We start from the raw sequence: 72,089 nt of genomic DNA, 5'->3' as shown, positions 1-72,089 counted from the left end.
ATACAAGTATTTGCTATGACTTTTAGTGTACCCATTACCTGAATACTGTACATTGTATCCATTAAGTAAGTTTTCACCTCTCACCCCCCTCCCACTCTCCCAGCTTTAGAGTCTTATAACCATGTTTACCCATAGTTAGCTCCCTCTTATAAGCGAGAACATTCAGTATTGATTTTCCATTCCTGGGTTACTTACTTAGGGAAATGGCCTCCAGTTCCATCCACATTGCTGAAAAACATTATTTCATTCTTTTTTATGGCTAAGGAGAAAATATTTACCATATTTTCTTTATCCACTCATCAGTTAGTGGACACTTAACGTTGATTCCATATTTTTGCTATTATGAACTGTGTTGCAATAAGCATGAGGATGTAGGTATCTTTTTGACATAGTGACTTCTTTTCCTCTGGGTACATACATAGTAGTGAGATTGCTGGATCCAATGGTGGATCTGCTTTCAGTTCTCTGAGAAATCTCCATTGTCTTGTCTATAGAGTTTGTACTAATTTAAATCCCCACCCACCAGTGTATGAGAATTCTCTTTTCACTGCATTTGGAGCAACATTTATTTTATTCTGTTTTTTTTTTTTTTTTTTTTTACTTTTTAATAATGGCCATTCTGACTGAGGTAAAATGGTATCTCATTGTGGTTTTAATTTGCATTTTTCTCTGATAATTAGTGATATTGAGCACTTTTTCATATGTTTCATGGCCATTTACATATTTTCTTTAGAAAAATGTTCATGTTGTTTGCCCACTTTTTAATGGGGTTCTTTGGTTTATTTATTTATCTTACTGAGTTGTTTGAGTTCCTTCTAGATTCTGGATATTAGTACTTAGCCAGATGCTTAGTTTATGAATATTTTATTCCATTCTATAGGTTGTCTATTTACTGTGTTGATTCTTTCTTCTGCTGTGTGTAAGCTTCTTAAATCCCATTTGTTTATTTTTGTGTTTGTTTCATTTGCTTTTAGGGTATTAGTTATAAAATCTTTGCCTAGGTCAATGTTCAGAAGAGCTTTTCCTAGCATTTCTTCTAGATCCAGAGTCTTGAGGAGGTTTCTCTAACGTTTAAGATGAAAGACAGGACTCAAATGCTGATCCTTTCATTCTAAGCATATTGCTTCTTATCTCCTTCATTCCCTTGTCCTCATATTTCTGAACACCTTAAGAAGAAATAACTTCCAATTGTCTAAAGTATTTTAGTTTCTTACATTAATTCTGGCAAAGGATAATTATCTTTCATTCTTTTTCATCCTAGGGAAATATATAATAACAATAACAACACTAATGATTATATAAGTATCACTATAATATAAATTCCATGAGGAGGATTTTTTACTGTAATATTCATTTTAAATACCTTTTCAGACATTGTGTGAATATAAAATTAAATAGACGAGGTGGGCGGATCGTTTGAGCTCAGGAGTTCGAGACCAGCCTGAGCAAGAGCGAGACCCCACCTCTACTAAAAATAGAAAGAAATTATATGGACAGCTAAAAATATATATAGAAAAAATTAGCCGGGCATGGTGGCACATGCCTGTAGTCCCAGCTACTCGGGAGGCTGAGACAGGAGGATCGCTTGAGCTCAGGAGTTTGAGGTTGCTGTGAGCTAGGCTGACGCCACGGCACTCACTCTAGCCTGGGCAACAGAGTGAGACTCTGTCTCAAAAAAAAAAAAAATTAAATAGAAAATATTTTATGCAATTAAAACAAATACTTAGAGTATTACTTTATTCAAATGGAATCATAAGTATTCAGAATGTGCAATGTGCTGTTTATATGATTTGCACATTTTTATGCCTAAAATGTGAATTTTTCTCTTTTGTCTATTACTTTGTCAAATGTCTTAAGAACAGGACCTGTTTGACATGTCTGTTCTTACAGTTTTATAAATAAGTTACATTATTCATTTTGCTGTCTTAATACTTTTTTCTCCTTTCTCCACATAACAAAAAGACAAGTAAATAAATGTCTTCAATTTATCATAAACACAGGCTTCTTTTTACATTTTTTCTCTGACATAGGTCTCTTGAAAATGTTTTCTTGGAAAAAGTAAATAGAAATGGAATAAATCTATTGAGTTATTAAAATTACCAAAAGCAGCATATTTTTTTAAAATAAAACTATTTCTTTCTTTTCCCCTGAGCTATTCTATAAAGTAAGTATAAATACTTAAGTTATGAGTATAGGTCTGGGACACTGTTCAAAGATCAATTTCCATATGTTCATTTAATGTTACGTACATTCTGGTGGCCTTGCTGCAGATGGGCACCTGTGATCTCTGTGAAGCCATGGCTAGTAAATGCCTGAAATCTTGTTGAACAAACACACACTCAGAGAGAAAATGCAAGTATTACACAGGGTCTGGGTAATTATCAATTACCCAGAATTACCCAGAACACTTAACATCTGTGGAATTCCCAGTGATAATCAATTCCGGTTATTTTTCTGGTAGAAATAAAGGACATTTGAGAATATTTCAGAAAAGTATAAAAATATAAACCTGCTGCACAACAATTTCCCAAAACTGTGGTACTCTTATTTTATAAAACAGAAGGGGATTCACATCAAAATTATAAAAAGAATTCTGTTCTAATTGTCCATATAAATTACAGTATAGTGCATGTACCTTAACCCATGTGCTTATAACATTCTCCGAGATTAATGAACATATATTGAGGCCTAATTTTTGAAGCCAGTTGCTGTTGCCAAATTACTATTGGATTAAGTCTTTTCCTTGGGCTGAGTTACATTCAGTATGTTGGAAATTTGATTTTCCTAAGCCAGAATGTAATGCTAAAGAGATTTGTAAACTGCTGTTGGCCCTTTGTGTAACTCAAATACAAGAAAGCATCTAAATATTGAATAACTTTGTTCCCTTTGTGGAGGTTTTTTTTTTTGACTGAGGTAGATAAACTTTGCTTCTAGCCAGAATCCTTAAAGGCTAATTGAGGTCTATATTTTTTACCACGTTTTTTTAATGAAGTAAAGAAGAAAATTAATGGATATCCAATACAAGGAGTTTATATTGCACAGTCCCCTTTTAAATAAATGTATCTTCAATTCGGCAAATATTTATTAAGTTTGTATCTTGTTTGATATATTGTGTTATGTGTTACTGTAATGCAAAGATGAATATGACAAAACATGTCTTAAACTAAAATTATAGTGACATATTAAGCTGGAAAATAGTTTAACATGGATCCATATGTATAACAATCACAATAAATGGTAAGTATTTTCAGAAACAGAAATACTATCTGTAAGTTTTATAATGTCATGTAAATTACAAAATATATTGTATTTACATCAAGAGGCTTTTTGTTGTCTCTTGATTTAATCATTACACAATACATACATTGAGCTATCATATATGCATTTACTATGAACAACACACTACATGAATCACTCTTTGCTTAGAAAGACGTTTTAATAAATTCTGGCTCATAAATGGAACTTGTAATAATTTTTGTGAATTTATATAAAACAGGTATACATATTTTTAGGTTGTGTATATTTTGATACATGCATATACTATGTAATAAAAAATGTGTTATTAGAATATTGATTACCTCAAACATCTATCTTTTTTTCTGTTGAGAATATTTCAAATCTTCTCTATTAGATATTTTGAAATATATAATGAATTATTGTTTAAGGAGATCCTTTTAACATTAAATCACTGAAAAGCTCTTAGGGCACAAAAATATTAGGTTTTATGTTGAGATTGTTGAGATTTGGTGAAGTGACTATTTCACACTCTTTCCCCATATGGATTTTGAACCAACTGAAAAACAGAGTACATACGTGAGATATTGAACAAAATATTAGCTTTATTACCAGTAAAACTAACTAGAAAGCATGGTTTGAATAAGATATTGCTATGAACTTCTTACAGATTTCCACTTGAACTGAACTTGGATTCGGCAGAAAGATTATTCCTTTATGATTGTGACAACAAATTTTCTGTGTCAACTTGGCTGGGCCGCAAGGTATCCAGATTTGGGTCAAACATTCTGAATTTGTCCATGAAGGTGTTTTGGATGAGATTAACATTGAAATCAGTAGACTTTAGGTAAAGCAGATGTGCCTTCCATAATGTGAGTGAACCTCCTCTGATTAAAGGTTGAATAAAAGAGAAAGGCTCCCCTTACCTCCCACCAGTGAAAAACGATAATTTTCCAGCAGCTTCCCTACTTCAGGATTGTAACCGGAACATTGGATCTCCTGGGTCTCCAGTATGTTGGCCCACACTGCAGAGTTTGGACTCAGCAGCCTCCATAATCATGTGAGCTTAAGCTTTATAAGAAATCCCTTTCTACATAAATTCACATGCTGTGGTTTACTTTCTCTGGATAACTCTGATTAATACAGTAATCTTACTTCAGGGAACAGAAGAGAAGATAAAAGGTGGACAGAGAGAAGACTCAGAAAGAAAACACAGTCTGATCTAATCTAGGGCAAAACCAAGGTAGTGGATGCAATGATTTTCAGACATTAATTATACTCAACAGAAAGGAATTATTGTGAGTTTATTCACTTCCTCCTTTGGTCAGGGGCGAGTAGAGGGTATACACCCAACAGTGGTTCTCAAACTCAACTGTAATTTAAATTCCTCTGCTAAATTAAAACAAAAATGAATGCTAATCTCTGATTCTCATACTTAGAACTTAACATTTAATTGTCTTTCGTGGGGCTTGGGAATTTGGATTTTTTAATCCTACCTTGAAGTATTGTTACCTACAGTCAGACTTGAGAACTATGGGAATGGGGGTGGGAGATGTCCAGCCACTTCATGCTGGGGAATAGAAACAAAATAGTTTCATGACAATGGGAGCAGGGGACAGGAGAAGACTGTCTCCTAAAAATAATCGATGTCATTAAACAAGTTAAAGCAGGAAACACAACAGAATAAAAACATCAAAAATTGTAGGAGGAAAGCAGCAAGCACTCATCGGAAAGAAATATTAGTGTTGCTATTTCTACAACTTTGTTAAACTAAATCCAATGTTAAGAAATGAACAACAAAATACACTCTGCAAGAATAACTGAGAGTATTATCTCTGTGCATCCTAACTACAAAATCAAAGGAATTGAATTATTTTTTTAATTTAAAAGTCTTTTAAGTATACTAAATAAATCAATCACTTAAAGACATAAATGCTTTTGAAAAACTCCAGTTGGTAGTAATATTTCCAGAGATAAAATACCATCCATAAAAATCTTTTAAAAAATCAATTAAAATCATACAGCTTTGCTACTAGAATTGACAAGTAATCAACATGTTTAACTTATTTATTCTCTTCATTTAAAGGATAGGAAATAAAAAGTAAAGAAAGTGAAACCTGAAGAGATTGAATTTTTTTTTTTTGAATTTCAAAATTTAAGGGGTATAAAAGTTTTTGTTACATGGATACTTTTTATAATGCTTCAGTCAGGGCTTTTGCTGTGCCTATCACCTGAAAAGTGCACATTGTACCCCATAGGCAGGTTTTTATCTCTCCCCCCTTCCTCCCTTCCCCTTCTTGATTTTCTATGACCTTTACATGTCTTTGTGCTCCTGTGCCCATCAATTAGCTTCTGTTTACTAGATAGTACACATGGTGTTTGGTTTTCCATTCCTGAGATACTTCACTTAGGAGAGTGGTCTCCAGTTCCCTTCACTATGCTGCAAATGACATTATTTCATTCTTTTTCATGGCTGAGTATATATACTCCATAGTACACTTTTACCACATTTTCTTAATCCACTTATGAACTGATGGGTGCTTAGGTTGATTCCATATCTTTGTAATTGTGAATTGTGCTGCAATAAACATTTGGGTGCAGGTATCTTTTGATAAAATGATTTTTTTTTTCCTTTGGATAAATATCCGGTAGTGAGATTGCTGGATCCAATGGTAGGTAGACTTTTAGTTCTTTGAGGAATCTCCATACTGTTTTTTTCATAAAGATTACAGTCCCAGTAACAGTGTATATGTGTTCCTTTCTCTCTGCATCCAGGCTAGCATCTGTTTTTTTATTTTTTTTATTTTTTTTTACTTTTTAATGACATTCTGACAGGGGTAAGGTGATATCTCACTGGTGGTTTTAAGTTGCATTTCCCTGATGATCAGTGATGTTCAGCATTTCTTCATGTGTTTATTGGCCATTTGTCTATCTTCTTTTGAAAAACTTCCGTTCATGTCTTTTGCTTACTTTTTGTTGGGGTTGTTCCTTTTATTTTCTGACTGATTTATCTGAGTTCTTTGTAGATTCTGTATATTAGCCCTTTATTGGAGGTAGAGTTTGCAAATATTTTCTCCCATTCTGTAGTTTCCTATTTCCTCTGTTGGTTGTTTCCTTTGCTGTGCAGAAGTTTTTTAATTTAATCAGGTCCCATTTATTTTTTTTGTTGCTATATTTGCCTTTAGGGTCTTAGTCATAAATTCTTTGCCTAGGCTGATGTCTAGAAAAGTTTTTCCTACATTTTCTTCTAGAATTTGTTTGGTTTCATGCCTTACATTTAAGTCTTTTATCCATCTTGAATTAATCTTTGTACATGATGGGAGATAAAGGGCCAGTTTCATTCATCTGTATGTGGCTATCCAGTTTTCCCATCACCGTTTATTGAGTAGGAGTTGTTTTCCCCAGTGTAAGTTGTTATCTGCTTTATTGAAGATCAGTTGGTTGTAGGTAGATGGTTTTATATCTGGGTATCTACTTTTACACAGTACCATGCTGTTTTGGTTACTATAGCTTTGTAATATAATCTGACGTCGGGTAATGTGATGCCTCCAGATTTATTCTTTTCCCTTAGGATTTCTTTGGCTATTTGAGGTCATTTTTGGTTCCAAATGAAGCAGAGAATTACTTTTTCTAGATTTGTGAAATACCACATTGGTATTTTGATAGAGATTGTGTTGGATCTGTAAATCACTTTGGGTAGTATGGGCATTTTAACAATGTTGATTTTATCAGTCCATGAACACTAGATATTTTTCCATTTGTTTGTGTCATATGTGAATTCTTTCATCAGTGTTTTGTAGTTCTCCTTGTAGAGATCTTTCATCTTCCTGGTTAGGTATATTTCTAAGTCTTTTATTTTCTCTGTGTAATTATTGTGAATGATATTGAGTGTTTGATTTGACTTTCAGCTTGAATGTTGTTATTTGTAGAAACGCTACTGATTTGCCAGATGAGTTTAATGGTTACATTTTTGTTTTAGAAAGGCCTTCTCTTTGTAGTGTACTGAATTTTGCCAAAATCTATAATAGACAAAAATCAGGAAGGAGGTGGTTACAGTTATTTTGTAACAATAAAAAGTGTATTTCAGATTTAGATTTTTTGATTCGTATATATTTCCCAGTGTTTTTGTGTGTGCTATTTATTGAAATAAGTTAAAATATATAGCAAAATAGATTCTGAATACCATCATCACACTGTACCAGGTGGATATTGATTGTATGCTACATCATTCTAGTAACAATACAAAACAAAAAGAGATGACAATTATAGGGGAAAAAAGAAAGTATAAAATAATTTTGACAATTTCATATGATACGCTTGGCAATTAACTCTAATTATACCATAGAAAATAAAGAATATATTTTCATTTTAAATCATAACTAAATGTATCAACTCTTATAACAAAAATAAATTGAAAGTAAATGTGTTGAAAGTGTTAATGTTTTCAATATCTTATTTTAATTTTCCTAATTTAAGAGAATTTCTCTAGAATAACGTGATTGCAGTATAGTATTTTAAAGATAAAGTGTCTTTTAGCAGGAGAATCACAAATTTGGTATTTGATTTTTTATTGATCTAAATATGAATTATGTTAAGTTATAAAATAATAGCTCATAATTTCAGAGGAAATACATTAAACCAAATACAGCATAAAAGAAATGTTAAAATATCTGTATCCCCTTTGGGGAATGACTCTGATGCAGTTTTACATATGTGGGGATTATTCTGCTACAAAGAAGATTATAAAATATAAATTACAGTGTAGAATATATTACACTGAAAAATAATGTTTCCATGCATATTTGATAGGCTATTAATCCTGTTAGCCTGCTAATACTGAATTTAAAGGAAAAGAAACAAAATGCTTTGTGGTGCTTGGTAAGTATTTGAATGTAGTTTTTCCTAAAAATGTTTGAGGCAACTATCAAATGTGAAGTGATGGTTTGGTTAACGAAAACTTAGGGTTATGTTTTGCTACAGAATTTTAAAATATGACCTACTTGTACTGATATTTAAGGTAAGATCTACTATTACAAAGTCGTATCTCAGAGAGCACTATTTCATTTTACTTACTAAATCTCAAACCAAATTAGAGTCAAAAATTTAAATTGAGGTTCACATATCAATTAAAGAAAAATAAAAAAGCTATAATTCTCTGTGGCCCACTGCAACAAAAACCCAGCATACTTTCCCAACACTAAATTATATAAAACCTCACTTACAAAACCCAGCACCCACCACCTGAATGATGTTATAGGGATCATGAGGTCTGAAATATCTTGGGAATTCAATGTGAAATGCAAGTGCTCTCCCACCATTAAAAGAGGTACAATACCCAAGGGGCCTCTGAATTCTGGAGGGATATATCACATTTGGGCATAATCCAAGGGTTTGGTTTTTCTGTTTGTTTTGTTTTTCAAGTTACCTATACGGCTGACTGTTTTGAGTGAAGCCTAGAGGAAGAAAAAAAAGGTTCTTCAACAGATTCAGGTTGCCTGTAAGTATAAAGCTCTGTAAGACTGTGCTAGGAGACACAGTAGAGAGACAAGATTTTAGAGGAAAGACGTGGCTGTTTTTGCAGTTATCTGTTCATATTTTGAACAAAACCCAAACCAAACAAAACTAAAGACACTCTCTTTCTTCCTATAACACCTGGGGCAGATCTAATGCTGGACCACAGAAAACCAGGCAATGTGATATTCTAATTATTATATGGATACCCTCTGGCCAGCCAAGCTATAGTGTTGGGCATACACAGAGAAATTTCATCCCTAAGTGAAACTGGCAGTGTGACATGGGGTTTATCTGTGCAGGTTCTGAAGACAAAGCAGAAAGAGGCAGCAAGTCAGATTCCCACGACATCTACTGCTGCTGTATCATACCTTTCTTTTAACCCTCACTCATGGCCTCATGACTGGTTCCTATTGTCAGTGGATTAAAGAAAGAAAAGGAAAAAAAGTGTGGCTGGTTTACAGATAATGCCACATATATGCAAATATCACCTAAAATTGGAAGGCTGCTTTACAGCTACACACAAGCATTTCCCTAAAGGATTGTGACAAAGAAAATAACCTCTAAGGACACAATTATTAATGGTGCATCTGATTATTCACTTTCTCTTAAATGGCAGATGGCCAAGGCTAGTAACTTACAGGTATTCCTGGCAATCACTAGACAATTGACTGAATAATCAGGGATCCAGCAAGGATAAGATTAGAAAATTGGTGGCATGGAAGTCTGAGAAAGAAGTTTGTGTATCTCAGAATGAGTGAGGGCAAGAGGGAAGTTTTGTCCTGTGTACGCTCACTAAAAGATTCATTGCAGAAAATGCTGTCAATAATCAGGAATTCGAGATGACAACATGACTTGTTCTATAAATATAAATCCATAGCTCCCTGTCCCAACCTCTACTATCCTTGCCGGATGGCCACATGTTTGAGATGATCACAGGGCAGATATAGAGGTGAGTCAGTGTTTCAGCGATATCTCAACTGTCCAGCCTTTGCAGAGATTGACACTGAGCCCCTAATAGGGCATTATGCCCAAGGGGCCTAGGCAGCCTCCTGGAATCATTATATTGGGCTTCTTCATGGAGAAAAGGCAGCAATTTATTTTTACTGGACAGTCCTCTACATGTAGATTTGTCCTCCTTCCTTTCAATTCTTTTGCCAACACTTGTCTTTATGAACTGAAACAGTATCTATTCATTGCCATGTTTTTCCACAGAGCATCATTTCTGACCATGAAATTTATTTTACAGAAAAAAAGTGCAGCATGGGCTCATTCATTCTGTCTGTATCTCCATACATTACAGACATTTTAGACTGAGTACTCTGATCATAGATATTGCTGTTTCCCTGATTTTGATCTTAACCATAAATAGAAGATTGTGATTACGAGAGTAACGAGAATAACACTTGTAAGGCTCTCTCTGTCTACATTATTCACCTTCTAAATTCTATGGAATTTACAGTTCTTCACTCAGACTGTCTTTAGGGAGAAGTTGACTGGTTAATAATCTGATACCAGAGTAAATACAGAATAAAATCAGTCTTTACGGCCATATTCCAGATAATAAACTGAGTAATCATCATATATAGACATTCATAAAGGCCAAAAATGAAATCCAGAAGAAAATTGATGTGAATTCCTAAAACTGAATTTAGACAAGTAAACAAATGCATACAGCATTGAGAGATTTTAAATTAAATTTAAAATACAAGTAAATTAAATAAATTAGAAGTCAATGGAATGAATTAAATATTTAAAATTTGTTTAAAATTAAAAATAATTTTAAAATAAATTTTAATTGCTATTTTAAATAAACTATAAGAGGATTTAGTTGAAAAATTGGCTCACATCTCAAGGAAATAAAGGCTAGGAAAAAAAGTAACATTTTCTTGGCTTGTCAGGGCTTCTGTAAGTGGAAACATATAGACATACATCTCTGATGATAATGACAGGTTATTTCTATCCATTTTGGAATCAACATTTTCTAATTTTCCCATAATAATTTTAGAACACTAAGTCATATTGAGAATCTTGTAGTATGATAAATGTGTAACTATTTATCTAAAATTTTTCCACAGCTACATCAAGTGTCAGGCATATGAGTCCCATAAACATATTTTAAAAACATCATGCTAGTTTTCTTTTAAACAAACTGAAGGATGGAGGCCAATAGATCTAAAATCTTCTAGGAAACACAAGTAGGTTTTCAGCAGAATATTTGATATGATTAGCCTTAGATTCTGCTCAATTTATTAAACTTCTAAAATTTTCAGAGGAGTTTCAAAGCACTGAATAAACAATTTGGAAACAAGAATATGAGTCATATGCTGGTTTCTATGTGGACCAAACCATGAATCTACAAATTTAAACACACATTTCAAGAGGGAGAAGGTATTTGCAGCACAGAGACCTAATTAAGGACTTACATCGTGATAATATAAAAATACAACGACAATCAGTGAGAAAACCCTATAGAAAAATGGGCAAAAGTCTTGAGCACACAATTCATAAAAGTCTATTTCCAAATGGACAATAGATGTTTGAAAAGATGCTCAAATTCATTAATAAACTTGGAAATTCAAGTTAAATCTACAGTGCAAAACAGCTATACCGACATCAGAATGACTAAAAATAAAAGGCAGGCAATGCTTAGTGTTAACACTGAAGTAAATTCACTAGAACTTGAAATAGCAATTAGGAGGCCATAAATTGCTACAGTCACTTATGGAAACTGTTTGCCAGTATCTACTAAAGCTAAATTATTTATAATCTAGGACCCCCCTATGGTCTTCCTATGATTCTCAAGAGAAGTGCATTTACATGTTGAGAACCATCACAAGGATTTTGATAACAGTATTATGCAAAGTTGTCCCAAAATGAAAGTATCTAATGGTCCATCAGAAACTCTTAGGTGAAGAAATTTGGGTGTGCTTAGTAAAGAGACTACATGGGCTTCTATAATACACACGTATATTGATAAACCTCAGAAAAGAAAGTGAATACATACTATAAGAACGTAAATTATACCATGAGTTTCCATGTACATAAAGTTCATAAAATGGCACAAGGAATCTATGGAGTTGGAAGTCAGTGTATGGTTTGCCACTGGGGCAGTGGAGATAAGGTTCCCGGGGAAGGCTTCTGGATGCTGGTGATGTTCTGTTGTTTCTAGTCATATATTGTCATCACTTGGTGAAAATTCATCAAGACATATTCTTTAATTTATAAATTAAATATATATTATGATTCAATAAAAAAGCTAAAAATGACGTAGCAAAGTCTGAGCAAAGTTGAATCATAAAACAAGACTATATAGAATAATAGGGAAGAGTGCTAATTCTTGCTTTATCAGTTAAATTTTGCTCTGCAAAAACAGTGAGAGAACAGTGATATTTCCTTGTTTTAAATGACAGTTTATCTATATAGCCAAATGCTATCTTGTATATAAAAGGGGTACCTGCTATTTCTCTCACATAAAAAAAAAATCCTGATTTCTCCCTTTTCTATTTTTCTCTAGCTGAATGCTATAACATAAGTGGGTAAATAAAATGTATTCCTACAAAAAGGCAAATATATAATGACCCATTTTAGGAAGTCATTTGCATGCATTTCTGAAAGACGATGCATTATCAGCAGTTATAAATTTGTATTAATAGAAGCAAAAATAGAAATGTACATACCAGTCAGATTACAAAATTAGCCCTTCACTGAGTTTACAACAAAATTAATGTTCACTGTTCTTAAGACCTGAAAAATTTGTTTTGTTCAAATACCTTAATATAATATGAACAAGTACCTTTCCATATTCAGATTAAATTGTATAGTGTATACATTTGTATAGAAAGACTAATAGTGGTTTGACTTATACATTTTTAAGATCGTCCTTGTCAATGTATTGTGTCCACCAAGATCATTATATGATAAAGTGGTTTACCATACATTTTGTATTATTGGAGTTTTTCTTTGCAGACTGCTCTAGAAAACACTGTGGCAAACAGGTCATTATTATTAGGACTGAAGCCAGTATTTTTAGGACTTCGTCAACCCTATCATGGTTTAGAAAATATAGAAATATGTATTCTTTTCTTCTCTCACTATGGAAAACTTCCCAGGAAAAAATTATAGGAGAAGAGGGAGCTGTATTTTATGCATAATGCCAACGGCATATGGACAGTAAGGATGTTGCAAGCCTAATCTCAGTTCTGCTGCTTCTCATTGTGGATGTTGCAGATGGAGAGCAGAAGGGGCGGGCATCTTTTTTGCCAGCATCTGCAGTCCCTAACCCCCTGTCTTGCACTTGCTTGCCATGGGCATCAGAGTCCCTGTCTTGAAGCCATCTCACTATCCCAGAGCAGGATAGAGGAAGTATCACCCTAAGCATCTTACTTTCAGTATTGCTTTTTTGTTGTTGTTTTCCTCCCCAGCTCTTAAAGGTTTTTGTACTTTTTCCTGGCTCCTATTCTCCATACGGTTATTTTTATTTCCTCCCTGAATGATTAGTCTTAAATCTACCCTTTTCTATATAAAAATTTAAAGAAAAAGACAAAAGTCAAAAACAAACACAGAAAACCTCACCCAGATCCATCAAAGTTTTATAGTCCAATTTACCATGTTCCTCGCACTCCCGGTAATATTTTGTGTTACAGGGGGCAGTGGGAGCTTTGCAGTAGGGCCGCTGTATGGTAACCCTTCAGCACTGAAACATTCTCTAGGAAATCTCACATGCTGTACAAGCCACCTCAAGCTTCATCTTCTCTAAATGTTTTTCTGCAGCCAACAAGGGAAATAATTTCCAGTGTTTCCACACTGCTTTCTTTTTAAAACCAGACTTCATTTTTTTTTTTTTAGTAATTTAATTCACAGCAAAATTGAGCAAAAGGTACAAAGATTTCCCATATACCTCCTGTGCCCCATTGTACACACAGCTTCCCCAACTATCAACTCCCCAAGCCAGAATAGTACATTTGTTACAATTCATAAACTTACATTGACACATCATTATCACCTAAAGCCCAAGTTTACATTAGGGTTCACTCTTGTTGTTGTTATGTTCTTGGTCTTTATACATGTGTCCGCCATTTTGGTATTATACAACATGCTTTCAGTGCCCTAGAAATCTCTGTTCTCCCTATTTATTGCCCCTTCCCCTCAAACCCTGGCAGCCACTGATCCTGGTACTTTCCCCACAGTTTTGCCTTTTCCCAAATGTCATTGTTGGAGGCAGAGAGTATGTAGCCTTTCCAGATTGGCTTCTTTTATTTAGTAACATACATTTTACATTCCTTTCATGTCTTAATAGTTCATTTATTTTTAGTGCTGAATAATATTCCCTTTTATATATCACAGTTTATTTATCCATTTACCTGGTGAAGGGCATCTTGATTGCTTCCAAGATTTGACAATTATGAATAAAGCTGCTATAAACATCGGTGTGTAGGTTTTTTTTTTTTTTTTATTTCAGCTTATTATGGGGGATACACAAGTTCAGGTTACATACGTTGCTCATGTACTGCCTGTCCCCCCAAATCAAAGCTCCAGGCATGTCTGTTCCCCAGACAGTGAGCATTGCACTCATCATGTAGGTATATACCCATCCCCTCCTCACATTCCCCCCCTCCCCGAGTCAGCACCTTCAAGCGTGTCCATTCCCCAGATGGTGCGCAATGCACTCACCATGTAGGCATACACCCATCCCCTCCCCCACCCCCATCTCAGTCTGATATCCAATTGGTATCATTCCCAGATGTGAATTTAGGTGATGATCAGGGAAACCAATTTTCTGGTGAGTACCTGTGATGCTTGTTTTTCCAAAATATCCCAAGAATGGTGTGTAGGTTTTTGTGTGAACATAAGTTTGCAACACATTTGGATAAATACCAAGGAACACAATTGCTGTATCATTTGGTAAGAGTAAGTTTAGTTTTGTAAGAAACAGTCAGACAATTCTAAAGTGGCTGTACCATTTTGCATTCCAATCACATTATATTTTAAATACTTGTTTTAAGATATTAATTGTATTACATTTTATTCAAGCTGCCTGCCTCTTCTCTATGTAAAGGTTGTAATTTTCTTGAAAGTTTTATTTTATTTGTCATCTTTTAAAAATCCTGAAACTGGTTGTTTGCCTAGAGAAAAGTACTCTGGACTTATTCATTTTTAATAATTGTGTTATAGACAATAAAACATACTTCATATCAGATGTAAAATATAGTTTTTCAGTGTCTCTTAGATTTTATAGCTAAAAAAAATTTTCCTATGCAATAATACAATGTAATTATTCTTATCAGTTACTTCAATAAGCTCATCATGCATCAGACTTTTTCTCCTAAATGGAGGTATGAGTCAGATCCACATGTTACCAGATATGACCCAATTCCCTCAAAATGACCCAGATTATAACTGATAAAGTTGTTTAAACACTTCTTCGTATTTTTTCAAAGTAATTATTTCTATTTTACTTCCATGTGTATTTTACAAAATAAACCTCTGAAGTCAGTAATTAGTGGCACATTGAAATATTACTGTTGACATTATTATCTGAATTACTCTTTCTTTTATAACTTACTTCTCTAATAGTAGTATATACCTGAATCATTGTTATTCTTAAATACAATTGGTTTTGAACTGCGCAGCTCCACTTATACCCAGATTTTCTTCTACCTCTGCCACTCCTGACGCTGCAAGACCAACCCTTCCTCTTCCTCTTACTCCTCGGCCTACTCAAACCATGAGGATGATGAGGATGAAGTCCTTTATGATGATCCACTTCTATTTAATGAATAGATTTTCTTAGTAATATTTCTCTAGCCTAATTTATTAAAAGAATACTCTATATAATACATATAACATATAAAATATGTGTTAATCAACTGTTTATGTTATCAGTAAGGCTTCAGGTCAAAGTAAGCTATTAGTCAGAAGTTATACACAAATTTTTGACTGTATGGGGGTTTCGTGCCCCTAACCACCAGGTTGTTCAAAGGTCAAATGTATTTCATCCCCACTCTTCTCTTCACATTTTGCTAGTTGAACTTGATTTTTGTTTGAAACTTTACCCAAATCATTTCTTTTTTCCTATATGTTTCCAACAATTCCTACAAATTTTCCTTAGACATTCGATTTAAATCTCACCATTTCAACTTCTTTCGCGGTTCTTTTGAAATAATATATTCCACTGACCTTCTAATGACTTCTTTAAAATTTTAATTCAGATATAAATCTTGATTTTTTACATTTATATTTATTTTATATGAAACTATAACATTATATTAAATAACAAACTCTGAAAACCTGGAGTTGGGCAAAATATGAGACCATTCTTATCATCAACATAGGCATGTCATTTCCTTGGAGGACAAAACATCAGGAATTCCCTCTATGCAGCTCGATTAGCCAAAAAATAATAAGATAAGAGTCATACACAGGATGCTAGTGGAATGACATGAAAATATTCCAAAGAATGAAGTTTAAAAAATTGAGTTTGCTAAATTGTCCAAAGCATGGGGCCATCCTAGTTGGGTTATAGCTTGAAAATGTTCACTGTTGTTTTGGGTAATTTTCTACCTAAAGCTTAAAATAGTTATTTTAAAAACATTTACATTCTATAAAGAATTAGCCTATTATTAATAAGAATTTAGCATGAAGCTGAGAAAATAAATTATCTTTTGTAATTCAACATAAAACATTTACACTATACTGTATTATTTTTAATATAGAAACAGAGTGAAAGCAGCATGTATCTTTGTCTTAAAATATGTTATGAGTTTCTTTACCTGATTATAGCTCATATCTATATTAATATTCAAAATCATATCTATATCACTCTCAAGCCTATAAGTTACATATTTTCTACTTATTTACAAATGAGTCTAAAATCAGTCTCTTTATAAGCTGTACTCATTTTATATTGAACATGAATTAATTTAGTTGTTGTTACCTTTTGTCATTGATCTATTATTCACATCGGTGAGTATATTAGTTAACTGATGTGTGATATTGACTGTGTGCCTGGAACTGTGTGCCTGGAAAAGCAGCTCATTAACATTTGCCAGGCACTGATTAATAAGAGCAGTCCATGTCCATGCATGAATTAATCCTAGAACTCAGTTTTACCCTTTTGTCTCAGTTATTGATTTTTTTTCTCATTTAAGCTGTTTCTACCTCATAGGTGTGTATGGGGAGGTTTCATAAAAACTCTCTCATTGGATCGACTGTGCTTAATTAGATGAAAGCTATGCTTGAAGGGGATTTTTCTTAATGGTTCCCTTCAATACTAGAAAAAAAGGAAATTAAGTCATTCTAGGCACGGTAGACCTTGTTTATGGAATAGCCTGTGATATCAGGCACTTTTGTTAGGATAATGACAGTTGAGGGGAAAAAGTCCAGAAGAGCAAGAGGGATCTCATTTCTACCCCAAGGCTCCAAAGAGCATCTGCAATCTCTTTTCTGCAAGTGCTCCTAAGAGACTAGCAGTTTAGGAGAATGCAAATATTTAAAAAATGGCAAAGACTTGGAGATCAAGTGTCAAATATTTTCATTTGGGTGCTGTAACATCCTGAGAAGCAGGAACAATTAGTTGAGAGGATTTTTTTTTTTTAATTACAAAAGGAAGGAGTAAAGAAAGAAAAAGGAAAGAAGGGAGAGAGAGATTGTGGGAGGAAAATAGAGCAGAGTTTGCCATTTTGTGTTGTCAAAATATTCTGATGTAGATTAACCAGGAGCACATAAACAATATACTGTATTTCAAAGTGATTTCTCAATTTGATTTTGATTTGTAAATACAACAGATAGCTAAAGATATTAGTATGACCTACTGAATTGTATATATCCATTTTAATCTTCTTGTTCAAATTTTCTAAAGAAAGATTTTTCTTTGAAGCATAACATTTTTGGTGAAATGTGTGATTTTAAAGCTGAATTATGTAAAACAAGAGGCTCTTTTTGATGACAAAAGGAGTGTTGGGAAGACTCAGCTGAACCACTCTGATACCCTTCTTTGCAAATGATGCCTTGTTTGATTTGGTTATTATTTAAATATTTTCCCAGTGTTTTGTTTTTATTTTCAACTGTTCAGCTGTTAATAATTATCTGCATATTCCCTCTTCTGAAATATCTCAAGGGTGTTCTTTGAATGTTAAAATTTGACTTTTTTTTTTTTAGTTTAAATGAATGGTCTTAAGAAAAGTGTATAATATATTTAGAGAGAGTTCTCTTCTAAATTTCTCTGTAGACAAACATTGCAAAATCCTGAATTCTTGTGAATCACCCTAATATGAAGCCAAAATATAACAATAATAATAATAAAGATAAAAACAATAGCAATGCCTAGAATTGTATATGTTGTAATGAACTATTAGTCTCAGAGTTAAGAGATCAGAAATCCTCTTTTTCTTTGGCAACAAATACCACTATGTTATGCAGTAATTAGTGAAGAAGTATCGCAAGAATGGAAAAACAAACACCACATGTACTCAATAATTTATTTCTCTTATTTGAATAAAATTCTTTAATTTTATAATAAGCTTTTTTCCCTAGACTATGTCCACTAACTCTTACAGTCCTGACGTTCTCTAATAACACATTAACAGTTCTGAGACACATAGAGGACACCATCTACAAATGTAATAGTAACCCAGAAGATGCCAAACCATTTGAAACTTGAAAGTATGGATTCTAGGGCCATGATGTTAATTCCTGCACTCAAATCAACACTGCATCCCCCAAAAGGGAGGGTGGTCCCATGTTTTCACTCTTGACCCCTTGTACCACTGAAGTTTTTCTTTTGAAATGATAACACAAATGGGATGGTTGAAAAAAAAAAATCTTCACTCTAAGCTAATATCTAACTCCCTAAGATTATAAATTAGAAATTACAACAGTGCTTTTGTAATTTTGGTCATACCCTTTTAATTAGTTGTATGGAGACAATAACACTAAATAGTTATTCAGAGTGCCATTTTCCCACATCCTCCAGATAAATCAATGATTTCGTTGAGAATATTTATGTGAAATGTCTTTCCAAGAGGTTCTAGTTTATAGTAAAACAAGAGTTCCAGATTTGCCCATTCCATGTATTTATTATTGTTTTGTTTTGTTTTTCTCTCTAAATAAGAGCACCAATTCTGATTTTACTTCTGGATTAAATAATTACTGACCATTTAGCCTTGAAGACAATACTTCAGAAACATTTTGAGAATGATAGAAGAGCATGTTTAACAAAGCATGAAACACTGATTAGATTGGCTCTAATTCATAAACCATATGTTCGTTTGCTTCTTCATTCTTTTAAATTAAAATTCAAGAATGAAAAACATTAACTTTTAACCGTAAAATGCAAATGAATCTATATTTTAGCTCATCCTAACCTCTGTTGCCTTCTATAACTTTCAGTGAAAACTTAAGAATAGACAGGACACTGGATCACCCAAAAATGTGAAAGAAGTTAGAACATGAGACAAGCTGGGACATGGAGGTCTCTAGTACCTGAGATTTGCCAAGAAAAAAGTTTCCTATTAGAACGCTGGAACCTAATGGAAAGCATACCATTTTTCATCTGTTTATAAGAAGGAAGTGGCATAAATATTATCTATTTATTTTTCTCATTATATATTTTATTTGATTTCTAAGATGAACTTACCATTTTGAAAGTATGGTATATAAATATAACTTATAAATTATATATACATATCAAAGATCCATCTTCAAAAATTTTTACTTTTAAAACAGAACTGTTTTAGCCTTTCTATAATAAAACACACTATTAACTTCTATGATCTCAATGTTTGGACCACTGTCTGCCATATGTTAGGCATTCAGTAAATATTTATTTATTTAATTAATTAATCATTCTATAATGAAATTTCTGTTGATGAAAATTGTCAGGAATTGATTACTTTAATCTTATTTGCATTCTTGTTATTTTTGAAAATCCTTCCCCATACACATTTTACTTAGAATATCCTCTGTTGTCCTAAACCTTGTAGGAATGTACATTTTAAAAGACATATAAACGTTTTCAAGTCTATTGCCCAGTACTCACATATATACTTTCTAGACTGTTTAAACATTTTTCAGGAACTTGCAAAGATGACTTGGAATTCAATATTGTCTCTGTGTACCTTGCCTGAAGAAATACAGCAAAACTGAAATACCACAAGTTTATCTTATCTCACATTTTCCAACCTTTCAAATCATGCTATGTTCTTATACCAAAAACTGCATTAGGTTCTTTTGTGGAAGGTTCTTTTTCATTGTCCCGAGCATGTAGAAAATACTAGTAATTCACAAAATGATGACAGGAATGGAAGGTTGCTTCACCCTAATGGTATGAAATCACAACCATAAGGGTTTGTCATTAAAACGGCAGTGGGGAATAAACAATTTCTATATTTTGTTTAACATTTTTAAAAAGATAATTTGAGATTATCTCTGAGTTTTACATACCCTGGTATTTTAATTAAAAGTAGAGACTATAAAGCCATTTATAAAAAAAATATGAAGCTAGCAGCTTATTTAATTTTACTTTCACATTCCTTTTCTCACTATGCCTTCGGGGTAATTTTGAAGACCGTGCTTGTTATTTTACCATAGTAGATAATACAGTATAGTCCTGGAAGTTGTTCACTGTAATGAAATCACAGAAAAGTTGCTACCTTTTTAATAAAATGTAGTGTAAAGTTATCAACCTTACTTCCATTTGAATTATAGTTTATGATCTTCATGGTAAATGACATCTTATCTTCTATTAAAGTACCTTTTTCTTTCTCCAAGAATAGAGAATTCCTACCAATTTTACGTTATTGGAATGTCCTTGTGTATGACAATTTGAAAGCAATGGAAATGCTGTCTCACTATAACTTTTGATAATAGAATCTTGAAATGCTGATTTTCATTACCTAGTTTTCTGTTTATATGTGTCATGTGCATTATACTCTGTCATGATTTCCAAGCCTAAGGACAATAATGTACATTTGAATATTGTCATAAAATATAAATGACCATACAATATCCATACTTGATGGTTCTAAAGTAAATATTCAAAAGAAGAATATAATACAAAAGAACATAAACATTTAGAATAGAAAAAAAAGCAAAAAAAGAATAAATGGAATATTTGGAATACTGCAAATATGTCACTATTTAAAGTGAGGAAAATAAAAAGGTGAAATAAAATTTTTGAGGTTGTATTGTATTCTCAGTGCAATTGGTTTTTATTTTGATATATAACTTTAAAAAGTGTGGATTATAGGCATAAATAGGCTAACTAACAATGTCCTACCAGATATCAATGAGTAATTAACCAAAGGGAAAAACTTACTTACCTGCTAAAATTTAATACAGTCAATCAATATGTGGCCAGAATATGAAGGGTATTTCTTATAGTGAAAGAAAATTCCAGTCTACAAAGGACATTTATACTAAATTTTTAAAAAATAGTTTTAGATATTAATAACACATTGTATTCCATAAATATGTACAATTAGTATCTGTCAATTAAAAATAAAATAAAAAGAATAGTTTTAGATTTACAGACAAATTTCAAAGATAGCACTCTGAGTTCCTTTGAACACATTATTCACATTGCATTTAGTTTTCATGTCTCCTTAGCCTCTTCTTGGCTGTCAGACTCCCCCAAATTTTCTTATTTTTTATGACTTGGGTAGTTTTGTGGAATTCTAGTCAGATATTTTGTAGACTGTTTCCTCAGTGTTATTCAGTGTTACAGGGCTTTGAGATAAAAAGGAAAGAAATAAAGTATTATTCTCATTATATAATGTTAAGGGTACAAATTATCATTTCTAGACTGTGAAATGAGTCTGTTTCCCCCTTTCCATACATTACTATTCGGAAGACCATCACTGTGCACAGTCCATGATTAAGGAGCAGGTCGGAGTTACAGTATCTGTGTAACCTACATCGCATCCACATATTTGGAATTTTTCTGCACTTGAGATTTGTCTATTCTCTCCACTTTATTCAAATAATCTCCCATTTATATCAGTGTGAATAAATGATATTGATTTTACACTTCGTGTTATAACCCAATGCATCTTTATTTATTCATCGTTCAAACTGTTCTAGCTTTGGCCTCTGAAAACATTTTCTCTTGGTTCCCTTTGGCATACTGCCATTTGTGTGGTTGTGCTTCCTTACTTTTTGATACTATAATACAAGATGCACCAGACACATCTTGTATATTTTCTTCTCAGCCTTATTATCAGTCATTTTACTAAGGAGTCCTGGTTCCCTTCAAAGGAGAATAGTATTAGAAACAAAGATACGGCACTAGGTGTGTTTGTGGGTACTGAGGTGTCATTATTTATAGGTCTTCTCAGATGAGGCTATTTTGTCTGTTACTTTTGTGGTAGATACATGATAGGACAAGTTTGAGAAAGCCCATAGAAGTTTAAAACACAAAGAGTGCACCTTAATGTATGAATATTAAAATATATGTGATATACACATATATTTATATATGCATATATATGTATACATAGGGACACATATGTATAGATATATGTGTGTTTCTGTGTGTGTGTATGTGTAATCATAGGATGGAAGCAGAATGTACACTATAAGCAAACAAGTAAATGAATGACAGAGGAGGAGATTATGGGAGCCAATTTTCTTATTTTTGGATTGGGAAGTTACAGATAAGATAGAAGAAAAGGTTAAAATGACCCACATAGTAAAGAATTATAGTTGGAGGCATAAGTAGAAACTATTGCTTAGCTTAATGCCATCACACATGGATACATGGAGAAATATTTATAGATGTGTATGCATACCCATATGTGAGTACACACACATGCATTTCCTTGCTCTGTCAGCTAAGACCTGTAAGCAATAACACCCCAAGCACACCTAGTGTCTGTGTGTGCACACAGAGAAACGACCACGTGAGGATACAGCAAGAGGTGCAGTTTGCAAGTCAATGAGACAGACCTCCGGAGAAAACAACCCTGCCAACACCTCAAACTTGGGCTTTCAGTTTCCAGAAATGTGAAACTGTGAGAAGATACCTTTATTAAAAAGTCCCAAAACAATAGATGCGGGCGTGGATGCAGCCAAAAAGCATGCTTATACACTGTTGGTGAGACTGCAAATTAGTACAACCTACATGACAAACAGTATGGAGCTTCCTCAAAGAACTAAAAGTAGACCCACCATTTGACCCAGCAGTCCCACTACTGGGTATTTACCCAAAGGAAAAAAGGCATTTTATCAAAAAGACACCTGCACTTGAATGTTTATTGCAGCACAATTCATAATAGTGAAGATGTGGAAACAACCCAAGTGTCCATCAATTCATGGGTGGATTACAATATGTGGTGTGTGCATGTCATGGAGTACTACTCAGCCATGAAATTTCTGTTTTTTAAGCCACCCAGTCTGTGGTATTTTGTTTTGGCAGCTTGAGTACAGTAATATATGTGTTCTCTTTTATTTCTTTTAACTTATTTAAGTCATTCAATTTAAAGACCTTTTCTAGTAAGTGCAATATCTATGCTTCTTCAGGGACATTTTCTATTTACTGTTTTGTTTTCTTTTCCCTTCTTGAGTATAATCTACATTTTCATGTTTCATTGCATGTCTTATAATTTTAGGTTGAAAACTGGAACCTATTACATAATATAATTTACTGACTCTGGGAATCAGATTCTCCTCTCTTCCTCAGGGTTTGCTGGTAGCAGTACTTGTTGCTTTTGTTGCCTTGCTGTGCTATTTTGGTGATTTTCCGAGTGGGGATATTCAAGGAACTGCCAGACAGATTAAATAATCATACTTCTCCTAAGTCGTGCTTTTGGATTGCTCCAAATCCATTCTGTCCCTTCCAGTGACCTCAAGGATGCTAGTTGTCACATGGTTGTGGAGCTATTGGTTTTCAAGGCTACTCAACACCTGCAGAGAATGGAATGGGAATGGAAGAACTTAAATGTCACAAAGTTCACTGTTCTTAGCGAGACTCAGTTTTTATCGAATAAACATTCTAGATTGTTGCAAACTTTTGTTTAATTTCAAGAGTTCTGAAATAGTTGATTTTAATGATTTTGTTATGTTCCTATGTCATTTATGGAGAATCAGATTTTCAGAGTTCCATACTCCATAATCATCACTGATGCCATCTCACTGTAAGCAAGTTAGAAGAATTATTAAACTAATAAGAGAATTGATAGCTAAGGGGTGGAACTAAATGGTGAAACTGCTCAAGCTTGCAAAATCTCTGTATTGCTTAATAAATGTTAAAAGAGAGAAATTACTTGATATTATCTTATTTAAAATAAGGTATAACCATTTAACCTCTGCTTTGAATTTAAACTAAGTATTTAATTTTCAATATTACAAATTCTATACCAAATTAATTATATCCTTGAAAGAATGAATATGTCTCCATTAAATAATAATAGGAATGAAATGAAATCTAATGGCTTGTTTTAAACTAGGAATTGTGACTAGGAGTTAGTCTCAATATTGCTTTTTATAAGTATATTTCCCTGGGAAACATAAAGTACAGGAAATATTTTTCCTAAGACACAGGGTTGATAGGACCACCTCTGTCTATGCTGACCATTCACCCCCTTATGTCCTTGGCCTTTGGTTGTTCAAAGTCTGTACCTATCAGATCACATAACTGGCTTGATTTACCTCACCTCCATGTGTGCTTATGTTCTTATGAGGTAATATGAATTATAATATTTCCTTTCTCTCTCTGTTTATTTATAGCATTTAGCTCCCAGGAAATGACTTAGCAAGAGGGTGAGACAAGAAGGTTGAGGGTGCATATTAGTTTTATGTTTTGGCTGTGACCAGTCACTACACAATCAAATTTATTCTTATAGTTATTCTGGTCTGATGTCTGGCAAGAACCTCACTCAACTAAAATCGGAGTTTCCACAGGCTATGTTCCTTTACTGGAGGGTCCAGAGGAGGGTTCATTTCCCTGTGACTTGGGTTGCTGGTAGAATTCAGTTTCTTGGGGCAGCAGTATCAGGGTCCCTGGGCCATTGTCTGTCTGGAGGGTTACATCAGTTTCTAAAATTTGCTGCAATTCTTGCCTTGTGGTCCGCTTACTCTGTCTTCAAAGCCAGCAAATGCAGGTGGTTGTGTTCCTGTTACTATTTCTCTGAACTAACCAAGAAATATTCTTTCCTTTTAAGGAATTATGTGATTAGATTGGGCCACCAGGATAGTCCAGGATAATTTCACCATCTCAACATCCATATATTTAATCACATCTACGAAGTCCCCAATATCATGGAAGAAAACAGATTCACAGATTCAGGGGATTTGGGTGTACATATCCTCAGGAGAGGGGCATTATTCTATCTATAATATTGAAAAAAAAATCATTGGCACATTTTCATTGAATTTTGGGAAAAGTGGTACCCGTGAATTAAAGCTTCACATGCAGGAACAGGGAAGACGAGTCTTGCTATAAATTCTCCTTGAAGAATGCAGTTCTCCCAATGTTAATGAATTTTTGAAACTTCAGGAAGGCAGAGATTTTAGGTAAGGGATTAATTATTGTGAGATCCAAATAACTGCAATAGGTGGCCACCCATCCAAGAATGGGACAGTCCTCAGAGCTGCGTAACTCAAGCTGCCTTTCAGTTACAAATCTGAGCATATTATGTGGCTGGAGGCCAAACAGAAGAGACGGTGGATGAACCTCTCCTACATGCACTGTCTACTGGAAATCACCCAATCTCAAAATATGGGAGCAAGAAATAAAGCAAAAGATATTGAAACTATAAGAAAAGACTGGAGACCAAGAAAAACCCAAGCACCTTCTGAAGACATAGGTTGGGCACAACAGAAAGCAATGGTCTGGGGAATTTGTGTAGCTGAAAAAGGTAATGGAAATATATGAAAGAGTTTTAAGGGAACTTAAAAACTGCACTAGAATGTAAATCACTTTGAAGATTAAATGTGTATCATATGTAGAGTCTAGATTCCCCCACATATTTTCCAGCTATTTTTGCATAAATTATATTTTAAACATATGCATTCATATCTGTAACAGATTTTTTGTATAATTTAGGAAGGGTATATTACATAATGTTTCTAAAAAGAAAAATAGTGTTAAGATTAACTGTAATAAGGACATTACTACTAATTTATGAGGTATAATTACTATCATGGCAAATCCTCTATTTGCCTTATGCACTTCTAAAATAAAATAATTTATGAAAGAATGCTTTTCTTTCAAAGTGTGGCTGTATTATATTTTATAAACCCTAAAATATTTTTAAAAGGATTTTATCTCTGGCTGCTAAGAGAAGCTTAAGTAATGAGTCCTGATCTCTTTTTTATTCACATAGATGTACTAAACAGGGTACTTTTTAATTAAACAAAAAATCCCAATACTTTAGTTGCATTTATGCAAATTAAATGTATTACTCTATAAGTGAAGAAATTGTTACAGTGTCTCTAATTCAGAGAGGTACTTTACAATGTCAGCTATAAGTTTTCCAGATTTCTATTTGATATTATTTTATATACTATCCATTAGTGTTATCAGGAATAGGATTACAAAACTTAAGTTTTGTGTTTCAAAAAGACATTTCCAATTAAGATTTTGTTGTCTGATATTAAGGATATGCATTTGAAATGGAATTATTTCTGACCATAAATTGAATGGCTTCTTTTTCTCCAGATAAGGAACACTGTGCAGAATATTGCTCTATTTGTATACACCCAAACTAGAATGTTCTAGAAGCTTAAAAAAAACTGAAAAGGAAAATATTGTAGCTGAGCTGTGCATATGAACCTATATAGACATTCAAGGCATATTATACAGAACCTCTTGAAAACTCTGTGGCAATGGAGTAGAGTTTTATTGTTGATGATGGTATAAATTTTGGTTGATATTATGTGTGTTTTATTGATAAAAGCCTCAAGAACATATATGTTTTTGATATAATGATTTCAGTGATTAAAATGATTGAAGGGCACTAGATAAAATTATGTAAAAATCAAAAGAAGTTGGTTTCTGTCTCACAACCATTAAGACTGACTTCATCTAGGAGTTTATTGCCTGGCATGTGAGTGACTTTGGTGGCTCACGAGGCAGGTTTCGCCACCTCTACAATCTCCTGAAATCCAAAAATCAGTATTTCTAAATATTGATTTCATGAAGTTGCCTTGTCAAATAAAATGTATTCTTCAAATTGAATCAGAATGTATTATTAAACATGCATAATCCCTGCCATTATTTTTATATTTAAGTAGTTAGAAATGCTAACATTTGGAGAGAAGAGGTCTCTGCACTTGGCTCTGGCAGTTGCTAGCTGTGGAAACCTGAGCATGTTGCTAGCCTTCTGTATGCCCCTGTTTCCTATTGTCACTATTAAAAAGAATAGCACATATTTAATAATGTGAAGTGATATTTAAATAACTACATACAGATAGCCTTGACCTCCTGGGCTCCAGCGACCTTCTCACCTCAGTTTCCCAAGATGCTGGGACCACAGGCATGTACCACTGTACCCAGCCCAACCCCCACCCCCCCATCTCTTGAACCTTCAGTAAAGTTTGCTTCACAGACTAGCATGCTATAAAAGGATCACATTATGATCATCATATCACCAGGAAATCCTTTCTACCATGTTTATTACAGGTCTCAGCCTTCTGACTCATTCATTGCCTGGAATTGCTCTCTCCTCCTCTCTTCCTCCTCCCCTCCCTACCAAACCCCGAAGTTCTGCTCTTCCATATGTACCACTCTGTCCCTTGTTTCTGTCCCATAGTCTTCCTATAACACAGGCCCTTACTACTTCACTTTCTACACCAGAAGTGGATAAACTATGGCATGTAGTTCAGCACCTAACTTTTATTTTTTAAATAAAGTTTATGCATAAAAACATTTGCATTTATGCATAGTCCAGGGCTTTCATGATCTAAAAATAAAACGTTAGGTATTTGTAACACAAACTATAGTGATGGCAAAACTGAAATATTTATTCTTTGGTACTTAACAGAAAAGTTTGTCTCCTTACTAAGACACTTCTAGAATAGTTTGCTGAAAAGAGACTCTTCACTCCTTAACAAGACTTATGGGCCAGATGTTGTTATAATTATTTTCCCACCCACTTCACTTTCTCTCTAGGGAAGTATTTGCAACTCCTGGAAGCAGCATCTGTCCTCCAAATTCTCCCTCTATGTTCCCTATGGAGTGGGGTAAAATATAAAAAATGTATTTTAAACATCAGGTACTTTCTCCAGAATGTCCTCAGAGGGTAATAGCACCACATGCTGAATAGTCCTTAATTATGTTGGGAGCTTTCTTATTTTGCATCTTAAATGCAATATAAAATAAACCAAGTGTATAACAAATTACTTATTCTCTTCATCTGAGAATTGTTTCTATTAATACCCCTTAGTGACCGTGTCTCCCTCATAATTAATCCTGATTCTTTTTAAAAGTAAGGTCTCTAGTCCTTCATATTCTACTCTGGATAATCTGTCTTAAAAGAACTATAGTTAGATTAAGGGAAGATTAATGCTGCCTTTCAGATTGTTGGTTGTACTTGCTTCTCCCTCCAACTCCATGCTGAACCACATGTTTATTTCCCCTGGCAGGAGGTGAGACCAGTACCCCTGAAGTCCCACTTGCAGGTGGTGCTTTATGACTGTGCCAAATTGCCTGAATATTTAAGGAGTATTCGATGCTCCCATCAAGGAAGCTGATCTCCATGCCAAGTCTCTTCTATCACAGCTGAATTTCTTCTAATACTTTGGACTTTGGGTCGGGCAGAGTTCCAAGGAAATCTTTTATAGATCTTGAGTATCTAGGGGATGACTGGCTGTCCTTGGCTCAAAAGTACTAACATCAAGATTTAATTTTGACTGAGAGGGAAGGGCGCTTATCTAACGACATATTCTGTCATCCCCTTTCCCTCACAATCAAATCCAACATGTGTATTCCTGAGACCCACAAATTAGAAAAGGGTATTACTAACAAGTCTTGAAAAGTAGAAATATCCCAGTAATCTTCTTTAAATTTTGAGGTTTTTAGGAGTAATTAATTATAAATAATCATAACTTCTATGCTCTAAGCTTGGATCATCCACCTGTGCTGAAGAAAATCTTTCAGAATCACCCTTATGCAAAAAATTCTCTAGGCTGAAACCCATGCAGAATTGCTCTCTCTTTCTTTGTACATTGTCAAAATTCGGTGTAAGCAAGCAGACCGTGATGAACTTCAACTCACACAGACTTGGGTGTTCCGAGTCAGGTGGGCACCAAAATTAAGGCATTTGCAGCTTTATATAGTATTATAAATATGGATACTTTCTGCCATGCCCTTCCCTTGTGTGGCTCGTAAACTGCAAGTGTTATCACATATACATTCTCCTTCTCTGGGTAAGCTGTTGTTTTGACGGAAGTTCTCTTTGTGTGAAGAGAAGCACCTAATCATCACCCTGGAGCTGCTGTTGGTCTCCAGTGTCACTAGTAACAAGGGTAAGATGGACAGCAAACGCAGAAAACCGAGGACCACTTGGAGCCTGTGGAACACAGTAAGCTTCTGGGTGTAACTGGTTCTCCTTGCCTCATTCCAAACAGCAGGCATGTGTCCTTTCTGCCAACTCCTACTGAAAGCACACAAGCCAGAGGATTCTGGGAAATGTATTTTCCAGACCCAACCAGGTTCATCGTAATACAATTTAGCACATAAATGAAATATCATTGTAATACAATTTAGCACATAAATGAAATAAGGAACAAAAACAGGAGCAACAGTATGAATGCATTTAGTTAGCATTTTGGGGGGTGCAAATAACAGAAAATATAGTTCAATCTCTTTTAAGACAAACAAGCAAACAAAAAAAGAGCTTTGTGAAGCAAAGCAATACCTAAAAGATTCAAGTGTAAGTTTTGCTTTGAACTTCAAAATCAGCAGGATACTCCTCAGGGTCTTCTCTTTATCTGTATTTTTCTCATTTTCTGTGAAGATTTCTTTATAAACGAGAGGAGAGAATTCTGGTAATTCTTAGCTTATATTTTTCTCATAGCTCACAATTCCAATAAAAAGAGAGAACCTCATATCCCTCTGTGGTTATTTTCTTGGCCCAGCTCTGTGTTGGGTCCCCTTCTGTCACATCTTATGAAACTAGGCCTGACATCAACAGTAATGAAATCAATTTAAATGTGGCCCATTTCCCGCCCCCCCAGCTCCTCACTATCTCATATTGTCTCAACATTATCTCAAGAGCCCCTGAAAATCAACTGAATGACAGAGACTTTGCTTTATATATCTTTGTATTTTCTGTACAAAGTACTTGGGCATTACTAATACATGGTGAAAATAGTTAATTGATTTACAAATAACTAGATATAGAATTCAGCTTTTAATTGGGATAACAGAATGCACACAATTTTCATTTTTACATAAAAAATTCAAGTAATTTTCAATCTAGACCAGAGTTTCTATAACCAATTAGATAAAACACTTTAACTTGGCTATTGCTTTTATTGATATATCCATTATTTTATAATGGACTATTTAAACTCATGTATTTTTTACATCAAAGTAATGCAAAAGCCTTAGCTTTTATGTAGGTATGTTCTCATATATCCATATTTTTCAATAATGCATTTAGAATAAAGTTATTTTCTGGAGTGGTGTTGTCTGACTTGACTTTCTGCAATTGTGGAAATGTTTATAAATGTTTACAAACAGTGCATTCCAAGACAGTAACAGTAGTCACCTGTGGCTATTGAACACTTGAGATATGGCTAGGACAACTGAAGAACTAATTTTTAATTTGTATTAATTTAAGTAATTTAAATTTAAGTGTATATAACTACATAAAAATTCAGAGAGGAAACAAAATTGTTTCAACCACATAAAATTTGGTAGCTGTGAAAATGTAAATAAGGCGTTGAGAATGGAGGCAACGGAAAAAAATGAACCAAGAAAAAGTTATTATAAAATAAACAGAAGAGCATAAAGATATTTTTTATTAATTAAATGTCAGAAAAATATTTTTCTTTTAATTATTTAGATGGGCTGTTAAGTTTCTTATGAGCTGTCCAGAAATAATCAGATGCCCATTGACTTGTGATAAATATAAAATCACCAAATTAATTTAAAATAATTTATCGTTCAAAATAGATAGCTCAAAAGAAGAGAAAGTAATATAGTGTTGGCCATTTTGAAAGCAAAACATTTATTTAAATGACTTTTAAACATTTACACAATTATAACCACACTTATAACCACAATTAATCATTAACTCAAACTATCATGTGGTCTTAATCACAAGCTTTAATATAGTAGGATTTTATAAAATACTCTGGATCACATAGAGTCCCTATAAGTCTTTCAAATACATTCATTAAACTTAACAAAATAATTCTTAATAAAAATGAAAAACTTAAAAGTATAGGTATACTTTTTAAAAAGACTCATTTTTAGTCACTAAAAATTACAAATTATTATGATGAAAAAAATAAGTAATAAAAAATTAAGTAAAAAAAACTTAAGTAATAAAATTTTACCCCTGAGTAAAAGCCATCAATAAAGCACTAAATTAACATTCAGCACTATTAAATGTTAGGTGTAATGACTAATGTCCTAGATTCCCCATCTTGCATAACAACATAAAACAAAACAGAACAAAACAAAACAAAAAAGCCTAAGTTTGGAATCCATTAAAAAATGGGTCACATAAAACAGATAGATATAAACCAATATGTCTGCCCAAAAGAAGATATAGCGATGTTCTTTTAGCCAAAAACTTTAAAATTATCTGCTCTTGAGGCAAGCTTTCCTTGAGCGGTCATCTCTCGCTCTCCCTACATGGTTGAAAGAAGTATATGCTGTTCCTACAGGAATTACATATCCTTAGGGAAGAATCTGGAGGAGTCGATTATCAAGGTATTCCAATACATTTGTACTGAGCTCTAAACCCCCAAATGGCATATACAGGTGCCTCAGTCTTTGGGGAATGTCATGCCACACCCAAGGGTTACTTGAGCCCTGTTACCACTTTAGGTGGGGTGAGAAGAGCAGCAGGTACCTGCAAGCCTAAGAGTGTATACTTCAGAGGTTGCTTGATCTGCAGCTAGGGGAGAGCTGCTAATATGTTATTCACGGCTTTTTCCCCACTCTTGTGAAACAGCACCTGATGGGGAGTGTCAATTGGTGCAATTGCTAAAGACCCTGGTCAAGATTTTCCTTCACAGACCCCTGGGCACCAAGGGCAAGCCCTTGTGTTATGATCTTATCAGGTGATCAAAACCACCCCGCTGTGCCAAGTCAACAATTTGTCCCCTTTTGCTTAGTTCCAGGGTCCCACAGATTCAAGCCAGTCACACAGGGAAAGGGACTTTTCTCCTTTCTCCCTGCCTTCAAGGGCTGAGTCTGTCCTGACGGGCTGAGGGAGGGGCGTTGGCCGAGACTGCCCCAAGTCCCAGCCTGGAAAAATCTTCTCTCATTTCTCCCCTCCTCCAAGGACAGGGTCTCCCCTGCAGAAGGGAAGATAAGCCACCAGACTGAGGTATGGGCACTTCCTCGGGCCACCAGGCATCTCAGTCCAGGAAGTGGCTACTCTCCTTACTTCACCCTTCCAAGGCTGGGGTTTGTCTAGTTGATGTGAAGTACACACCTCAGGGCTACTGGAGAAGCCCTACCCAAGGCCACTGAGGGTCTCAGCCCAAAAAGTGCCTTCCTTCCCTTCACTACTCCACCTTTCCAAGGGTGGGGTCTGACCCTTTGGTGGGAGGCACCAGTGACCGAGTTGCAGCAAAGAGGCGGCCACGTAAAGTTTATCATTAAAAATGGAACAAATATTTATCCAAAAATTAAAGCATCTAGGGATCAATGAAGGGAAAGATTATGCAATATTTTTTGTTTGTCTTTTATAATTTGATATTTCAGCCATTTCTTTTCTACCTTGCAATCTTCTTTCCTCTCCTTTCCTTCCTTTTCTTTCTCATTCTTTCTTTCTTTCTCATTCCTTTCTCTTTCTGTATCTTCTCTTCTCCTTTCATCCCCTTGCCCCTTCCCTCCTTCCTGCTCTCCTCTCTTTCCTTTACTTCTCTTTCCTTTTCTTTCTTCTCTCATTCTTTCATCTCTTTGCTTCTCTTCTCTCCAAAATGTCATCATCTCTCAAATACATGCAACTCATATTTCAGAAATAATGAAGTGTTTTTAATAGCACAGATGAGACCATCTTTTGTTTGTCTCTACCTCAATTCTCAGTGGAATTGTGGCAGATATTCAAATGGAATTATGAACAATATCTCGTCAGACTTAAAACTAACCCACTACTTGTATTGTGTCCAGAATCATAGCTTGAGCTGTTTATTTTCTGATTGACTCTCCATAGCCATTATTACCCCTTTTTCTGCATTAAACTCTGTGTTCAAGGAGTTTTATCTATAAGAACTTTATCATAAAGGCTCTGTTGCCTTCTGGCATCTTGTATTTGGCCAGTGAAGATAACTAGCAGGATATTGAAGGATAGAAGGGAAACAGATCAGGTTATTTCTTAAAACCCATTAAAATACTCCTCTCTTTCCAACTCACTACTGTGTGAGGTCAGATTTTATTCATGTACTTCAAAAAAACAATGTATTGTAACAGATTGAACACAAATACATAAGGTGCCAGGTATATTCTATTAAATCAGATATTAAGGATATTTGTAAAGATACAAAAATGAACTTTCTCACTATTTTTGTTTTGAAAAAATAGTTATTAACATAATATATATCTCCTTTGTGTGTATTTGTTCATCCTATCTTCTATTTCTGAGAATATGAACCTTGTCTACTTCTAGTTTTCTTTTACCTCTATATATTTCTTCATCGTGTATTTATATATTTTTTTTTAATCTCTTTTATATCATCAACTTTCCTTAGATGTTTACTGACACTTGGCATTGTGATCATATTCAAGATTGGGGCTTTAAAAATTTGATTTCAGTATCTCAACTGATTAGTGATATTTGTCTAAAGTAGGCTCAGTGATCGGCTGGGTCATTTGGTTACAAAATTCCGTGTCCCAGTTTCTATAGTTCTGGTTGCCAGTATTCTGAGAGTTCTGTTGGAGAAGTCAACTGAGAATTCCAGCCCTTGGAATGTCAGAGCTGACTCACTTTCTGTACGTTGTGTTTAGCACCCTCATTCTCAACTCTGCCTTTCTTTCCTCAGTCCAGAGAGTCATTGCTTATTCTCTACATGAAATAAACCTCCTGCCTTTTGCTACAGGGAGAAAGCGGCATGAGATAGATGGGAATTGAACCTGGGAATTTATGAATTTCAAAATTCCTCTTTATTTTAACCACTTTCTTTACTCCTCCTTCCTGAGGCATCTGGGGCTACTAGATTTGAGTCTCTGGGGAATTCTAATGTGAAAATTAGTCTATTTCTCTGCTCTCATCACAACCAATTTTGGCTACTGTTCTGACTAGCAACTCAAAGCTTCCTTTTGTTTTTGGTCTTTTTCTTTAATAATCCTTTTAAATTGTATTTTCTGAACCTATCACCCCACAGGGCATAACAATTGAGTTATAATTCAATTACCACAACACATAGACTTTTCTTAATAAGTTCAAACCTTGACCAGAAGAGAGTCACGAAATCCGCCATGTATCCCTGAGGGCTTCCCCCTCATATCTCAGTCCTTTCCCACCAAGAAATCAAGATGGGCGGTATTCAAATTCTCCGTGACAATAGAGAAAATTATACCATTATGAATCCAGAGGAGCAGCGTTAAGTATATTTATGAGGGTGATTATATGACAATAAATTAAGAATAATTTCCTCTTTTTGCCTCTGGACAATTGGTAGTCTAATATTTCACATAAGCATGGGCTTATGTAATCATTCTAATTAATTTAAATCCTGCCTCTCCTGTGGCTTAATTATAAAAGAAAAATAATTTTATACCTAACAATAAGTTTTAGTGTTCAACACTGATTTTTCCCACGTAGCAACTTTCTACACTTCCATGCCTCTGTACACTGGTGTGCTGCCAAATATAATGGCTTTGAGACTGAAAGATTCATATTACTGAAGGTTAACAATGATCTGAATTTTGCCAGTAACTTAAGCATATAAAGTATCAAAGCATTCTTTTTTATTTTTCTATTCAGGGAAAAGAGAAGAGATTTGAAAGTATAGGTATCAAATAATTATAAAAAAATATATTCTTTCTTTCCTTTTTGAGTGAAAACAATTATTTCTTCCTCAAATTTCCAGAATTATACAAACAGGGATTATTAGAAGGGATTGTGTTGCTGAACACACAAATTGATGGAATCTGTGACTACAGAAGTTGAGATGCTGAGGAACTGGATAATCTATATTTTTAATTAGCTAGAGATAGATAATCTTTCAATTATCTGATAATCAGAGATTTATTCTTGCTACAGAAGTCTAAGTATAATACAAAGTATTTGTGAGAGGAGAGTTGTCAGTTTCCTGCACTCTAACCAACACATATCTTTTATCTTCCTGTTCCATAATCCATGAATATTTAAAAGAAAATTAATACAGATGATTGAAAAGCAACATAATACGAGCAGCCAGGTAGTAGAAACTGGAGCCAAACAGGAAAGTTATGTATAGGTAGCTTAGAAATTAAACTTTTGCAAAGGCAGAGTGAATATAAGTCCCTGCAGTTCACATACATTAAGATATACCTTCTATTAAGAAGAAGGTGAGCAGAAGAGTGAAATGGATGTGAAACTCCAGTAAAAGCAGTCTGGACCATGCTAAAATTGCCTTTAACAGCTGTCATTTTTCCCTATGATTTGCTAGCCCCCAGTGAAAGCGCATTAGTGCTTTAATAAGAATCACATTTGTGCAAACTTCTATAAATGATTAATTTATTTTTATGTATAAACTTTATCACCAAATTGTATTATTTGTGTATTTTCCATCTTTTGAATTTAAAGCAATTTGTTTGGAAGTACTAAAGTAGAAGCTATTTAAAAAAAAGAGTATGCTATAAAGTGACTCATATTTAAGTATACTTGCTTCTTCTCTAAAATTATGCTAGATGCTCCCATTTCAAATGAATGCTTAGAGAAAAGTGCATCAGACATACTTTTTGATATTTATGTTGGAACTGTTTGATAACCATGTCTGCTGGAATCTAGTGCATCTATTTCCACAATATATCTTTCTCTCTATCCCCACCCTTTTGTCTTTATCTCTCACCAAATACTAGACCTGTGTAACTCTCTCTTTAAGAGGGAGTAAAAGAAAAAATTTTGAACACATTGTCAATGGTCTAAATATTTCAAACACATGTTTTCCCCCCTTCAATTGCTTTAAATATTAAATCATGTTCTCACCACGAGAAAATGATAAGCATGTGAGACAATGCAATATTAATTCACTTGAGTTAGCCATTCCACAATGTATATGTATATCAAAACATCATGCTGTGCATAATAAAATATACATAAATATATAAAATGTAATTTGTCATTTAAAAAATGAGTGACACATAGCTTCCAAAAGGAAAAATGCCACCAAGAGCATTAAGAACTATAATAATATGTAATGATCCAATAAAGTATCAACTAAAATCAGAAAGAATAACATACTTTTTTATGCCTTTTCATACTATTTTCATTTATAATACAAAAGAGCCTTTCTTAAGAAGAAAATCGACTACTGTAAGTTCATTCTGTAAATTGTTGAAAGCTCCTTCTCTAAATTCCTTTTCTTTATGACAATAGTATAATGTGATTTTTAAATATTTCAAATACATTACATGTACAAAAAGTCGTGATAAATAAGTCCAGTATGTGGCTAGGTTATGCACAGAATGTGGGCAGAACTGAGTTGTCCCATGCCTCTTATTTCCAGAAAATCTACACATAGGGAATTTTTAATTAAATATAAAATATTTAGTACTTAACAAGTTTTTCAGCATACAGCTGCTTGTAATTCCAGATACAAACCTTTGTGTTTTAAACATCCCATAATCAAGAATATTAAAGATATCAGTGTTAAATGATCAATAGTACCTAAACGTAAAACAAAGTTGCTGGTTAAAATTGAAAAACAGACATCCTCATATGTACTAATTATAATGTTTAAATGTTTAATGAAATAAGTACTTTGATTTACTCAACATAAGATTTGCTAAATTGGTAATTCCATAATGACAGGATTTGAGATTCTTAAAATACGGTAGCTTGTGACAATGAAATGCAGAAGTGTCACATTTATTTGCATTCCTTTTTTTCTCTTTTATTCTTTCCATTTTCCTCTTTTTCCTTTTACTTAGAATACTGGTTTCCAAAGTTACATGTATCTGCTAAATCAAATAATTTCCAGGTTTCAAATCCTCTTTTTTATAGCATAATTTTACTAATGTGGCGAACACAGCCTTGTGAGCATGTTTTTCATTTTACCGAATCTAGATTTTCAAGTGACTTTATATATTTATTTATTTATTTATTGTTAGGTTTTTGAGAGCCATCTTGTTGAGAGTTGTTTTCAAACCTTAAGTACAAACATGATGTGAAAATCTTGGAATAGAAACATCACACAGTGAGTACTAAGCAGGTGATTCTGCCACCTCTGTCAGACATGCAGAAGGATATTTTCATGGCCATTTGCCTTATCAGAACACTTGGACATGGAGACCTGTGTGTGGCAGGGTGCTGGTGCTAATCCCAATGTTTCCAAATGGGCAAATCACTGAATTTAGCACATTTCAAAAAGAAAAGGCACATCTGACATATGATCATCATTTTTTCGGGTTTGACTATTCAGGAAAATTGATCTGTGTGAAGCATTATAAATCATAGTGCATCATTTATGGCTTTTGAAATGTTGCCACCACTTGCTGTATCTCAGCTCTCTGTGTGACGCTGTGTGGGGAGTCCTTTCTCGTATTCAAATGACATTCCTGAATCCATCAACTGCTTGACATATTCTCCCACATTAAGGGCAATAAAGGCACCACCAGGTAACCTATCCTCTGGGTCAAGGGAAGTTACTTTCTGGGCTTCTGCTGACTGTGCCTGGGTTAATGGAGCTCTCCAGGGAGCACCATTTATCACAGATGTGTTTTCTCTTTCTCATTATGTTTAATCCATAACCTTTTACAAGGGACTTCCTACCGAGTGAGAAATGGCTCACTTGCTTCAATGTCTTCCTGGTATACAGAGGTAGAGTTGTTTTGAAATAGTATCTGATTTATGCCAAAATTCTTTCCTGTGAGACCTGAAATGATGTCTGCATGGGATTGAATGAAGTATCTATGCAAAATTTCAGTCTGTTTTTAACAAATTGCTGGGAGGAAAGAAATGTCAGATTATTTTCACCTTTTCTAGAACTAATGGTTGAAGAAAAATAAATGTGGTATACCAACCAAGGACCTTTATCTTCCTCTCCCTCTTCTGTGAATTTTATCATCAGGACTGGTTGCCAGGGCTGTCCTGCTGTAACAAATTGAGTGCAAGCCCTGTTGTCGGCATGCACTGGCTGCTTCTTTCCAAGTGTGAGAAAGATGCAACTATTCTCCATCTTTTTAAAGGTTAGGTTGTGATTTTTGCTGGGTAAGAAATACATTTTCTCCTGCTGAAAATGCAGCTATACTATTTTATGAGAGTGGTCTAAATAAATTCCATATTTTCAGGTGAAGTTTGACTATGTGGAAGAGTATTACACTATTACATTATCTTTTCAAAACAATGAATTAATTTTCTTTAGTGGTAGATGATGTTGTCTCTTTCCACAAATTGTGGCAGCCTGATTGATCTCATGGGACCATGTGATTGCTCACCAGGAACGGGGTTGGAAAACTGGGGAGACTGAGAATACAGTCAAGATGATTCCATCTTTTAGGTACCCCAGTTTTATTGACTTGCTTTCAGAACATCTAGTTAAAATACAGTTGGAGTGATCTAAATGTTTCTAGGAATCTGGACAAAGGAAATTACTTGAAAATGTAATTCAGAATAGGTATTCATATTATCTTCTGATCATTAGTTTTAGTTAATTTAAATATCTCCAAATGAAAAGACAGTAGGCTGTTTTACCACAATAGATACAGCTGTACTTTTCCAAATTCTGAATTTTGTATTTCCCTATGGCCCTCTCTTAATTCTACCTAGAAAAGACGTTATTTTCTTTTTTGTCTTCTCATAAATGTTACCATGCCCTAAATGTCTATACTATCAAATGGAAGATATATAAAAAGATTATTTGAAATGGCTTACTTTCATTTATAACTTCATTTATGTAATCTATTGATATTTTTCTGAATGATATATTGATGAAAATATAATAGTTTATTTTAAAATAATTTTAAATTTATAGAAACTTATAAACAGAGTCCAGAGAGTCCTTGTACATTCCACACCCAGTTTCATCTCTTGTTAACTTCTTAAATTGCTCTAGTACATTTGTCAGAACTGAGGAAATAAATTCACACTTTTCAGGACATTGGTACATTCTTACTAGCTAAACTTCACAGTTTATTTGGATTTCATTCTATCTCCTTTAATGTCCCTTTTGTTTCAGGGTCCCATCCAGGATAACACTTGGCACTTAGGCATCATTCTCTTTAGCTTTCTCTGGTCTGTGACTTTTCTTAAACTTTCCTTGGTTTTGGTGGTCTTGACAGTTTTGAGGAATACTGATGTGGCATTTTATAGACTGTCCTGAATTTGGGTTGTCTGATGTTTATCTCATAGTTAGACTGAGGCTAATGTTTTATGGGAGGAAGACCATAGAAGTGATGTTCCTTCTTATCTCATGAATGCTATTTTTAAATTTGTTATGGAATTATAAAAGTAAAAGAGTTTAATCTATAGCTTCTATTTTTAATTTAACACATACACAAATAGAAGTTATCTGAAAAGTGAAATTTGCTAACATTAATTAAATAACATTTAGTTTTTAGAATTAATACAAGTATTAGTAATAAAAATATAGTTTTTCATATGATAAAAATATTACCTCCAGGCTTTTAAAATCTTTTACATTTAAACACTAAAGATCTAGAAAAACTCCACAAAATTAGAAGATAACTTAGTCATTATTAAACTTGAATTTATACATTGTTCTAGAGAACATTTATGTATAAATATCTTTAAGTTTTCATTTGAAATGAAATTCATCCAAAATTTCCTCACCTGGAAAAATGAGTATCATATGCCTCTATTATGGAGGTGGGGAATAGGATGGGGGAAACATTATTTCTGAGAATTCATTTTAAGTTATAGGCAGTCTTCACTCTGCATGGCTCCACAGTGACCAGAGTCCCATTTCAATGACCTCAGAAGTTTGCAGATTGAATGCTCAGATCCAGTATACACAGGTTACGGTTAACACGGCACATGTAGAGAAAGATTGTAAATATTTATATATAACCAAAATTTCATTTAATTTTTGTATTTTAAATTTTAAAGAGTGGATTTCAGGATGATATTCACATACATTGATATAATATTATTTATGAAAATTGATGATCAGGGTGTAAATTAAATTCAGTTCTGGACTGGGCATAATATTTTGGGACTTGTCAGCATATACATGGCACTTAAAGCCATGGAGAGAAGTCACATCATTACAGCAGTGAGAGTAGGCAAAGAATCCACAATACCTGAGGAAGGAGCCTAAATAATTCCAATACAAGCCTTATTTTGTACATATCTAATGAATGTTATGTAATATTCAAATTCCATAGTAAATTTATGTATAGAGAGCCACATGACTAATAAAATTGAAAATAATATAAAACAATTCTATTCTTGATATTTTAAATATTTGTGTTTCAAATCAATAAATTTCCCTATATTTTTGTGAAAGATACTGTAGTTATTTTTATCATCATTTAATTCAAAAAAATTAAAATTATAGTCAAAAATTAGCACTATTCTTTCCAGCTCTTCTTTCATTGACTGAAACTTACTTATTTTGGTGCAATGTTTTTGTTGATATGCTTGCCCAAGAGAATAAATTTAAATTATTTTCACCTTATGAGCATCTTTGAAAAGTTAGGCTTAAGAAACATTAGAGCAATTTTTCATATTTTTTTTGGCCATTAGTCTGTCTTCTTTTGCAAAGTTCCTGTTCATGTCCTTTGCCCACTTCATGGGCACTGTTGTGGCAATATATGTAACCAAAATGTTTGTACCCCCATAATATTCTGAAATTAAAATTAAAAAAGGAAACATGAGAGCAACCTCCAAATCAAAATATTATTAATATGAAATGCTCTCAAATTAGAACAAAAATCATTTTTTGAATTAATAAAATGTTTTTATATCCCCAAAACAATATCCGTGCAAAACTCTCATTACATTCTTAGAAGAGACTTATAGTATTCATTATTCAAGATATATAACAATATTTGTATAGCATTTGATGTATAAAGATTTTTATTTGTTTTAGATAGTTTAATACCACAGTAATCCTAAAATGTAGGTGCAATTATGGCTGTTTTACAGATGAATAAACTAAGACATTTGAAGTTCAGGAAATTGTCCAACGTCATACACATAGTAAGTGAAACTTTCATATGAACTTAAACCATGTTGTTCAAACTCCAAGATCTTAATACCTTGCATTTTTAAAAATAAGTGGTTTAACCCCAGTGAGATTGGCCTCTATCAAAAAAGCGCAAAACAACAAATGCTGGTGAGGATGTAGAGAGATAGGAACATTCTTACACTGCTGGTGGGACTGCAAATTAGTGCAACCTCTGTGGAAAGGAATTTGGAGATACCTCAAAGAGCTAAAAATAGAAATACCATTTGATCCAGCAATAGCACTATTAGGCATTGACCCAAAAGAGTAAAAGACATTCTATAATAAAGACATCTGCACACGAATGTTTATGGCAGCCCAATTCACTATTGCAAGGATGTGGAAACAACCCAAGTGCCCATTGATTCATGAATGGATTATTCAAATTTGGTATATGTATACAACGGACTATTACTCAATTATAAGAAAGGACAGTGATCTAGCACCTTTTATATTTCCCTGGATAGAGCTTGAGCCCATCATCCGAAGTGAGGTATCACAAGATCGGAAGAATGGGCTCCACATGTACTTGCCATCAAATTGGCACTGACTAATCAACACTATGGTGCTCACAGTAGTAATATTCTCCAGGGATTAGGGGATTGGGGGTGTAAACTCAAAACTAATGGATGCGGCGAGCATTGTAGAGGAGAAGTGCATGGCTCTAATCTTCGCTTGGGTGAGGCAGTCACAAAAAGTAACCAAAATGTTTGTACCCTCATAATATCCTGAAATAAAAAAATAAATAAATAAAAATAAACATAAGTGATTTATTGACTGGTAACATAAAACAATTGGGAATCTAGGACTACCTGTGTTATAATGCTGATTTTACCTTCTGTAGTTTTTTAGACCTTTGTTCGATTAAAATTATATATTAATAGTAAGCCTTTATTTTCTTATATTTTAAAATAATTATTATTTAACATCACTTTACCACTTACCATCGCATCCACATCAAGGGTTCTCAGCCTTAACATTGTTGAAACTTGGAGCCAGATAATTCTTTGCTGTGGGGGTAACTGTGCATTGCAGGACGTTTCACAGCTTTCCTGGCCTCTGCTCACTAGGTAACAATAGCAGCCTCCCTTGCCATTTGTGGTAACTAAAAAATGTTTCCAGATATTCCTACATGTACTTGTGGGGCAAAATGATCCCAAGTAGAAAACGGCTAGTTTATATTAACCAAACAGGAGAAGGATTACTATGGACAACTGAGACTGATAATGACAGATTTGGATTGGGTAGATGACAATTCGATATTCTGAAATTAGCCAAATAGCTAAAAATGGCTACTTAAGACTGGAAATCCAAAAATGAAGAGATCTCCATGAACATGATAATTTTGTTTTTTATTTGTGTGTTTTAACATACTATGTCCATGGTTACTAATGTAGTTTCAATGGAGGTACCAGCAAATAACAAACTGAATCAATAAAATCGGCTCTGTTTCATCTAGTAAATATATACTTATGGTGTATATATAATTATGTGTGGTTATTTATAATAGTAATCATAATTATTATAATTAATCATAAAGAAAACTTAATATTTTAGGCATTTATATGTGTGTATTATGGGTTTCTATCTTCCTGCTGCATTTTGATTATGAGAGCATATATAAGTCATATTTCAGTTGTACACAGTTGAATCAACACCTACACCATTTTTAGAGTGCTTTCTTACTCTTTAATATTGTGCATTAATTCACATTTGACAGACAAAGAAAACAATATGTACAACTTATAAAAAAAAGTAATATATGTGTACCTTTTTGTGTTCAAACTTCCAACCATTGGAAAGCTTGTTTCATAAAATGTAGGTCATGCGCACATAAACATTTTATTACACCACAATTATCAATACATAGCATGAAAGTAGCCAAATGATAATAAAATATCTAATTCTCTACTTTACAAATTCAGAATAATTTCTAATGGATTTTGCTATTTCAGGAGTCCAACTTTTAGTGCTTTTATTTCCCAGTTATAAAGCAAATATGATTATAGGAAAGACCAAGCTTATTAGCTTCTTTAGGAAATTAATTACCTGTTTTATAGTGAAAAATGCATTAATCCTCTTAATTTCTGGGCTGTCAGAGAAATATTTCCATATAGGTACAATGAATGAATAAAGCAATTATATTTTATAAACTATAATTCTTGACACATCAATTTTATCCAAAGAGGGACATGTTTTATGAAAGCAGATGAATTTTATATAATTTACATAATTTGCAGTAAAACACACTTACTTTTAAAGAAATTAAATTTCATGACCTAGTTTACATGCTTGCAATACATTGATTTTTATATTTTTTCTTGGCAGTGCATTTTGCTTAATTCAATAGTTTTGTGTATTTGCAAAGAAAATGGCAGACTCTTGAAGAACTAGTGATCATCTCAGCTAAATTACACGAGAGGATGCCTTGGCATTGGTGTAAAAGCTACCATGTTCTGAATTTCACCTCCTGATGAGAGCTCTATAAATGGGCCAAAAGCTCTAGCATCATTAAATTAATGCATGGACTCCTAAATAGAGATCCAATGTTGCACACTAAAAATTGTGCTTATAGAACTCTGTCTTATTAGAAAACATTTCCCAATATTGTTTTAGTATTTATGGTGTCTAGCAACTATCACTCAAAGTGGCATGTTATTCCACAGAGGTTTAAAAGAGATTATAGTTTAAGATGAAATTTAGCAATTTTATGAAGAACCAAGCAGCAGATAGTCTCAGATAACTTTAGAAATTAATATTTATCTGATACACTGTGGCATTTTCCATTACAAGTTTTCAAATAAGGTGACTGAAGATTTTTGAACATTATAAAGAAAGAGCATTATGGCTTCTATTGACTAGTCAAACTCATTTTCAAAAAGGTCATCTTGCTGTAACAACAGCTGTACATTGAAAAATAATTTTATTTGAGCTTATCTTAGAGTATAGATGTTCACAAAATAATTGTGCTATGGGATGATACATCCAGAGCTTAACTAGAACCAAAATTGCTGCTAGTTTCAACTGTTGTGTTTCCACTGGGGCCTTTCATGAAAATATCACTTTCTGCCTTTTGATTGCATTTTTAAAAATCCATGTCCTAAATCATATTTTGTTGCATTTGACATTTCACTTTTGAATAGGTAGGCAGTATTATTGTATTGTTACTTGGATATAGAATAAATTTCACAGACTCCAAATCTAAAGAAACAAAGTGGTTAGTTTGAACAATACTATTATATGAATTAAGAAAAAAATAAAAATAATATGTAAAATCTTCTTTTGGATAAATTTTCCTGGATATAAAATATGTCTCACTGTCATAAACAAGCCTCAGTAATTAGAAAATGATCAAAATCAGACATGAACACATGGTATAGTCTCTCACTGGAAGTCTTTATAAATGTATATATTTATTATTTATTTATATATTATATTTCCATAATCACATAGGGAAAGTACCCCCAGATCCACTTATGAATGCAAATAATGTACCTCAATGTCATATTGACAGAAACATAGATCAGGTGTATCACTGGTTGATTTTTATTTGGGCTATCTTCTACAAGTATAAATTCAAAATTAGATTTCGCAAAATTTAGTTAATATGGCTTAGTCCAAAATAAATAAAATGAATACTTACCCTTTTACTCTCTTATATTTTAATAGCTTTTTAAAATTATTATTTATATGGAGGAACACAAATAAGATGTTAGGTCAGATGTCTAATCCATTATATTAAAGAATAAGTATGCTATGATGATTTATGTATCTTTTCAAAAGGCAAAACAACTTTTCTACATGTTTGTTTAACTCTTTGATATCAGGCAATATTAGTTTATATTTAAATTCATATTAGTTTAAACATTAGTTTATATTTTTAGAGAGATAAATAATATATTTTCCAAACTGTTAAAAGAACAGAAATACAACAAAATTAAATTTCATAAACTCAATAAATTTTTGTTTACCTTTTTGAAATAATCAGGTTCGGATTAATATTTATCTTTGTTACTAAAGTATATTATTTATTAATATACTGATTTTTATTTATTTTATGTAAAATAATATTCAAATGTATAAACAAAAGGGTTTTCTCTTTTAAGGTTTTTAAAAAGCATTTTAGCATAGTGGGAGTGATGAGAGTGTACATAAGTGGTACAACTCTAGATGCTGGGGTGGGGAGAGAGTTTAAATCAATGATTAAAATCAACAATTCATAAATAAATTCTACCCACATTTTAATTACCTTTTGTATTATAAATGATACAAACTATATTATAATGATTTACATCTATTTTCATCATATAAATATGATAGAAACATAAATAGCTGTTAAATTCAAAAGTTGAGTTATCTTTCAAATATCAGTAAATATGTTAAAATGAGGGTACATCCAACGTGATATGATTAAGGGAATGCTCTCTGCAATATTCTTCCCACTGTGTGTGTGTTAACATAATGTGAGAAAACAATTATAATTTTAAAGGCTACATATCTCCTGATTGTACTTAAAAAGAGGCTGATAATATATTAAAATATTCTATATTAAGGGAAAACATAGAATGTGTTAGATTTTATTGCCATTCTCTAATTAGGTAACTAATCCTTGTCATTAAAGGTTGAAGGCAAATAACAAGTGCACTAAAAAAAGTTTAACTTCTTGAATTCCTCCTCCTCAATTCATATGAAGATAATAACTAGCTGTTCAGATTATTAAATACTGATTTTTTTCATGTGATATTTGCACTCTATCTAGAAGTTCTACATCTAAAAACTTAAAAGTGTTAATATGGAGATTTTTAAAAGAAAATATTCATTGGATTAAAAGTGGCACCCTCCATGTTTATTGTTTTGTTTTTTAGCATGCACTTAGGGATAATTTGAAATTCTTAGCATCAAACTATCCAAGTTTACTCTTGAAATATGATTCTCTTAGAAATCCCCAGAGAGAATACCCCAAGTTAAAGTAGGAAAGTACAGAAAGTTCTTAAGAGAGAGGAGTAGGATGGCAGTGACGAAGGGTAAAGGGAATTCTGGGAACACAAATCACAGCTCTGAGCTCCCCTCCTCTTTCCTGCCAACTCCATGATGTTGGATTCCTATGAGCCAAATGGCTCTTGAGACCGGCAACTGGGCATAAGTGAAGCCCTGGTCTTTCCCTGCATCTCAGCAGGTGGAATTTGTGCACAATTTACACCTTTTAGGCTGAGAAAAATCCAAGAGAACAGAGTCAGAAAGGGGTGGGTCCTGGGAAGAGCTTGATGTTCAGAGATTTATAGATAACAATCTCAACTGCATCAAGGTGTTTCATCACTCCTGTGTGCTAGACGTCTGACTCAAGAATGTCTAGGGGTATGATTAAAAAGTCAGGCTGTCTTTCCACCTTTGCAGCTGGAACAGAAGCATCAGACCAGAGAGAAGGAAGCTGAGAGCCTGGTACATTTATATCATATGGCTGTGCACATAAAGGCCACATTTTTTAATGTTCTGTGGAAATCTTGTCCTTTAGCACTCTTCTATAGCCAGAGTTCAGTAAAAAATGAGCTTAACAAGAAATTGAAAGCTAATCTAAGGGAAAAAATGAGACAGAAAGATTTCAGGCAGAGTAGTCAAAATTCAGACCCAGTGAAACAGAACTGCCAGAGGACACGGACAAAAACTTTAATTAAAAAGTTACAGCATAAAGAGTAAAGAAAAATATAGTTTAAGAAAAATAACCATGTTATAGTCTAAATATTGAGCTCCCCAGAATTCCGTATTGAAATTCTAACCCTCAAGGTAATGATATTAGGAGGTGGGGCCTTTGGGAGGTGCTTAGGTCTTGAGAGTTTGCCCTCATGAAAGAGAATAGTGCCCTTATAAAGGAGACCCCAGAGAGCTAACCCTCCCCTTCTGCTATGTGAGGACACAGTGAGAAGACACACATTTATGAACCAGGAAGTGAACACTCATCAGACTCCAAATCTACCAGTGCCTTGATCTTGAACTTCCACCCTCCAGAACTGTGAGAAATACATTGTTGTTGCTTATAAGCCACTCAATTTAGGGTATTTTTTTATAGCCATTCAAATGGACTAAAACAAACAACAATAATAAAAAGGATTTCTCACGTACTATATATTTATTGCTGTTTAGCAAAGCACCACAGAGTTAGTGGCTTAGAAAAACATATATTCCCTATTTCCCAGTTTCTGTGGGTCAGGGGTCCTGGCACACCTTAGCTGGGGCCTCCTGTCAGAGCTGCAATCAATGTGTCTGCTGGGCTATGTTCCTTTCTGGAGCACGATGTTCTCTTCCAAAGCCATGTGCTTGTTGGTAGAATTCATTTTCCTGTGGTCATAGTTCCAAGGTCCCTGCTTTCTTGCTGGTTGTTCTTAGCTGCTAGTGGCTGTCTACTGTTCTACGGTCCTTAGCTCTCTCACAGACCTTCTCACAACATGGAACCTCACTTGTTAATGTTCAGGAAGAGCATCTAGCTGTTCAAACTTATAAGACGTAATCTTACATAATGAAAATAATCATGGGAGTGGCTGTCCCATATGCTTTGCCATATTGTATTGACTAAAAGGGAGTATCAATTTCCACCTACACTCAAGGGGAGGGAGTTATCACATGAGTGACTCATCAAGTCACCCTGGGGTATGTCTGCCACACATCACAGGTAAGAGTTATCTGCGCTGTCTCTCACACTTATCTTCCAGGCCATGAACCTGATGGTCTAGAGGTGGTTGCCTAAATGAAAAGCATCCCAATTCCCATGCCCTAATTAAAGGAATGTTTTGGCTAAAAACAAGAAAATGGTGCCTTGAATTATAGACACATTTGCAAGTCTTTAAAAAATACACATATTTAATCAAAAAATATATTAAAATTTGACATATAAAACAAATATTGGCATGTTTGTTTATATAGTTAAATTATCTATAATTATAAGCAGGAGCTTAATCAACCTCAAGTGAACTCCAGTGACTACAATTCCCCTACCTACCTCACGGGAAGTATCTGGAGAGCCTTCTATCCTATGCCAATGTTGAAAATTTCTATTTTAGCTTTATTTACCCTTAGCACATGCTGGATAGAATAGATAGATGATAATAGATTGGCTACAGGTAGATATACAGATAGATACAAATATTTTAATGATCGAAAATAATATGCTACTTTATATTTTTACTAAACATGTCATAGTACTTTACTTTCCTTATAGGGTCTAGAAATGTGAACAACATCCTAATTGTTTACTGAAATCAATTTGCAAAAATTCAGTTAGTGAACTGACCGATTATGGAAAGAAAAATTTTCGGAAAGTCAATGAAGTACAAATCAGCTAGAAATAGAGTACAGGCTTTTAAAGCATGCTGCTTAGGTTCAAACGAGAATGAGAATTTCATATGTATTTTAAAATTCAAGCTTAATACACGGGCAAGTTTCTACTTCTAATACATTTTCACAATATTTAGTGTTTACTCTAATTTCCCTCTTTTACCACCCTGTTAGCCTGTTTAATAGAAACACCATTTAGCATGTTATTTGAGCATCTGAAATGTGCTTAGCACTTGGAAGCTGAAAGCAACATGTTATTATCATTTTATTCAATAGGACACAATTTTGGCCAAACAACAGGACACAGTTGCTCAGGGTGAAAAAGCTATTGGGAAATTAAAACTTGAAAGGAGAAGGGTTCCCCCCACCAAAAAAAAACTTTAAAGGAATTTTCAAAAGTATTTAAAACTTAGAGTAATATGTTGTAAATGTTATAAGCAATTAATATTTATAAAATTTTGGTGAATCAGAATTTTGTCTGAAAAAAATTTGATTGGTCTGGTTTAGTGAACTGGTATTCACTAAATTGATTAGGCCACTTATGTCTGATTCACAGAATTTCACACACACACACACACACACACACACACAGTCATACTACCCACACTTATAGCATTAGAATAACTAAAAATTGGAAATGTGATGTGAGTCACATTGCAAATATGTTCTTCTCTGTGTTCCTAATATGCTCCTAGAGTCATTCCTCCTAATAGTGGGGCATGGGTACATTCTGTCATCCTCTGTCAGGCAGAGACAAGGCTGTCAAGAATGAAGGTGAAGAGCAGAGAGATAAAATCAAGGTATATTATAGTTGGGAGAAATTTCCAGGGGGAAAGATCTTAATTTGAAATTATTTCCAAATAATTGGTGCAACAAAGAAAATAAGTAAGTACCTCTTTTTAGGTAATTGGAGGTGGGGCCAAGCATTGCCTCCATAGCATAGTCCTCCAATAATTTGGTCAGTCCTGAGCACTGTAATAAACCAGATAAAAAACATAGTCATTGCAGACACTTTTTAAAGGTGACTTTTCTAGACCATTAATGATGCTGATTAGTTCCAGGAGCTGTAGTAATTGCAACGTGTCTTCTGGCAGAGGTGAAGTTTTATGTGTTAATGATAGTGATGGATTCAAGCATGGTATTAAAAAATATTTGCCTTCAAATTGAAGATATGCTTAATATTGTTAACATAGCAATATTGCACTTCAAGGTACAACTTGCTCTTATATTTCTAATTTTACAGAATTGAATTTTATCACTGGATATATTTTAGAATTTTAGAGAATGTGCTATCTAAAGATAGTGGGAAAGAGGATGTGCATGTTGATTTCTAGTTCACAAAATTTATATTTTAATAATAATTTATATTTTTAATTATATGGTTTTAAAATGTATTTTTGTCATTTGTTAAAATATTCTTATGCTGTCTTCTTTGGGATTTTTAAAAAGCTGAAAATTAAACTGGATGTTTTCCTGGTTTCCTTTCTTAAACTATATTCAATTTTACTTATCATCAAAACTTATAATCTAAATATTTATATGAAAAGAGCTGTGAATTAAAGTGGCTTATTAAAACTGTTTTTATGAATATCTAAAAAAATAATGAGAAACAAAATAAAAATCCATAGATAAATCTAATGAACTATAAAACATTTGGCAATTTATAACTACTTAATCTTTTAGTCAGAATAAACTATGTTGAGCCAATCAAAACAAAACAAATAAACAAAAAATGCCACCCAATCGTGGGTTCTTATGACGACAAGCTTTCTTCCGTATCGTGGTACATCAACAATGATGGCTATGAGAGGGACCCACCTGACACTTCTAGTCAGGGAAAGGGAGACAAAAAAGGAAACATTGACTCTTAATACTTTTTTTCTCAATGAAATTACAACCACACCTACTGATAAACAGTTAGTTGCATAGCACTGCCTACCTACTGCCTACTCGCCTGGGAAATACCTGGAAAACACGATTTCCTTAGTACACACTACCAGTCCCTGCTACTGCCCTCTCTCCTGGTCTTTAAATATCCTACTGCATCCTTTTGTCCCACACAAAGAACTAACTGCATCCATGCTGGGGAAAATAACCCAAAAGTCCCATTCTATCACTGCATCCAACTTGATATTCAGGATCTCTGGTTGATGCACAGAGATTTCTACATCTTAGCCCAAACTTCCTTTTGTTAATTTGGTGTCTATGAACTAGGAAATCAAGTTATCTTATCTGCACAGTATGTATGTACAGGAACACACCACACACATGCACACACATATACATACATACATACATACATATGCTTTAAAAATAGCAATAAATCTATTAACAAATCTCAAATCATTTTGAGCAGATCTTGAATATGGTGCATTGTCCCGAAGGTGTGCGTGTTCCCTGAGTAGGCATGTAGGCATGATTCTATTATCTGAAAGGACACTCTTCTCCATTGTTCTCCACAATCACCTGAATCCACATCTAGTCAGGAGGTTCATCTTACACTGTTACCCAATTTGGGTAGGCAGGAAGGGCATGAACACGTATGTCTTCTCTGGGAGGGATTACTGTAGCTTTCCCAGCCTATTTCTTTCTTTCAAAAGATTGTATGTCATTGTATATCTAAAGATTCTCACAACATTTTTTTAAATTAAGGTTTGAGATTTCTTCAGCAGTACAACTATCTGAAAAATGGTCATTTTTTTAATCCATTTGACTTCAGTCATTTCTATGTGAAGTAACCAAACACAGTTATTTCAGCAAATTGGTAATTAAAATTATAATCTTCAAATCTTTGGTTTATTAAAACAAATGCAGATTGTGACATTTTAATGTGAATTCCAGCATACAAAATGAAAAAAATATGTACTCTAATTCATTTAACTTACTACAATCTAAAGTTACCATTGAACTGATGTCATATGTATAATGTTTCTATTGTAATAAATGTTATTTTTAATATAATTGTTACAGTAAAGTATTAGAAACATTAAGCTTTTGTATTGTTTGTAAGAGCTGGAAAGAAATAAAAATTACATATTATATAATAAATTTAAATGCTTTAAATACAATTTTCCCATAATGAATTAATTGTTGTAACATATGCTGTCAGAACCGTACTCATATCCCTTGGTCCTTTACATGCTTACCCTTAACATTCTTGTCACCCTTGTTTAATTTCTAACCATCAACATCTGCATCCCTTGCCTGAGGACTTTCTCTGCCAACAGGTGCCTGGTTTGCCTGTGATGCATAGTAAGCCTGTGTCTTAGTCTGTTTAGTGGCCATAACAAAATATTATTAATAATATCATAGGCTAGGTGACTCAAATAGAAATTATTTTCTTACAGTACTAGAGGCTAGGAAGTCAAGCAGGGTTCAGTTTCTAAGGGCTCTCCTTCTGGCTTGCACATAAATGCTTTCCCACTGTGTCCTCACATGGTGGAGAGAAAAAGTGAGATCTCTCATGTTATAAGGCCTCAGTCCTATTGGATTAGGGCTCCACCTTTACAACCTTATTTAACATTAATTACATTCTAAAAATCTTATCTCCAGATATAGTTACATTGAGAGTTAGAGCTTCAATGTATGAATTTTGTGGGACACAGTCCAGTCCATCCTAGCTGGTAATGTTGGGAAAATAATGACCAAATATCCCCAGACTGCTCCAATAGCTCAAGCAATAATTAACAGGAGTTAATAGATAAATCCTCCTTTCTCAGGTGGGCATAGTCTTAGGAAAGTTTTTCTAAACAAGCTTTCAGAATTCTATAGTGAGTCTAAACGCTAGGTAGTCACAAAAGTAATTTATTGATAATACACAGTTTATGATATGCTCTGTGGTTTCTGCCTTACCTCCCTATACTGTAGCAGTGATTGTTGGGATTACCTTTTAAATAAACTACTTGTACCTGAAATTTTGTTTGTCAGGTGTCCTTTAGAGGAGTCTAAACTAAGATAATTGTTAACAAGCATTCTTCTAGAAAGTAGTTCTTTAGAATAGGATGGTGGCATTGACTGTTAAGCTGGTCAAATGGCAACTAGGGCCCCAACACTGGATTTAAGTAGAGTGGTCACCCTCTTTACATGCCATATGTATACAGTATTACATTTCATAAGATTATCACGTGTCATGAATGGAGACAGCATATAATTGGAAGTATCTGCTGGCCTACGTAATATCTATAGTGCTTGAAATGCACAAAAAACATAATTATAAGTATTGCAGAGGTTTTGGTTGTCTGCTAACAGCCACAGATACTGCGGAGGAAGCAATGATAGTTTTAGGTTAGATAACAACGAACCTTTGGCTTGGAGTGAAAGCTAGAACCTTTTTCACTTCTGTGGAAAAGGTGCTCATTTCCTTGATCCAGGATAAAACAGTGCTGACTAGAATCCCAGGCACTGATTGTGTGAGTATAAGAATTACATAAAAGGAAAGATAACTGTGTAGTACCAGAATATGTTCTGTGCTAGGGTGAAGTCCTGGAAGGGAAGTTAGGAAACCCTGAGTTCTTGAATGCTGGCTTCTGGGTGGATGCATTTTAGGTCCCCCAAACTTCACCTTTTTTTTTTTTTCCTTTAAGGGTCAAAAAACTTAATGAGGGATTTAAGATGGTTTTCCCTGGGATGTTGGATACAGAGTCAGCCCAATTAATATCAAATGAACCAAAGTCCCATCATGAACCCCTACTCCCCATTAAATGGTGGCCTATGGGTTCCGTATGGTATAAAAAGCTGAATTAAAAAAATTAAAAAATAAATAAAATAAAAACAAAAAGCCCTCCATTATTTGAAAAGCAAATCCTGACATGGCTGCCCTAGTAGATACAAAGTACCTAAACAAAGGACATTAAGAGACTGTACAACTGCTGTTACTCTTCATAAGCTGCGTATTTTCACACTCACCAAGTCATGAAGTTAGTGGGCACCATAGTACTCCATAATACAATGAAATGTCACTTTTGGCCTCAGGTCAGAGCAAGTCTGGAGGCTTCACGTAAGTTATATGTAGGTACATTTGACTCCCATGCCATTTGTCTCCTAGGCACCACTGTAATTAATTTAGCTCATACTTGAAGTTTTGTGAGAAGTTCCCCAAGAATGGCTGATGACAAAGGGAAAAATTACAGCTCTGGTATGTGGAGACACCAGCTTGATATGATGGTGTGAGACCAAATGGACACACCACCACCCAATCCAGGTAGCCTTGAAATGCTCCTAGTGGACAGGACTTTGACCAGTATATCTGGCCAAAACCTTTGAGAGGAATGAGAAGTGGCCTGACTGAAGTGCATTCCCAGAGTCCTGTGCCATACTGACTGACTTGGCTTTTTTAGCTGAATCCTGGAAGGAGCAAGGCTAGACAATTAGAGACAAAGAAATGGAGGGAAGAAGCATTTGAATGCATTAATCGAAAGGGACACAATGGGTGAAAATCTACACACTCACCAGACAGCATCCACTGTACAGGAGGCACTATGCTAGATTAACAATGGCAGAAAATACTTGTGTCTCCCCCACCAAATTTCTTTTGCCATCATTTAAATCTGCAATGACCATGTTACTTACCTTGACAAACAGGATAAGGGAGGAAGGAGAAATGGTAAGTTCTGAGCCTTGACTTCAAATGGACTTATGGCTTCTGCTTTTGTCTTTTAGGAACACTGTTGTCATGTGAATGAGCCTGAGCTAAGCTGCTGATGAGGTCACATAAAAGAGAAACAGGGCATCTCAGCCGAAAGCCATCCATCCACCAGACAAGAGAGCAGGGTCATTATATGTTATAAGTATCTAATCTTAGTTGAATTGTCAATCACAGCGGCCAGGTGAATGAGGGAGGGAGAGGAGACAAGGAGGGAAGAAGAATCAAAGGAAGAAAGAAAAGGAGGGAGGGAATGGAGGAAGAGGAGGATAGATGTCTTATTATTTGCAAAAGAGTAGCAAAAAGTAAAAGCTTGATATTCTATAGCACCAAGTTTTGCCCCTGAAACACCAACACCATCACCAAGTAAAGAACTTCTGGGAATTATTTGCTCAGTTTTTTAAGCAATAGACTTGTATGTCTGAAACAGGGAGCTGACCTAGAGAGCAACAATAGGTTTTTCCATATACTTTGAGGGAGGGATTTTTGCTCTATTTCTTGTAGCATAGCATGACCTTATATCAAATATTACCTCATCAGTGATATCATTAGTGAAAATATAGCTGGGCTAGTAGACTATATCTACCATTAATATTCCTTTTTTGTGTTTTAGTTTTACTAACAATGAAAATAATTATTTAAAAAATTGGGGAATATGTTTCAGAGGCTGGCATTTATTTTAAAATGGAAGTTTCTAATTGATTTTATACCAGTAATGTTACAGTGTCCTTACTGTAGTAACACTCATGTGCTCCAAAATGTGACTAAGCATACATATGGATATATAAGGTGCATTTTCCTTGTGTATCCATACCCACATGTGAATAGCCTACTGATTTAACTTTTAAAAATAAAGACCTAAAGGAATAGTAACTAAATAGATTGGCAGAAAATAGTACTTTGCCTCACTCTTTTATTTGTTCTGTATTTCCTCAATGTATAGTTAAACAGATGTTATATTTTATCTTTGGGGCAGAGTTTAACCAAGGCACATACAAAACTGTCTTGTATACATTTTCTATTGAAATATATGCATTGCTCTGCTTATAAAATCTGTTGTACTGATATGAGATTAATAGTACCAAAAGGCAAATTTTGAAAGCATGAATCATAAATTATAGTGTATACTCCAACTCCTTTGATCTTCCTTCGTCTTTGTTTCCTCTTTTTCTCTAATACTCTTCCCTTGTACGGCAACAGACATTTTTCTAGGTGTAGGTGTCTCACTATTTCTTCAATTTATATTTACCAAAGAATGTTCAAGTATCTCTTATTTCAACTAGAAAAGAAATAATTGTGTTTTGGAAATATTTAAAGCATTTAGACAGACTTATTTGAATTTTTATTTTGAAAATCATCAACTCTATATATAAACTGCAAAAGTAGTATGATAAACAATGGATTATCTCTGCTTAGATTTACAAATTCCCAAAATTTCCTTATTCCTACTTATCATAAACATGCAGATATTGTTAGGATAATTATTACTTATGTTGAAACATCTAAAATTAAGTGGCAGATAACATAATGCTTCACCCTTAAATACTTTAGTATAAATATCCTAAGAACTAGGACATTCTCTTATGAAACCACAAGGGAGTTATCCCAAATTCAAGAAATTTACATGGATTCAATAACTGTAATTCTTATTTAATTCATGTTTAAATTTTGTTAATAGTTTTTTAAAAGTGCTACGTAGAAATTTCCCCCAACCCAAATTCTAATATAGGAATATGTTTTGCCTTTAATTATAATGCTTCTTTATCATACTTTTTTTCTAGAGCCATTTTTCAGCCTTTCATATTGGCATTTGTGAAGCGTAAAAGCCAAGAGTTTTGTAGAAGGTCCCAAAAGTTGTGTTTGCCTGCATATTTTTTCATAACTAGATCCAGGTAGTGAATTTTTGGCACAGGCATAACATTTGAAGCTGTGTCATTTTGAATGTATCACATCAAAGTGCACCTGGTATCAGTTCATGCCGTTATTGATGTCGGTAACCTTGATGTAGTAGTTAGTGTCTGTCAGATTTCTCCATACAAAGGTTTGTTTCTTCCCTTAGAATTTAACGAGTAATTTATGTGGAGCAATTTTGATCCTATTTTCAACATACTTTAACCTGATGTTTGAACATTCATTGATACATATCAGAATCAATTATTAATATGATTTTAACTATTATTTCCTCTACATATGTTGGTTGGAATTATAACTTAAGCATTTTTCTTCCTCCCACCTTTATGTGTTTGGTTTTCTTTTTAACTGTTTTTAGTAGTACTTAAAATTTGAGCGTGGGATCAAGAAGGTTTTGCTTTCATTTCGTAATCGCACAAATTTACTATACTTTGCAAAGAGTAAATGTATATCAGAAACAAAGTGCACTTTGTGGTGGGCAGAATTCTAAGATCTCTGACAGCCTATACCCTTGGGTAACCCTTTCCCCTTGACTGTGAGCAAGACCTGTGGATGTGAGATAATATAATTCTCATGATTATTTGATATATGGCAAACAAAAATTTTGCGGGTGCAAAACCATTCTCATATTTATAAAAATCAACTAGTACTAGTTGGAGAAATATATCAATTCAGTCTATAACCTTTGTTTCTAAGAAAAAGAATCAGATAATATCCACTATTTTCTGTATCTTTATACTCCTAGACAAATATTTTCACAAAAGAACAGTATATTCCTGACAAGAATTTTCTAGAAAACTCCCTTACTCTAACTTCACAGTATAATTATAAATACTAGAAAATTCCAGACTGGTTAAGCAAACACAGTTTGTTCTTTGAGATGATATCTAAAATAGACTGTTTAAGTCCGCCACTTAACACACCAACCGTCTACCAGCCTGTGTGATCAGATTAGTCAAATGATTTTGCCTTTACCTGAAGCCTAATTTTGTCATATCACAATTCATGTTACATTTTTTTCTACATAGCATGAACTAATATGTGACTTTGTAGAAAATATAGACGAACTGTATTTTCTCTGTTAAGTTTTTAAAAATGAAGGTAAGCTTGCTTTATTATATGAATCCAGAGAGTCTCTTTAGAAATGTTTGAACATATGCTTCTTACAGCAGTTACTTTTGTAATAGTACAATCATTCAACATTGTATGATGTCCGGTCTTCAGGCAGGATAGCTGTTGTCAATGATAAATTCATATTTTTGTCTATAACTCAGTGAGTTAATTTCAAAGTTCCTGCAGAATGTTGAATAACTGCCATCTGGTCCTGGTGATTTTGTTGCAATATAATTTATTGATATAGTTCATCATTTCTAACTTAAAAGGCTTCCAGGATAAAGCTTCACCTCCCACTACATAATAAGAGTAACTAACAAAGTAAATGTGTTTATTACCATGAATGCCTGCTCAGAATAGATATGTTTCTTTATTGCACTCTCCTGAGCTTCCAACATTAACAAAGTGATTTAGCAAAATGAGTTTTCGTCCAATATTGGCAATGAGAAGCCTTTCTTCCAATTACTTCGATAAGTACTTTTCTCAATATGCACTTCAGGATTATATCATACATGAAGTGCTTGGCAAGTGTCAGATGGCCAGTCACTTTGTGATCATTTAATGATACCTTAATATCTCAGACCGCAATCTCCCTGGTTTGCACTTACTCCTTACCATCTCTAGGCCCTACATCCCCATTCTGTTCTACACATTTGCTAGCCTTCTATTTTAGTTGTTCTGCTATTAAAATTCTAGCATGCCATATTTCTCCATATTCTTTACCTCTTATGCCATCAAACATGTCAATTCCCAGGCACGAGAGACCTGAATGTTCAAAATAATTAACTTCAGGAGAAAGGAAAAAGTTTTATTTCAGAGAAGTGATCATCATAACGCAGTTTGATCATGCAAACATGTTTGTATTAAATAATAGAAATGAGTGAATAATGATTTTACGAAGATCCGTTACTGATGAAGCCAAAGTATGTGAGTATATGTGTTTATGTGTGTGCCCATAAAGGCATTGTAATAGAGGTAAATCCTTATATGATATCAATATATGTCAAACATCAAAATTAAAAAATAGCTCTATACACTTTGATTTAGAAATGTAGCTGTAAATACCAGATCAAAATGGCTATAAATATCAAAATAAAAACCAATTTACAAGTTAAATTTGTTAAATTAGTTTTTTTTTTATTTCAGCTTATTATAACAAAAGTTCAGGTTACATACGTTGCCCATGTACCGCCCATCCCCCCAAGTCAGAGCTCCAAGCGTGCCCATTCCCCAGACAGTGCGCATCGCACTCATCATGTAGTTATGATCCCATCCCCTCCTTCAAGCCCCCACCTCCCCGAGTCAGCATCTTCAAGCATGACCATTCCCCAGACAGTGCGCAACGCACTCATCATGTAGGCATACACCCATCCCCTCCCCCCACCCCCCACCTCAGTGTGATACCCATTTGGTGTCATTCCCAAATGTGCATTTAGATGATGATCAGGGAAACCAATTTTCTGGTGAGTACATGTGATGCTTGTTTTTCCATTCTTGGGATACTTCACTTAATATATTGGGTTCCAACTCTCTCCAGGAGAACCAAGAGATGTCATATCACTGTTATTTCTTATAGCTGAGTAATACTCCATGGTATACATATACCACAATTTACTAATCCATTCATGAATTGATGGGCATTTGGTTGCTTCCACATCTTTGCAATTGTGAATTGTGCTGCTATAAACATTCAGGTACAGGTGTCTTTGTCTTAGAATGACTTTTGTTCCTTTGGGTAGATGCCCAATAATGGGATTGCTGGATCGAATGGTAGGTCTACTTGAATCTGTTTAAGGTATCTCCATAATGCTTTCCACAGGGGTTGCACTAGTTTGCAGTCCCACCAGCAGTGTATGAGTGTTCCTGTCTCTCCGCATCCGCATCAACATGTGTTGTTTTGGGACTTTTTGTTTATTTCCATGTGGTTATAAAAGATAATACAAACATCCTATGTACTTTTTATTAGGTCTACTCTAATGGTTGCATCTTGCAAAACTATGGAAGCATATTTTATGATCTTAACATAAATGCAGACAAGATGCAGAACATTTTCAACACCACAATCCGGATGTGGTCCTTTTGTATCCATAAACACTTGCCTTCTACTTTCAGTCTTTCCTTAACTCTTAGCCAACACTTATCCATTCTTCATTTCTATAATTTCACCATTTTGAAAATGTTATATAAATTGAATCATAGAATATATTTTTGGGGGGATTGGTTTTATCACTCAAATACAATTATCGGGAGATTCATCAGGATTCATGCATGCATCAACAGTTTGTTTCTGGTTTTTTTTGTTAAATGATAGTCCAGGATATTGATGTACCACAATTTATTTTTTAGCCATTACCCATTGAAAAACATCTGAGTTGTTTGTAGTTTTTCATTATTACAAATAAAACTGTTATAAATATTTATGAGTAAGTTTTGTGGAATATTTGTTTTCATTTGTCCTGGATAAATGCCAATTGTTGTTGGCATATGGAAATACTGTTAGGTCATATGGTAGTTAATATATTTAGATTTATAAGAATCTGCCCAGTTGTTTTTCAGAGTAAACATGCACAAAAAGACATATACAAAAATTTCCATAACATTCCTACTATTAATCACATAAAATTGGAAAAATATTCCTCAAATGCTTTTCAACAGTAGAATAAATAATAACCATATTGTATTCTCACAAGGAGATGCCAGATATCAACAGCAATGAAAATACTACTGCTATAAACAGCAACATAGATGACTATGGGAAAAAAATATATGGAATAAAATATCCAAAGCCTAAGGATACAAGCTGCATTGTTCTACTTTTATAAATTTGAAAACTAATCTAAGTTATTCTAAACAGTAATAGTGCCTAACTTTGGAAGAGGGCAAAGACTAAAACAGGAATGAATGGAGGCTTTGGGAGCTGATAATGTTCTATCTGTTAATTTCTATGCTGGTTATATGGATATGATGAGTATGTAAAATTTTCGGCAGATGTGAACTTTATTCTATAATCCATTTTTCATGCATGTCACATTTGAATAAAATAAATTTATTTGAAAAAAGAATTTTTACTTTTCTGAGGATTCTGTAGCTAGCATCTCTTCCTCACAAACATTTTGACTTCCATCATGCACCTGTGCATTCAATTTAGATGATTTAGATGATTTAGATGCATTCCATCCACTCATTCAATTTAGATGTATCGGCGCCATGCCCTTTCTAACTCCTTGCCAAGAGTTAGAAATAAGAACAATGTGTTCCTTACTTGCATGGAGCTTACATTCTATTGAACATGAACATGAAAAAGAAACAATCACATGAATATAATTTTTCAAAGTAAGATAAATTCTAGCTGTCAAGGAATGTATTAAGACATTTAACAGAATGAGTTTGGGAAAAGCCTTTCTGAGAAGTAGTCGTAGCTGTGCATCTTGGATCATGAGAGAAGCCAGGTATGTGAAAAAACAGGAAAATTATTTTTTAATTGAATGAAAATATCCTAAAGCAAGAAACATCTTGGCAGATTTTTGGCACGGAAAAAAGTCAGCATGATAGAACATATTACCAAATTTGCATGGAATGAGATTTAGAAGAATACATAGGCCACGTCCCCTGTACTATAGTTCTAAATATTAATACAAGAGAAGACAGATATCAAGTTTTGGGAATATGCACTTCAGACACACTTCCTTGAAAAATAGTTCTTATTCACAACCTTGTAGTATTATTTTTCCTTTGTGATATTCAACATCATGAAGTATCATTTTTTTCTCTTGTGATTTTTCCCATGTGATAGTTTTCTCTTCTGAAAATTACTCCTAGATTTGGTTAATAATTTTCACTAATGCATTTCTTAGCAATCATATAATCTGTACAAATAACTACTCTTCTAATTGATGATTTTCATACATAAAAATTCATACAATACCACAATTTTCAAAGGGCTTCTGCATTGAAGAAGAACGTCTCCAAAAATAAACAGCTCAGGTAACTGGAAAAACATGGAGTGAGGGCAGATTTACTTCTACCTCTACCTAACAAGCTGCTACTTAGAGACTCGGCCCAAAACAGAAAAGCCCTGAATGGGACAAACTACTTTGTAAAAATAACAACAGGTGGAATGAAGTATAAGCACTGAAATGCATTCCCAGTGAAAGTTCATGTGTGACGTATATTTGATCAAGTCCAGGGCAATCAACTGTAAAACAGATTTTGGTGTTGAACTTCTACAACACTATAGAAAAAAGTTGATTTCTTTGCCAGGTGTTAAAGAAAATATTTGGTTTAATCAGGGAAAGGAAATTTACAAATAGGCCACTCCAATATATAAAATCTGCACTGCATTAAAGGGCAGTGTGCCATGGAGCTAAGTGAGGGTGTGTATGTGTCTAATACAAAACCACTGCTGGTAGTGGTTGAACCCTGAGGACAAGTCATACTCTTAATTATTTAATTTGGATATGTAGTGAATTATGATAAAACACATCATGCATATTTTATTTAAAATATATAAGATATATAAAAATGTATATATCTATAAATTCTTTAATCTATTATGAAAATGAGCTTAGGCTACCTACCTGTATGGATGCCAATAATCTCATATTTCCTAAAAAGCCTTAAATGGATGAAAAAATGTGTATATATGTATATATAGAGAGAAAGAGAGAAATACATACACACATATATTTATACACATATGAGATATATATACGCACATATGCATCTCTCTCAAACGCTCCAGTCAGCTTTTCCTCTATACACTGCTAGGCTTCTGTAGCCTAACTTGCACCTTATATATTTATAAATATTTATATTATTCATATATTTCACTAATCCATATTGTTATCCACTATTTCGTAAGTGTCATTACACATATTTATAAAACATTCACTGTGTGTTATATTTTCCTCTGTTAGATATCATGCTGTGCTATAATATGCAAATATGTGCTTTTTCAATAGGAGTGGATGGTATAGTCTTTAAATGTTCTTTAAACTTTAGGACTAGAACATAGCAGTCAGGTAACAGACTCCTTTAATGTCAGAATATCACTTTGACAGGCATACATTTTTTCACAGCAGCTGTTCTCTAACTATTCTAAAACATAATAGACTTTTCCCTAAATTGTTATGATGGAGAAATTAAATTGGGTAGAACAGATGCTGTAATCTCAGGTGTACTTAGTTTTCTTTATTGCTGACTCTGAGGAACCGCATCATGACCTAGTGATTGAAATAATGAAATTTGAAGGAGTATTGGTAGTGCAAAAGATTAAGATGAGGGTGGAAAATGTATTAATTATCCTCCAATATGTTCCCCATTGAGATGGAAAATGGGATGTAGACAGGAGAAAACCTGCATCAGTACTTTTAAAAAGAAAATGGAGATAATCCTCAAAGATGTCTCAGAAATATTACAAGTTGAATAAAAAGTGAAGGAAGGTCATAAAAAAAGAATAAAATCCTGTCATTGGCAGCAACAGGATGGAACTGGAGGTCATTATGTTGAGGGAGGTGAGCCAGGCACAGAAAGACAAAGGCCACATGTTCTCCTATGTGGGAACTGAAAACGTGGATCTCATGGAGGCAGAGAGTTGAAGGACAGTTACCAGAGGTTGGGAGGAGGGGAGGGGGTTCAAGAGAAGTGTGTTAATGGGTACAATAATGTAGCTAGATAGAAGGAATAAGTTCTAGTGTCCGACAGCACAATGGGGTGACTATAGTAAATAACGAATTATTGTGTATTTCAAAATAGGTAGAAGAGAGATTTATGTAGAAATTATGTAGCTGGTTTAGGTAGCAAAATTATGCCATTTTTATTATTTAACTTGTTAAACTTTTTAAAATATCTAAATTGGCCATCATATATTTTTCTAATAAAATATCAGTAAATAATACTCAAAATAAGTACCTATCATAAGTTCATATATGTATGATAATGAAAATGATTAAATATTTATCATTTATTTATGAAAAATTAGTTAATATAGAACATAAATGATCTCTTTCTGCAGTTGGAGGATATGATTTAATGACGCATTTGAAGTTGTTTCTCTAGCCACAGGGGGAAAAAAGACATTCATTTCTCAGCATCACTTAGTTCCTTGGGCTCTAAAAACTTTTTTAACACTACCTAATTCTACGGTTCCTGTTTTGCAGAAAATTGGAATGCATTTTCATGTGGTAAATGCACCTCACACACATTCTTAAAAGTCATTCTAGGATGAATCAGCAGTGTTGGAAAGAGAAGCAGACATCGAGAAACAGCACATCAAAAGTGTTAATGTGTCTGAAAGCTCATGAATTTTCTCCTCAGAGAATGCTCGTCAGACAAACCTTGGTTTATACAGTGAATATGACACTTCCCTCAACGTGATATAGCCAAGTTACTCAACTTTACTGAACCCTGATTTTATTAGAGCAACGTGGTGATCACTGATTCTGCCACGTGTATTTGTTTCCTAAATAAAAGGGCCATTCAAATGCCCCAGATTAATCTCTTGCATGTCAAACATATGACATAAATAGCATTGTTTATTCTTTCCTTCTTTTTTTTCTTCTTTTCATCTCTAGATAGATTTCAAAGACAAATTTAGACACCTATGCTACAGTGGAGTAAAATTTCATGAGAATTTCCTATTAAAAAATCATACTGAAAGTTTTTCATCCCAGTCTTCTCCAAGTCCCCTCATCATCCGCCTGTAAAGTAATTCACCCTATAGGAAGAGTTCCCCCAGATGCATGAGCCAATTTTAATTAAGATATGCAGATCATTCCCAGCCTCATACCTCCAAGTCATACAGACCCCAGAATTAGGTTCCATAACATACATTTGCTTTTCCATTGAGCTGAAAGATTCTATTGATGACCACCATATTGATGCCATCAGAACAACTTTGGTTTCATTTTCCCTTATGACACCTGCCCTATGGCACAGAATAACTTCCCAGCTCACGCCTCCTCTGTCACCTTGGAGTTGATCCTATTTCCTCATAAACCTGACCATGGCCTGGCACCCTCTGCAAATGTGACCCATCACATAGAACTGTCAGGTTTGGAAATCTCATTCTGTGTTCTTGGTTCTTGGTATGCTCTTGGCTGAAGAATGACCAGACACACCAAAGTAAGGCAAGCATGAGGTGAAATTTATTGAAAGGGAGGAAGATGGGATTATAGAGAAAGAACAAGAGCAAGATACAGGTTTACAGGGCAAGATGTGTATGCCACAGATGACAAAGAAACTCCTTGTCATAGCAAAAGAGACCTTGCTTATGGTCTGGGTCTTGTTTTACAGTGTCTGGATAGGAACCTCCCTGTGGTTCAGATATCATCATGGAACCACTTTTATGGACAGTTGGAAGTTATATGACCTGGGTCTTACTGCATATGTGGATCTCCCATGAGCTTCTCTTAAAGCCCATTGGGAGAGGGAAACTGAAACATAGATTTAAGTTAATGACATGATAATTAGCATTAGATTGTCCTAAGTCATCTTCCAGGCTCTATTTTACCTATGCCGCTTGGCCCATGGGCTAGAGAGTCCTCTGCATTCTTTTGCAGTTGGCATGCTAAGTTCTGATTGGTAGATTTGTAGGATGTTCCCTCCTCCCCCAGGTATGGCAGTCCTTTGGGGAAGGATTAAGTTGGGGCAGCACTAAAACGGGGCTTGGGGCCCACCTTTGGCCTTCTTCTCAAGTGAAGCAATTGCTCGAGGCAGCACCAAGCAAAGACACCCACTTTCATCCCTAGGAGACCCGGAATCCCTCACTATCTACCTATCAGAACAACCTTACAGATGTCCAGCCTGATGACAAATGTCTACAAGTCCACTTATGTGTGCTTACCCATAGATCTAGTTCAACTCAAATCTTAATGGCCAAATTCTCTACTTCCATTTGGAAATGAAACATTTAACTCCTGGGAGCATGTCAATCCCAGGCCCACTTTTCCCAACCCATATCTTCTTGCCCATTCTGACTTATTCCCTATCCCTGTAACATTCTCATAATGGGCCTAAGTAATCACCAGATAATCTCTCTGTCATTTCAAAATAGATTTATAAAGCAATAAGAAAAAGAGGATAGATACCTAGAAGACAATGTCCCCCTATCATTTTCTTCTTTTCCATATTTCCCTAGTATTTTAAAATTTCCTCTCTCACGGGAAAAAAATGTCAAGTGTTTTAATGTTTTAATAATAATAACAACAATGGTAACTGACTCATAGTTTCCATGAAAAGTGCGTTACAATTTGAACACAGTTTCTATTCACGTTTGTACTTATATCTTCAGGAAGAACAAAAATATTGTTCAGTTCTTATTCATATCTAAAGGTTATCTTTTGTTTACTTAAAATATATTTATTGTGTTACATACTTTATTATATAACACTAGCTGTAACACAGAAAGAAAAAAGAAATAAACAAAAAGTTATATTGTCATGATATTAACTCTAATAGAAAAATGAATATTTTTAAATCCCTTATAATTTCAAGGAAGTGAAATTATAACCAGAATAATAAAAAAATTACATGTACCCATGCTTTTGATGAGATTTTTGAGTTTGATTTTAAGGTCGGTCAGCTCTAACTCAGAGATGGCATTTTCTCACTAGTATTATTATATTTTTTATGTTTTTGTTGTTTTAAAAATCCTTATCCAAACACAGAGATAAAGGCCAAATAGAAAGATTATTACAATCATGAAATGAGCTAGACATTTGTAACTGCTTCTATATACCTACATATCCCTATTTGATATATAATATGTGCTCAATTAAAAGAAAGCTCTGCAGCCTTTGTTCTATTTCACTTGAAGTTTTGTAGAGTATTTCAAATGTACTGTCACAGTTTTTTCTACTTGGCCATAAGAAATGATGGTGGAGTATCATCGAAGTCGAGAAACATCTATGAAATTATATTTGAAGTGTGACCATCAATAGCTGGTTTTCCATCAATAGCTGGTTTTAAATAGTCGATCCACCTCATTCTATACAAGCAGAAGCCACTGGGTAAGTAGTTTCAGATGTGTCTGGTGTGTAACCTCAGTGAATTACAGTAATCGAATACAGAAATTGTAAAGCTAGGAATAGCTGTGGCTTACTCTGCATTCCTGGGATAAGGTTGTGACCTCCATGTGACCTACAGGTGCAGATTTATTCCATTTACTCCAAAATGAAAATTGATTCTCTCACATCCCATCACAGCATATCATGAAGCAAATTACCTCTCCAGTTAAAGGAAGGTTGAGTCAGAGGTTTCTACTAATAGCCACATCTAAGGGAATTTGTGACAGATGACTAAGTTGGTGGTGTGTCTCTATCAGCAATGTAGAATGTAGCGCTCCACTCAGGAAATGCACTGCAGTTTTGAGTACCATGAAGACTGAGGTCAACTCTGACTATTAAAGACTGACAGTTTTCACAGCAAACATATCTTTTAATTATAGCAACAGGTTTTTGAAATTTGACATCATTAAATGATATTCACTGAAATAATTTTTGAATTTTTTTCTTATTCAAATGTAAAGCTCTTTTATTGAAATGTTCTGGATTTGTTTTTAATATGAAAAGATGGTCAGACAAAGTTGTGTATAATTTTGCTTCTCTTCTAGGAAGAAAAATTTCCCTCTAGGAATTTTTCAAATAAGTTCAGATTATATTTTCAGTGCTATCAACTGGATTTTTAAGGTGATAATTTTCACATGAGAGTTGACATCTATGACTGGAATGAGGGTAGATGCCTATTGGGGAATCTTCTTGAAGCACTCTGTGAACTGTAATATCCAAATATAGATGTTTTTCTTCTTCTTTACCCTATTTCATTTCAAAATTCTGCTCCTTCTTTTGCCTCTTATTCTTAGCATGATTTTATCCTTTTTGTTCCCCTTCATTAAAAACGATGACATTGCTAAGAATATCATTCCCTTTCATTAATTCATACATATTTCTTACATTCATTTATTCAACATCTATTAAGCAATTACTTTATGTCAAGGGGAGATCTAATAAATATGGAATTAAACAATGAAGAAATCAATATTTTGACTGAAATAAGTTTAGCTTTGAGCCTATGAACAGAGTTTATATTTAAAATTGTTGATGTTTGCTTTGATCTAGAAATGAAGTAACAGGAACAAAATTTATCTTTCCAACTTAAATAGCTAAAAAAATACCAACTATATGAAACAGCTTTCAGATTTGGCAGAACTGACAGCCGTGGACCAGCAGGATGAATCCTACGATTGCCCCAGATTACAGGTTAGACTTTTCAAGCCACAATACGGAGCAATAGAAAAACGTAAACTGAACCTATCTATCCTGTTGTGAGTTTAAAATATAGAGGAAAGTATTTGAGGAGGTAAAGTTAGCCAGACTCCACGTGCTGAGTACTGAGGACAGAGGTGCAGAAAGGGAGCTGTACAGTGAAATTTAGAGATCTAGACAGCATTTCCCTCAAGTGTTCAGTTGAGTACTGATCAGCCTGTGTATTTAAAGAAACTATTGAAGGATGAGAATAAAAGAGGTAGAATTTTCCCCATAAGTCACATCCAGGAATTGTTAGTCCATATCAAATAGTTTAACATAAATGTATTATTTCAATGGAATAAAACAAAATCTATGAATAGATCTACATGTATATGATCCACTAATATTGAAAAAGATTCTAAGGAAATCCCAAGAAGAAAGGATCACACAATCAACAAATAGTACTGGATTAATTAATGATATGGAGAAAAATCTCAATTCTTATTTCATCTTACATTAAATAAACTCATAAATGTCAGGAATAAAATAAATGCAATAACTAAAAACTAAAACTTCTAAAAGTTAGTCCTTAATATCCTTAGATTTCACAATGATTTCTTATACATGACCCCAAATGTATTGACTACTAAAGACACATTAAATTAAAAGTTATAAACATCAACATCAAAATTTTGTTCTTAGTAAGAAATCATTAAAAAATGAAAAAGCAAATTACGGACTAGGAGAAAATATTTGAAAAAAATATGTACCCCCTCAAAACTTGTTTCTTTTATATATAAAAAACTTTATTATACTTCAACCACTTTTTAAAAAAGTACTGATGACTCTTTCCATAAAGCATTTGAAAATATATTTTAATATACTTATTTATAAGTAAAGGCAGTTTTTTGGGGAGAGCTACCCCTCAGTTGAAATTTCAAAACTATTTACATGTTAAAAAGACACAACATTCATTCAAACCTCTAAATTTTCCGATACATTAGCTAAAAGCGATGTGGGAATTTTAATACAATTACTATTATGTTGCTTACACAAAAATTGTCTGGGTCATGTTTTTACTCTTCAATAATTATTCAAGGATTAAGATAGATTGTTTTTCTATTTTCTAACCCTGTTTCAAACATTCACCCATTTTCTTCTTTTTTATTTAAAAATTTAGCGGTATAAGTGCTTTTTTGTTACGTGGATGAATTGTATCATGCTGAAGTCAGGACTTTCAGTGTACGTGTCACCAGAATAGTGAATGTTTTACTTGATAGGTAGATTTTTATCCCTCATGCTCCTCTTACTATCCCCCATTCTTAGTGTCCAGCATCCATTACAGCTCTTTATGAGCATATATATCCTTCATTTAGTTCCCACTTATCAGTGAGAACATGTGGTATCTATTTTCCCGTTCGTGAGATACTTCACTTAGGATAATGGTCTCCAGTTCCATCAAAGTTTTTGCAAAGGACATTATTTTATTCTTTATCGTTATGGCTGAGTAGTACTCCACAGTGGGATATGTATCTTTTATCCAATCTTCAGCTGATGTACATTTAGGGTAATTCCATTACCTTTGCAATTTTGAATTTTGTTGCAATGAATATTCTGATGGAGGTATCTTTTTGATAAAATGACTTCCTTTGGGTAGATATTCAGTAGTGCAATTGCTGGATTAAATGCTAGAAAAAGGTCAATCTACCCCTGTTTGCCACTAATATGATCTCATACATAGAAAGCCCTAAAAACTCTGCCGGAAGACTCAAAGAATTGATAAATAGATTCAGTAAAGTTTCACGTTACAAAAATTCATATACACAAATCAATAGCACTTGTAAACACTAATAACAGTCAAGTTGAGAGTCACATCAAGAACTCAATACCATTTACAGTTGCCACGAAGAATGAGATACATTTCCCTGCTTCCTCTAATTCCAATGATTTTAAAATTTATCCTATACTTTGTGAATGTTATGCTATGTGCTGAGTTCTGTAATAATTCACTAGATAGTGTTGAGATTCTCATGTGTTTGCTTGTTTTTGCAGACAAATAAATTTCTTGGGTTTAATCTGGAACAGCTGTCTCTTAGACAGAATTCTACATTAGAATTTAGATATTTTACCTTTACTAGGCTCCTTTGACTATGTCTTATGCATAAGTGTCTCCAAGATGAGCCAGAGATTGTTGCAGGATTTATATGTAGAACATGTGTCTACCTGTCTCTGACTCGCTCTCTTTCGTGGGGTACAACCAACAAACACACAGCATCTGTCATTGTCCCTACCTCTCTCTTCTGCTTACTTTGTGGATATTCTATCAGAGTTTTAGCTACTGCATGTGAAGTGAACTTCAGTATTCCTTCAGGCCATTCTATCCTTGCAAATTTCCACTTCCTTTTAGAATCTGTCTGCTTTTATTCACTCTACAGTACACTCAGGTTTTTGGTTTTTGTTTGCTGTTTTTGTTCCAGAGTGTACAGTTGTTATATTTCTTTACAGTATTTTCCTTTAATATTTTTCAATAATAATAGACACACACACTTATGTACATACATATGTGGTCACTGGAATATTAGAGACAAGAATTAAGTACACAAATCTATACATAATAACAAAACTTAAATAATTCTTTATTTGTTTTAGAGAAAAAAATCTACGATACTTGCTTGTTTAATAAGGGAATGTGTTTTTAAGTTACTAGGCTATTACACACAAAATGCCACTTTTTATTATACTTTTGAATGGCTTTATGACATAGACCTCAGGGTGCATAAAGGTTTGTTTTGCATATATTATTTTCCTTTTAAATTATATGGATATATAGAAATTTCTTTAGAACCACTGTTATCTCATTTCACACTCTATTCTTTAATTTTCTGATTCTACTTCCTCAATTTCTTCATAAAAAAATTCTTAACATTTTCTTTCTTGCCTAAAATATTATGTGTCAAATGCTAGACTAAGTCATATTTAATGTATTGATTTGAAATTCCTAAAAAGAAGGGATTTAATGGGAATGTTGGCTCAAACTTAACTCCATCAATATGAAAAATTGGCACTGTAATGAAAGCTTCATTTGTTTAATTGTAATTTATCTCTGTCATAACACTGTATGAAATATTTTGTCAGTGCTTCATGTACAAAATGCAAGGCAGTACTACTCAAATAATTTATTGTAATGTCACTAACAGAGAACAAAGCAAAAGTAAAGTCAATATACATACGTGGTATCATTTTTTTTAATTTTCAAGAGAGGTAAATTCTGAGTGCCATGATTATTCATAGTCAGAGGCTCAATACTATCTGATTACTAAAATACTCTATCTCTAAATGATATAATTTGTGAGGTAGCACAATTTACATTTACTCAAAAGTCAGACTTATTTTCTATTCTATTTTCTATTTGTGAGCTTACAAATGTTTAAATGAACAATAAACTTTAAATATATAATCTTTATCATGAAATATGCTTACTAAAAGAAAATGTTAATTTTTACCATAAAACCAAAAATTTTTCATTGATAATTAGCTTCTCTTGTATTGATGATTAGCTTCTTTTGTATCCTAAAAAATATAAAAATGTTAATATTGATTTAAGAAAATTTCTTAGTATATTTGAAAATCTGCAATTGGAAAGCTCTCAATATTTCTTTTTAGCAATAATAAATTTCTAACTAATGACAGATTAGGCTAAATATTCATAGTTTTCTTTAGAATGAAATTCAGATTCTTTAAAATAGTAAGTTTTATAATCAGTTAAATCAGTACAGTGAGAGAATAGTGTGAACTGTGTTGACTCCATTGATACGACCTACAAAAAGGATTCACTTTTTGTGACATTAGTTGCTACACAGACACAGGATAGGAATTTAGACATTAAAATTATCTACTTCCAATCCAAATGGACAAAATATACCTATCCTAAATAATACCATTCTAATTTTAAATTCAGAGTTAATATCCTTGGTACCCAATCATAAATCCCCTAACCTATGTTTAATAATGAATAAATCTTATTTTTTCATATGATTGTGTATTTCATCTAGCCAATTTTTTACTTGTGAATTTTTTTTATAATTTAGACAGAACCATGTACCTATATTTTTGAAATTCTTTAGATTATTTCTTAATAATTGAATCAATCATTTTACAATTATTTTATTTCATTGCCAAATTGGTCTTCAGATAGGCTATTCAAGTTTTCTTTGCCAAAAGTGAGTAAAGTGTGGGACTGCTGAGGACCTAACAAATTGGCCAACACAGAGTGTGAACATTTTATACAGCTTGTCAACCTGATTTCTGTAATCTATCATATGCATTTCATTATAATAATATAATGTTATTTGATATTAATAACAAAATTCAATGTTTATTATAAGCTTTAATTTATGTTTCTATCTATTTACATATTTGATATTTTATCTTATCACTAGTATATGCATTCATTTGCTTGTTCGAAAATTTGGAAATAAAGCTAATTTATATTACTTTTGTATTCCTTCTGTTGTTAATTTGTTGTGACTCTTCTGATATCCTCTGCATAGTAAGCTATTTTTTTCCATTTACTTTGTGAGAGTTTTTGTTAAGGTTTA

Source organism: Eulemur rufifrons, chromosome 17, assembly GCF_041146395.1.
Source record: "Eulemur rufifrons isolate Redbay chromosome 17, OSU_ERuf_1, whole genome shotgun sequence".
In the NCBI taxonomy this organism is placed as follows: Eukaryota; Metazoa; Chordata; class Mammalia; order Primates; family Lemuridae; genus Eulemur; species Eulemur rufifrons.
Note: the sequence above shows the minus strand (reverse complement) of the source record.